This window comes from Glycine max, chromosome 8 (genome assembly GCF_000004515.6).
Source record: "Glycine max cultivar Williams 82 chromosome 8, Glycine_max_v4.0, whole genome shotgun sequence".
NCBI lineage: Eukaryota > Viridiplantae > Streptophyta > Magnoliopsida > Fabales > Fabaceae > Glycine > Glycine max.
In genome coordinates, this window is record NC_038244.2 from 19,656,906 (window position 1) to 19,728,994 (window position 72,089).

Here is a 72,089-nt window from a genome sequence, read left to right on the forward strand (position 1 = left end):
AACTCGGACTACAATTGTGCTCCTTAACAGTCTATAAATGTTTCCTATAGTCTGTTGTATTCTCATCACAGTCAATGCCCCCTTACACACTCTAAGGTTATCTCGATCTCCATCAATTATGTCACTAAAATCATTGGCCAGTAAGTTACCAAGTGAGATTAAATTCTTCCTTAACTCAGGGATGTGTCGGACATCACACAATGTTCTCACTCCACCATATCATCCAAAGAAATTTTCACCTGTCTCATTCCAACAACAAAACACACTTTGTCGTTACCTATATAGACACTGCCAAAATTTCCTAACCTATATGGAGCGAACCACTCCCTATTGGGAGTCATATGGTAAGAACATTCAAAATCAAGAATTGATGCCTCTGTCAACTAACTACATGAACCAAAGAGAACATCTCCCTCACTGTAATAGACATCTCCCTCAGTGTGGTAGTCTAAATCGTCAGTCTCTGCCACATGTGCTAAGTGAGATGTTCCTTCACTAGATTTCTTCAACTCTGGGTAGACCCTTTTGAAATGCCTCTTCTAGTTTTATTTGTAACATTCCATTGTTTTCTTTCATTCTCTGGACTTGGATTTCTTCCTTTACCTACAACCAAAACCACAGCCTTGTGTCCTTCCATGTTCCCATTTCCCTTTCATATACAGACCATTGTCTTGCAAACTTTTCATTGTGTTTTGTCTCTATTGAGAGTGAGACATAAGTACAACCCATATCACTTTCCAGACTGATTGAGTCTTATCCATATGTTAAGGTTTTCACCAAATGTTCATAATAAGAAGGCAAAGAACGCAACATAATATATGCCTTATCCTCGTCCTTAATCTTTACATCCAACCTTGCTAGATCGCTAATAATCTGATTGAAGGCATTCAGATGTTGTTGGAGATTCGAACCCTCCTGCATCTTTAGCCCATAAATTTTTTACTTCAAATATAGTTTATTCATCAACGGTTTTGACATGATATTGACTCTCCAATTTCTTCCATACCTCTCTTTAGACTTCAACTCCATCACATGATAACGGGCCTCGCTTGTCACAAGCAAGTGTATGGTTGTCACAACCCTTTCTTGCAACTCCTCCCAATCTAAAGCCTCCACATTATTAGGCTTTGATTTGTGTAACACCTGCAGATGACCTTATTATGCCAACAAATCCTTAACTCGCCTATGCCACAATTTGAAATTCTCAGTTCCATCAAACTTCCCTACTTTGAATTTTTCCTCTAAGTTAAGCGCCATTTGATACCAATTGTTAGCAATAGCAACCAACATTCTAAAAGGAATGAGAGAAATCACATGCACATATGCAAACATGTGGATGATAATGGCTCCCATTCGAGGGGGACACTACTATGTAGAAGAGACTTACACTTGAGGGTGAAGTTATTGGAGTACAAGTGTGAGGTGAAATCTCACATTGTATAGGAATGTGAAGGTTGAGCACCATATAAGTGAATAAAAGACCCACAAACTTGAGTCTTAATGTTTTGGGTTAAAGTGAGGTATTAAGTTCACTTATGTGGTTGCTCATGGTCCATTGGTGTAAATCTCTTATGTATTTACCCCCTCGATTACACAACAATTGGTATCAGGGTCGATGATTTGACTTGGTGACCAGCTCAAATGAGTAAGATGGTGGCGTTGGATCCTAGGCCTAGGGATCCCTTGTATCCAAAGTCTTCTTGATGATGGGTCTAGGCGTCGTGTCCCGCGGGTGGAGAAATAGTGCAAGTAGCTAGAGCATGTGAGCTCTAATGACCACCATGGAATGCTCGTGGATGATAATGGCTTTCACTCGAGGGGGAGGCCACCATGTGGAAGAGACTCACACTTGAGGGGGAGATTGTTGGAGTACAAGTGTGAGCTGAAATCTCACATCGTGTAGGCAGCAGAAGGTTGAACACCATATAAGTGAAGGCAAGACCCATAAACTTGAGCCTTAAGGTTTTGGGTTAAAGTGTGATGACAGGTTCACTTAGGTGGTTGTTCATGACCCATTGATATAAATCCCTCCAGTGTTTACCCCTCTCGATTTCACAACACATGTCATTAAACAAACACAAATTAATGTCATGAAATTAGCTTCAATCTGCATTTGTTGGATTATTTATTTTTTCCTTTTTTTTCAGCTTAGTGAAATGCTTGATTATGGACTGGAAATGGCATAAAGATCACTGCATTGCAAGAGTCGTGGATTCAACTCCAATAGAAAGACCTTGTAGAGATGTAAGTTTACTTCCTGAAATTTCAACAAGATGTCAAACTATATGTACTTGGAATACAAATATGATGGAGAACAATTTATATATGAAGCTAAGGATTTGTTTGTGAAGAAAAAAAATGTGGGAGATGTTGATGGGGTTGATTATATGAAAATGCTTAATGGATGCTTTACACTATTGAAAGTTGTTAAAAATGTGAAACCCTGATTTGCATATATATCAAAAGGTAATGAGTTGTGTGAATTGATAAATTTTGTAGGGTAAAATAAGGATAGTAATTTTTTTCTATTTATTTGAGAATTTTTCAAAATGTGAAGTATACAATAAGAAATCGTGTAATCATTTTTATGGATGTGATAACTTTTGCAATTTTAATATATGATTCCCTCCTCTAATTCCATTCACCATTCAAACATAGCTCATTTTATAGTTGATGGTATTTTAAATATTCTCCTTGCAGGTTGGATTGCTCAAGAATTCATATGAAGAGGAAGAGAATATTCCTTCATCTGGTCCCCTTTCTTTGGTGTTTCATCCAGGTTTCTATCCCTTTTTTCTTTACCTGTTTAGAATTTGATAAAAAATGTTTTATACTTTGGTTAATTACATTGTATGTACAATTCCAATCCTTCATTAATTGTTAGTATTCTTTCTCTTTATTTGGTTGTTATAGAAGGAACCACAAGCTTCAATTCTCTAGTTCCAGTATCACATTCAAAGGTACGATTGACATAAATTTGGGGAAAATAGTAGCATAATCTCTTACACTTTTTTTCTACACACTTTCTCCCATAAGGTGAAATTCAAGTGAGTCCAACTAAATATGTAACTCTAATTCTTCATTTATATTTTATTTTATTTGGATAAACTTCTCTAAATGCACTTATAGGAGAAGATACCAAAAGGGAAAAATGAAATAAGTTTCTCCCATAAGTTGAAATTAGCTTATGTATAAGCTAATTTGTATGAAGTTTATCCAAACAAAGTCTTAGTGGGTCTCATCTCCAAATTATAGACTCGCATGAATTTTAACTAACAAAAGTGAGTGTGTTTGAAAGAAAGTGTTAGTGAGTGTGTTATATGATAAATAATTAGTTGTAACATAATGTCTATTATAATGAAGGGTTCTACCAACAATGTGTTATATCTTGAGGACGAAGTAGCCAAGTCTAGGTAAATTTTTTCATTTGTTCTTGAAGTCTAGTGTGGTTTTGATTTTATAAAAACATCAAACTTAGTATTTTCTTTTTGATGGTTATTGTAAGGAATGAGATTTTATTACTACAGTCAGAACTTAACGAGTGGAAGAATCGAGCGAATTTTGCTAGAGAAAAATTCCAAAGTCTCAAGAGAGAATCTAATTACCAGGTAATTAATAGGTGATGTGTCCTATAAGAATTGAGGGTTGTCCAAGTAATTGAGACATTTAGGACAACATTTCCTTCTTTTGTCTTTTTACAGTTGCTTGTGTTGAAGAATATGAAAAGGAATCAATAGCAGAGGCTGAAACTAGAGCTTGTAATGTGATTCACAGTTTACATGAAAGGCTAACCCACTTGCAGGTTATGGATTCATTTGACTAATTGGATTTCCATTACATGATAGTTGTGCAATTTTTTCTGTATAAAACTATTTGGGTTAATTTAACAACCATACAGAATGTAGTGCAAGAAAACATTGCAGAGAAGAGAAAGCTAGAAGAAGATTTACAAAATTTAGAGGTATGTTTTCTTTGTTTCTGTATTTATTTTTTTGTATTGGATTGTTCTGAAAGTTAACAAACAAAACATAGATGCAGTTCCTTGAATTCTCTTGGTGTTTCTCCAATCAGAATTGAAGTTTAACCTCGATAATCTGCATACTAAAGGTTTTGCATTAAAGATAAACATAGATTATGAAGGTAAAACTCCAATTCTGATTGGAGAACTACACAAAATCATGTAATTAGGAACTACATTTAATTTTTCCTTATGAAATTGCCTTATTTGTAGGTTTCATTGACTGATGAATAAAAGTTACATGGCTTTCCATTTGTTTAGACATACTGCTCATTGGTTATTGTTTATGTATAGAGTGAATGTTCTGACTTGAAGAAACAACTGCAAGAAGAGCATAAATGTGCTCAACGTCTTACAATTGAATTTGACAAGCGTCGTGAGGCTGCACAAATTGCCATGAGAGAAGTTGAAGCTGTAAGACAAGTGTTACAAGAAGAGCGAGAACATACTCAACGAGTTAAGGAGAATTTTCGTAGAGATGTTATATTTGTTGAAGCCAGAGCTACCTTTGCTGAGGTACTTATTGATATCTCAATTATTCTATTGGTTGGTTCCAAATTAACAATTCTTATTTAGGTGACAATTTTCTGAATCTTAAATATTTTATTCTTTGTTTGATCTTAGGAAAAACTCAGTGATCTTTATAGGAAAATCAGAATGTCATATTATAAGGTGAAATTCCGTTTCAGCATTGCATTATGTGTGTTTCTTAGCCTTTTTTTTTTTTGGCTTAACTGTGACACACCTTAGCATAGCCTGTCATGGCATAAAGGAGTCGTTTCACTCTAGCATCTTTATTTAATTCAAATTCCAAGAAATGTTGGATACTTTTGAAATATTCACTTGTTTCATACTTGGTATAAGATCATACTTATCTCACATTCCCCCTACACCCAACTAAAGGACATGTCCCAAATTATGGAAGAATCTTATATTCCAAGATATTTTTCCCAACTAGGAAGCATAATATAATTTTCATTGATAGCCTATTTTTCCCATTCATAACGCATGCCCAGAAGTATAAGCTGTATGTCAACTGTGATAACCAAAATAAGGATTTTGAATACCTATGCATCCTTATGAACAAATGATGTTAATGTAGTGTACTAGTGTTAATATAAATGGAAAAGTGATGCACTAAGGACCAAATGTATACATAAGAGAAAACACTAGATTCCCATACATCTTAGTGGTACTATGGTGATATGAATTGTCAATGAAAGAAGCTTATGTCCTCCATAGATTGCATATACAGTTCTTTTTTCCTTAAGGTTTGGTGGGAAAGGTAGCCGAAGGAGTGTTGAAAAATTACTCAATGCATTTTTGTACTAAATGGATATACATTTCTTATAAAATGTAGGTTTGTTCTATATGCCTCTCCAATGAAAAGGACTTGGTCTTTGGTTGTGGACACATGGTGAGTTCTTCCAAACGCCATTCCTTTTTTTTTTTTTTTTCATATTGCCATACACATGATAACTATGAAGTTATTCTTACGCAGACTTGTAGAGACTGTGGATCGAAGTTATCGAAGTGTCCTATATGCCGTGAACAGATCACAAACCATATTAAGCTATTTCCTGGGTGATTATGGGCCAGTTTGTTTAAACTTATTTGTTTAAAAAAGTTCTTATTTTAATAAAATAAACAATTTTTTGTTTTTTTTAATGTGTTTATCTAAACTGTTTCTGCTTAAAAGCAGTTTTTTGTTTATTTTAAAAAGTAAATCCTATTTGCTTCTTTAAAAAATCACTTATATAAAAGATGCTTATTTTCAAGTTATTTTTTTAAAAAGTTTGAACAAACTCATGTTCAAATGCTCATATATTATTTTTTATGGGATCCAAAAATATTTTGTACATAAAATCCTGTAACAAAGTTTTTTCTACTATTACACATATTCCTTTTCAGACCTCTCTTATGGTTCTACATGTGCACACTCAGGTTCCTCATACCTCACTCTAGTATTACATACTTGTTATATACTCTTGAAGCCAACAAATATGTACAACTTTTCAGCTACACAATTTGTTGAGTTGAATTGCAAAGTACCTGATACCATTGGAAAATAGTCAACAAAAGTGATCCAATTCCCTTATTGCTAATGCAGTGTTATATGGTGTGAAATGGAAGACGGGATCTTTTACTATTTTCATTCTTATCTATCATTTAGAACATGCAACTATAGAGAATGTTAAAGTGTCACTTAGCTTAACTGATAAAATTCTTTATTGTTATTGCTTGGACCATTAATTGATTTCATCCTTCACTAGTATGGGAAGAAATAGAAAAAGGTTACTTTCAGTTATGTAATCCATACTCAAGGATGAAAAGGAAATAGTTGTAGAAAATGTATATGCAGGTTATATCTGATTACCATAAGATGACAGATGTTAAGCAATTGACTAAAGCTTTTCACAGGCAAAATATTATAAGAAATATATGATCTGACTTTGTTAGAATTAAGAAATATCTCTGACTTATGTTAAGGGTTGAAAAATGAAAAGTTGGCATGGATTATAATGGTTTTATTTGGTTCATGGGTCTCCATGAAGTAGATGTTGCAACATGTACTTTTACATATGATTTTTATTTATTTATTTTACTCTATTTCTAGATATAGATATGTACATCATTATATTTTGGGTTTGTACATCAGTGGCCTAAAAAAATTTCATATCCATTATATAAAGGCTAATTAGTTTTTTGTCCTCTAATTTATCATTTAAGTTTAATTTAGTCTTCTAATTTTCTTCAATTCAGTTTGATCCTCTAATTTTTAAAATGGATTCAATTTGATTATCTAGTTTTTTTGTTCAAATTGATCTTCTAATTTTTTAAACCGATTTATTTTTAGGAAAATATGGATTTTGTGGCGGTTTAAAATCACTTAGTGATAATTTTGAACCGTCATAAAGTGTGATATTTTTTTTACAATCTAGATTGATAGACCAAATTGAATCGGTTGTTAAAATTAGAAGATTAAATTAAATCTAAATAATAAATTAGACGAAAAAAACTAATTTAACCTTATATAAATAAAGGAATTGTCTAGTATTTCTTCATGTGAATTTTGACTTTATGATGTAGATTTTGACTTTTCCATTTGACAACTACTGGCATACTTTCTAATTATATCAATACTACTTATTAAAATTTTAAGATCATTATTTTTTTTACCATTTTCTTAAATACTTAAACTTGTTATTATTTTCGTATTTTTCTTATCTTTTTATTCTCTTTAACCATCATTTTCTTCATTTTCACCACATTTTTAGCTTATATTAAATATATATTTGTCACATGAAAATTCAAATATGTCATTTTGATTAAAACTATAAAGGCCCAATTATAATTTTGGTCTCCTATATTTTCTTGCAATATTAATTCTCGCATTTTAGAAAATCCATAAATTTTGGTCTAATATTTAATTTTCCATATATTTTATTTTTATTATTTTGGTTTAATTGAACCTCAAACATAAAATATTTATTTAATATATCATCAATAAATAATTTAATTAATTAACATGCAAAAACCAAAAAAAATAAAGGTATGCAAAATTGAGGATTAGATCAAAATTATGGATATTTTAAAATTTAGAAACTTAAATTGTAGAAAAATAAAATCAGGGATAAAAATCATGGATCAAAAATTAAAGGAAATCAAAATTTTAATTTAGTAAAAAATAAAATATATAGATTATTTCTGCTTTCTTAATTATTATATGTAACTAGCATAATAGTGTTGGGATTTTTGGTAAGAGTACCAAATTGCTTATGTAACACACATTAGTAAGATATTGTCTCCACATAGACTTGTGTCATAAATGGATAATTTTTAGTAAATTAAATGGATTACGAGATTTTGGAAAAACTAAAGTAACTAAATCTAAATCACAATTTGCATAAAATAATTAACTTAAGGAACGAAATAAAAGTAAAATAATTAAGCATAAATATTTGGCTTGAGAATTTCATCAAACACTTGGTATGCAGATAAAATTGAGATTAAATTAATGAAATAAATTGTTGGGGTTTAACTTCATTGGACTTCCTATCATGCAATCACTACACATTCATATTCAATCAAGCTTATATTATCATCTAGAGGAAGTAGGCAAAGATGATAGTCATGACAACAGGGCCATTTTGATGTTCCCATTCTGAGGAACCTTTCTGATGAGGATTCTGAAGGTACATCAAAATGATAATTTTGAAATTTGTTGAGAAAGGAACCAGACTCAAATAAATCCTTGTGATGAAATTCAACTGATATGGCTTTCCGAAGAAACATAACTTCATCAATCTCAACATATCTTCAAAGCATAAAACATTCTAAAGTATATTGTTTCATACAAGGAAAGTGAAGGTATAATTGTTGTTGTGCTAGTGTTATGTCCAACGTTAGGCTGCATGATAACTTCAGTCTTCCATTCTAATGATCTACATAAGAAATTCTAATGGACAGTTTTAGATTTCAACTTGGTTGCATCTTCCAATGCAGTTAACATTCACTTTTCGATGTACCCCTATGAGTGTGACAACATATAGAAAGTGAGATGCTATCAACTCTAGTCTTCAAATGTTCCATTTGTATGATGTGGCAACATATGGTAGACATGATGTTGTCCTGGAGATGCAACAAAGTACCATTTTTAACTCCATTCTGAAGTTCATTCTTCAGAGTCAAGATCTTCATCATTCTAATATAGACTCTGATGCATTGGATGCTCTATTTGTAGCTTTAGATATGTCTTTTATTTAAGGCCTCATTGTCTTGTACTTTTCCAAAATCAAGTACTTAGAGGGAAGCATTCTTCATCATGCAGATGGGCTTCAAGGAATCTTCTTAGTTCTTTACTCTTGGCATCATTTTGAGCACCTCATAATGCATGTACATATTTTCTTCTTAATAAATTTAACACTGAAACACTAAAGCATAATGTTAGTTATCACATAAAACTCATCATCCTTACAATTTGCATTGTTGTCATAATTAAAATCAAGGATGTGGATTCAACAAGTGCAAATACTTTCCAAACAGACGAAAAAAATAAGAAGAAAACATGACAATAAGAGTGACATTTTTTTCTTGGTCATTAGTGTGTAATCTTGGAGCTTTAGTTATGCATGGGGCTTGTTATTCTTACCTCCACTTTTACCATCCTCCATTTTTTTTATTTGTCAAATTTAAAAATTTATTATTAATTTACCCTCACTCTTTTAAAGTATTTTTACCCATTGTTTTAAAACATGGACTAGTCATCAACTCATTTGATGTATTGGATCACTTGTTAAACCAATGTAATAATAATTGAATTGCATGAATCGATTTTACTAAATAAATGTAAATCTTGTGTTTTTTTTATATATATTTGGCATCTAGTTACCAGCATTGTCTTGTAGCTTAGTGGTTAGGAATCAACTACTTGAGTCTAAAGTCATAGGATTGATTTCTTTGGGCGTATTGTGTTTTTTTTATTTTAAAAAAGGCAACATGCAAAAATATATCTCCCAAGTGTTATTAACTTGTGTGAGATGCTTGGTGATGGTGTTGCTTCTTTCAATATAGATATAGTCTTTGAAAAAATACATTTTCAAAGTTTTTATAGTTAATGGTTAAAGAATACCCTTAGGCATAATTAATAATAGATACCTTTATTAAGACTTAATGTGGGAAAGATAATAGAAGCCAAACAAGAAGTCTAGGCCCACAAAAGCCACACACACGCGCACACACACATGTTTTAAGAAGAGAAAGAAGAAATGAGAGTTTGAGAGATAAAGTAAAGTGGAGAGAAAAAGGATAAGAAGATATATAGAGAAAGAGGAGTTGATCTCAAAGATCCTTGAGCCAAAAGGTTGATCCCACAAGTACTCTGAGGTGAGTGAGTTTCCCCCTAGTCTTTTCATATTCCCTTGATCTATGTGTTTTTCCCCTTTTGAACCCTAAGTTAAAAGATTTATGGATTTTGATGATTAGCTTGGTTGAGTATATTAATTGGTTAGAAATGTAATAGAAGTTCTTAGGACTTGATTGTTGAGCTTGGGCATGCTTGGGAAGCCATTGATGACCCCCTTTTTAAAGAGATCTCACAAACTCGCGATTTTTTTAATCATAGTGCTTGTTGGGCGAGCAGTTCTAGATGAATGAGTAAGTACCTAGGAAACTTTACTTGTTGGGCGAGCAATGCTAACTAAGCAAGTAAGAACCCAGGGAACTTTATTCACTAAGCAAGATAAGCCTTGCTTAGCGAGTATAGGCTTAAGAAATATTCATAACCCTCTAAAGAGTTTCTTGAGGATAGTTAAAGGTTATATTGACCTAGTTGTTCCCTATGCTCATATCTAATCATTGATACTTGATATGGGATGTTGTTGAAATGATGAATGATAATCTTGTTCTATAACTGTCTCAATGTGTTGGAAAAGTTAGCTTTGTCCTCTAGGAAGGCTTTTATTGGAAAAAGATATACATGGGAGGGTGAGTCCCATGTTGAAACTTTGTCCCACTAAATCAACATGAGGGTCTTGCCTAGTAGGGTATCTTCTCAAATACCACCCCTATGTCTTAACTTCGAATGACTTTTCGGAGTGGTGAAAACTACTTCCCAAGAGGTATAGTTGATTCTTTTGGTGTATAAGGAATAAGTCGATCATTGTTAGATAAAGTGCTTGAGAAAAGAAAATGAGAATCCATGAGAGTTAAGTAAAGGATCTCTAAAATAGAGAGTCAACCTAGAGTCCTTAGAGCACTCACTAAGACATTATGTCTCATCCCTTTTAGTTTCATGTTTTTAACATATTAAGTAGGTTGATGTCTCATGGAAGGAGCGTGAAGCATGGAGTTCCTTGCTTAAAAGAAGATATGTTAGTTTTGTATCTCCTAATGTATGGGGGTTAGATTATATCCATGTAATATTGGTTATGTTTTGTAAGGCAAATAAACGTCAAAAGTTTTGTTTATGTTCACATTCTGACCAATTGCATGAATGATTGAATAACTGGATCGGACTAACAATACCACCAGTTCTTGGTTTTATAAGCCAATCCGAGTCAATTTTTAAAACTGTGTTTTCACCCTCTTCTTCCTCCCCTTTAACCTTTTTCCTCCTCATGATTTGTACTTCCTCCCTACTTTGTTATGCACCCTCATGTTGCTTTCACTCGTAGAAACTTCACACTCATTCATTGTTTTCTTGCTTTGGGTCACCCCTAATGTATTTTGAATCCCTTGCTCTTTCATTGCGGGTGAGTCTCATTTTTTTGATAATGTGCCAGATGTAATGCAAACTTGATTTCATTACGTTTGTATGTACATTGGTAATAAGTTTCGTATGTATATTGATACACAAACACATTTTAGACTTATATTATTCAATATTATATTAGACTTATTATTGTAATAATGTTTCATCTTAGATTGACCAATTTTGTATTTATTCATATTATGCGAGACTTGTTTTGAAAATTTTCATCTTTATCTATTTTGTATTGGTTCATTTATATCAAACTTGCTTCATATTGATATTGATATAGGTTGATTTATATTAATATTGATAATTGGTATTAATAATAGGTGAAAGGGGTGTTTAGAATTCACTAAACACAATAGAGTGTATTATGAGAATATATATACAACAACTTGTTTTCATTGTGTTTGATGAATTTGTATCTCCTAACACAATAGAAATAAGTTTTTCCTATTGTGCATTGACCATAACAAAAATTTGTTTCTCTTAAAGGTATTTCCATAAAAAATAATACCAAAAAAGTATGGATATGAACTTAGCATTGTGTGGTGTGAGAATAAGTTATTTAGGCACTTACTATTTACATCCCCCATTATTGTTAAGTACACCGCAATCTCTTTTTCTCTCTCTTTATACATCTTAATTACCCATTATACCTTTCTTTTCTTAAAGGAGTACACCCTTGAGAACTGTTTTCCTTTTGGAAATATCTTTCCAAAATATCACATATTTATTCCATAATTATATTTTTGAAACTATTTATTCAGCATATATGTTATTCTAGAAAGACATTTCCAGTAATAACAAACTTAATATCTTTGAAGTTGTAAATGCTTATCTTACACCCCTATGTTTGTTAGTCTTATTTTCATGCTATCATTAGTGTTCTTTAAATCCTATCTAAAATATTATTTTCTTCTACCTTTATTGTTCTTTAAACCCTAATTTTGAATCTCATCTTCACCTCATGGTATATAAAAAAAATACAGTTTTGGCAATGTTATGCCAAAAGCTATACCAAACTTCATCAAGAGTGCTAAAATTATTGGAGAAAGAGGATCGGGATCCATTAAGAAGATCATTCTTGTTGATGCTAAATTAAATTTACAATATGTTTCTTATATTCTTGTCATCATGCTTTTAAATTAAATAAGATTTTAGATAGAATATATATTGACAATATCTATATTTTTTATATTGCCATCCAATAGTAAATTATTATATAACAGAAAAAGATTAAGTTTTGTAATAATTATTTTAAGAGTTAGATCAAAATGATTTCTAATATATATTGATTTACAATGTAAAGTTTTTGCTAACAACTAATATATTTAAATTAAATTTTATGAAGCAATTACATAAAGCGTTAAGCATGTTTTTTTTATATAAAAGTACGGCTTGTTCTTGGTATATTTTTTTATAATTCATGGTATATATCTACCTTTTATGAATCATTGAATTGGAATAGGATATGTGAACCTAAAGGTAGATATGGTGGACAAAGAAAACTACATGTATCTATACACAACAAATGAAGGGAATGTATTGTTGGACACATTGGAGAAGGTGTGTTATGAGTACAAATTGGTGGCAAGCCCTGTTGGAGGACATATCATCAAGTCCATAGTAAAATACTACACTAAAGGAGATGCACAACTCCTAGAAGAGTTTTTGAATGATAACTAAAATCTATATAATAAAGATAGGATTCAAAGTTAGGGCTTAAAGAACAATAAAGGTAGAATAAAAATAAGATTTTAGATAGGGTTAAAGAACATTAATGATAAGATAAAAATAAGACTAACAAATATGAGGTGTAAGATGCCTGGAAAGGGAAATGGGTTAGTGTACTCCTTTAAGGAAACATGGTATAATAGGTAATTAGAATGTAAAAAAGGAGATTGAAGTGTACTTAGCAAAAGTGTGGAATGTAAGTAGTTGTTATTTATATATGAATCAACTGCTTTTGAGCCTCACAAGGTTTTTTTTTCATATGTAAAGTGAACCTCTAATATATGAGTATTCATGAGGTGACCCGCGAACCCAACCCAACCCAAACAGATTGTTTGAGTTTTTTAAGTGTTTGGGCTAAACCTAACCCAATTCAATTAAACCTAGTACTAAATGGGTTGGGTAACAAGTTTTGGATTTTAGATCCATGACCCAACCTAACCCAAACATATATATTATTTTAATAATAAATAATAATAATAAGTAATCTTTCAAGACAATTGTTAAAGAACATATAGTACTAAATGATTTTCGTTATACCACAAGTCCTAAGCCTTTAATTTGTTACTATACCAATCAAAAAAATTGACTAAATATACTTCATAAAGGTTATATTCTAGTGTTTTGGTTGTATTCACATTTGTTTTGATTGTATAACAGTAATAACCCTCTAAGATAGATTTTGGATTATATCTTTGTTTGATTAAGATTTTGGATTATTTAAAGGTTTTCTAAATGGTAGATATTAATTGGGATTTTGGATTATATCTCATTTTATTAATTGAGTGTACTCTGTTGTTGATATTTTTCCCTGGTATTGCACAAGTTGTTTTAGACAAATGGCAAATAGAAGTTGTACTGAAAGTGTCAATGCCTCAAGTCCTCTGCCACCCCCTTACTCCTTCTCGATGTCCTACTGAACCTGCACGTTGAAGCTCCACCACTATCAGAGAATAAGTGTTAGATGTTCTTACACAACAAGGGCTAGAAGTTTCATCTTCACAAGAAAAGGTGCTAAAAAGAAAACCTACTAGAACTCCTTCCCGTGTTTGGGTTTATTTTGATAGGGTAAATGATGATGCTTTTTGCAAGTATTGCCACAAATCATATAAGACTAATAGTTCTAAACATGGAACCACTAATTTGACAAAGCATGTGAGAGACTGTCAGAAAAGGAAACAAGAGATTATTGCTCTTGGAAAGGGATTTAAGGGTGACACTAATGTTGTCACTATGAAACTTTTTAAATTCAATCAAGACTGCACTCATATAACACTTGCAAAGATAATAATTATGAATGAACTTTCTTTTCAATTTGTTGAAAATGAAAGGTTTAAGAATTTTATTCAAATCTTTAATTATAGATGAACTTCCTTTTAATTTTAGTACAATTTATTTAAATTTAAATTTTGTAAAATAAAATTATTTTTTAATTGTTGTGATTCAATTGACCCAACTCATTCATGATCGGACAGGTTGATTTGGAGTGGGTAGAAAATTTTCCTAATCCAACTCCAAATTTTTTTCATTGGGTTGGATGATGGATTTAATCAAACCCGACTCAATCCAACCGTGTAAATCCTTACTCTAAGATTTGTTTGATGAAAAATGTATAAAAGTGGTTTTTCATGATAATGAAGATAAACAGGTGTTAGCTATGAGGATTAAAATTTTAAAATCATTAGGAATCAGAGTTATTAAATAAATATTAAAATAGTTTACCTATCAATTAAAACTAATTGATCATGGACGGTCCAAACTAAGTCAGGTAAATCACCGCGTAACAACCCTCATGAGGCCATCATGGCAAATCAGTTGAGTTTACAAAACTTAAGTCAGGCCAATGATTTCTCATTGTCAAAGTTATTGCTTTCAATTTTCTAGTTTTTTTATTCTGGTTGACTTTTTTTATGCCACCGTCATATTAATGTAGAATAATTCATCAATTTTATTGAGTTGATGACAAATATTTATTGAAAATTCTAACTAATAATTTTAACTGAATCTTCTTTAACTTCCTATTATATTTTTTTAATCTATTAGACTTGTATTCAATATTTATATAAAAGATTTCAAATCTAATTTCACTCAATGACATGACATGTTGATTTTTTTTTCCTGTTGACTAATTCTCATTAATTTAATTAACCTTGGATTTTTTTTTTTCGTTTTCACATTTCCTAAAAATAATGGAAGCAACAGTCAAACGGAAGAAGACATTGAATTTCCATGAGCATGGTCTGACTATATCAATACTAATAAATAATAAATTTGATATGATAAGGAGCTTATATATATGATCATCATTCGCTCTCTTTTTCCCTTAATTAACTTTTCCTACAATCTCAGAGTGGCAATAAGTCATTCACGTACTGCAAAGATGCCTGCTTATGGGGTAAACATGAATGAGATGAATCTAAATTGTGTCCTTATGATCATATTGATGATTATATTACCCATCCTAGGGTTGCTTTTGTGGCTAGAAAATAAGTTATCCAATAATTTCTGTGAGAGCAATCATTACTCCAAATGGAAGGAACTAGTTCAGATCAATGATGAAATAAACAGCCTACTCTTTGGACAAGATGGGAACACTAGTAGTGCACACTGTGCTTGCTCCTTCTGTGGCCGATTAAGCGACATAGTCACAAGATGTTCATGCTGCAACACTGCTATATATTGGTAATACTATAAAGCTTCTAATATTCATTCACCCCTTTAATTCTCCCTTTTGTTGTTCAATTCTATGCATATACATATAATATTGAGAACACAACAATAGCCTTCACCAACATGTTCTCTAACTGATTGAAAGAAAACTAAATTTAGATTTTCTTAAGATCCACAGGTTAAGTCTTATAGATAAAAAAATGTGCATAATTACAAAAAAAAAAAAAGACTGCATTATAAATGGTCAATCAAGTAAACCTTTACATTAACATGGTGATAAAAAAAATAAAACAAAAACCCTTTTGGAAAATTAAATATTTTCTTTTGCAGCGAACAAGAAAGAAAATATCCATGGGATTGTTAACTCAACTCCCATATGGTGTACCATTACACTCTTTTACTTAATTTATATATATATATATATATATATATATACACGTAGCTCATAAATATTCTCTTAAAATTAAAGGAGACAACAAGGTTATCTCAATTTAATCATATAAAAAAATTCTCTTTGTGTGTATACATGCATGTCTGTTAATTTTTATTTTTCTTTGGTGCCGCATTCTCAACACCTTTTTAGATTATTTTTTTTTTTCGATTTCTCTTTTTTGATCAAAGCTAGAGTTATTGTTTTTTCTATCAAATAGATTGTTTCGAAGTTAATTTCAATTTGGCGATAGAGTTTGATGGGTTTCCTTTGTTGATTTTATCAGTTCAAATGCATGCCATGTTATGCACTGGAGGTTTTGCCATAAATATGAATGTGTCGAGATAGAAATGTCAGAAGATCTGCTGGAATCACCTTCTCATAGAACCCATTGCCTTCTCATGGAGCCTGAAAACGTAATGTTACTAATATTTTGACGCTTCAGTGCCTTAATTTGTTTCATCATGTTGACAGATTCAAGTTGACATTAATTTTCACTTCATCGTCATCAAAACACTAGTTAGAAGGGCCACATGCCAAAACAAATAGTCATATTGTTTGGGTTCTAAATAAAATATTACAACTAAGTTTTTAATTGTGAATCATATGCAACCTACCAAAAAAATATTGAGAGGGAATGTTTGGTTGAATAGAAAATTATAGATAATTAATATGCCAGACTTTTCTTAGTCTAGTTAAGTTATAATTGAAAATTTAATATTAATTAATTAATTGGACAGGATAAGTACTCATTCAATCAACTTGATGAGCAGAAAATATATGAGGGAGATGCTTACTACATTGAAGGAGGAGAAGAGCAAAATAGTGTTGAGTTGAGTGATGAAACAGCAATGCCTCGACATGGCAATATTAACGGTATCAATGGCTGTGTTGTGTGTGGTAATCCAAGCTGTAAAGCATGCTCAAGGTGCATAGTTATAAAATCTTGGTAAGTCTCGTAACCAAATTAAGTCAACCTAACTAAACATGTCAATGCTTACTTTCTTGTTTTCATGATTTTTTTTAAGCTAATTGTTTTATTCCTCCATGACTTAATTAATTAATGTTATATATATATATATATATATATATATATATATATATATATATATATATATATATATATATATATATATATATATATATATATATAATATTGATTCCAATGTTATTTAACAAATGTTTCAACAGAAAGTCTTCGGACTTGTAACACGTCTTAATACTAGTAGTAGTCAGTTTTTGTTTTCTTTTGAGAGAACTGGTAGTAGTTAGTTAGGATGTTGACAAGTGTGAATATAAGAAAACCGTTTAAAGACATATACTTTTTTTTTTACTTTTATAAAAATGATAGTATTTGATTGAATTATTGCACTTTTTCTTAACTTAGTGTAAAAGGCTAAAGTTAAAAAACGTAATGCTTTATAAATATATTTTTTAAAAAATTAATAAAAACCTAAAGCAACAAATGAGAAAAAAAGTGGAAGGCGGGGGGTTTCGGTTAGAATTTCACAATGCTACTGTAATTTTGTACACATCCAATTAATTATTTTAAAGTATAACTATATATACTTAAATGAATTTCTCCATAAATATTTATTTGAGAAAAAAAAAGTAGTTGAACTTCGTTTATAAGTCACCGCTAAGAAAGCTTCCATAAACGTTAATGTTAGTTTATTGAAAAAACTTAATTCATTATATATATTTTTTTCGTATAAGTATTTTTGGACAAACTTAATCTATTATATTATTTTAATTTAAATTTTTAAAGATTAAAATGTTTATAAATTCAAATTAAAATCTAATACATTCATTTAATCTTTAAAAAATTCAACAAACAAAAAATAAATCTATAAAGATCATTCCATTATTAGTCACTTCCTAGACTATCTCACATAAATCATCACTATCATTGTTATTGTTGTTGCTACCTCCATAATTATCATCGTCATCATCACTGTCGTCGACCGCTGTCACTATCACCTCTTTGTCATCATGATCATCGTTATTATCTGTATCATCATCATTATCATGACCACTACTATAGGCACCGTCATATTGTTACTCCAACCATTATTGACTACCATATCTTTGTTGCCTTGACTATTATCGTCATTGCTAGCATCATCACCACCTTCCATGTCATATCGGTACCATACTTTTAATTAGGTCCTCCAAATGAAAATTCAAATAGATTCAATTGACACAATTGAAATTTAAAGAACTAAATCACATAATTATGAAACTTGTTTTTTTGGAGGATAATTATGATATTTTGAAGACTAAAAGTGAAATTAAGTCTAAATTCACATTTTTCACATTTTAGAAATTAACTGATACTTTATTAATTACATTAGGTTAGTTTTGTTAAAAATCAAATTTTAAATTTGGTCACAAGGAGTATTAAGAACTGACTCTCTATGGTTCCAGTATTTAGTATCATTTTTTATTTTAGTCTTTATTTATAAGACTTCTCTTTTACGTGTCATTAGTTAAAATTATGGTGGCGTTAATTTTGTTGTTCATAATCGTTATTGAAATGAAATATGTTATTTGAGAAAAAACAAATATTAATCAACTAATTAAATTTGACACTACTATTATATTATAAGAAATTTTAAATCGTTTTCATAATAGTTTTGATCATATAACTAGGGATTAAAATATAAATTTCTTTCAAAGATTATAACTCCAAATGATATTAAATATTAAGGGTACGTACTTTTTAAATCTAACCTGTATTCAATGACTCTTTAATTAGTTGATCAACTAGATTGTCTCTGTATTTCGATATTTGACTTTCATTTTTTATTTTGACAGCGATATTTGACCTTCATTAAAAATCACAGACCACGTACGTCAAAATGAACAAAACTCTGTTTATCATAACTTCACATTTGTTTTTACCACAAATGATGTAACACAGTTACTTCTTCAAAAACTAATAGATGCTCCAAATTTCTTGACTGACATAATTTTTTTAATCAATGATTTACTGACATATATTTTACTTCTATGATTGAAAACGTCAAAGTGAAAATATTTTTACTGGGAAAACTATATAAAAACAGATATCGTGAGCATTTCTGCAAAACATTTCGCATACCAGCTAGGATTAGTTATCGCGACTCATTTTCTTTATTAATATTTTTTTCGTATATTATAAATCTAATTAAAAATTTCTATATGATTAATATAAAGATATTTACATTGTTAATCAATTAAATTAAAAATCATTTTAAATATAACTTTTAAGATATTTATTATAAAATTTAAAAGTATCATATATAATAACATTTAATTGGATAACAATGTGAAAAACTTTTATATTATTATTGTAATTTAATTATTTATTTTGAAAATAGTTTTTTTAAAAATATATTATATATTTTAAAAATCACTATAATTATTCATTTTTTAAAATAATACAATTGTTAGAATATAGGAATAAAAATTTTGAAAAATATCTTAAAAACCATTTCATAATTTTTAAAAAATAAATAAATAAACGGCGCATTGAACATGCACACCACTCATTCAAAATTCCAATCGAAATTCTTAATTATATAACTTTTTATATTTTTTTAAGCATTTACCTTCTTTATCCTACGCCATGTGATCCATTCAAATTCTTATATTATATGTTAGTACTACTATTCTGTAGTTTACTTTAATTTCTGGTATAATTTAATACTACATCTGGATCTGGTACTTAATTTTTATATAAAAAAAAATGATAGTCAGCAAAAATGATATAAAATATACTATCTCCATCAGAATTTCTCGAAACTTGAATGATAAGTTGCCTTAATGTGTGAAACCTATTTCTGGCAAATTTTTATACGAGTCATAGTGACACCTTTATTATTATTATTATTATTATTATTATTATTATTATTAAGAATAAGCGGTAGAACTGAAAATGGGGGACACCCCAATATTATCATATGTCAATTACATACTAAAATTGCCAGCAAAAGTTCACATAAATTTATTATAAAGGCCTAAGTTTGAATGAAATATTACTATAGACGGTTGTTAATGTTCAAAATCTTAATATTTAATGTTTATTTTAATATTATTTTATTCTTTAGGATGCGAAAGTCAAAATTTACATGTATATAACAAAATAATTACAAAAGTTTTAGGATGTATAATATGTTTGATTATTAAGGATTAAATAAAATATTTAAATTAATAGTTGGCTCTTGATCTAAGCGTTCGATTGTAAGATTTTTGTAATTATCCATTGTGAATTCAGCGGTCTTAGGATTCTTCTTTAATTAGATTTTTTTTTATCTTCATAACTCTTCAAATGAAAAGAAGAGAAATTACGTTTTCAATATAGAGACTATTTTCTTATAGTATGTTAATATATTAGGTTTTTCCATGATCCTTTAATGAAGTTGTTAATTTAAGTTCATATCACTTTATTTTATAGTTTAATATATTCAATTAATTTTATTACATACAATAAAACTCATTAGTGATGATTAATAGTTAATATAATTGGTTTAAAATTTTATTTTGCATTAATTATTGGAATAAAAAATTCCAATAGTTAAATGCAACTTCCTTATTTATTTTTTTTGTTTTTCTTTTCAAAATTATCGATTCTACTTTCACAAATTGTTAAAATTTTAACAATTTCACAAACTACTTTATGAAAGTATATTAACAGTTTCTTGAAGCAAAAAATGCGGATTGATTGTATGGATATGTAGATAGAGACACATGAAGAAGGACTCCCTAAATGCCATTGTCTCAAATCCAGCCCTCTACACTCCTATAAAACACTACCCCTCATTATCACTACTTCTCTATACGTGTCCCTGCACTTATTCCTTTATTTTATTTTTTTTAATCATGTTATTGATATAAAGTATTTATAAGTTTTATTAATGATAATGAATCTTTGTTAAAGATTTCAATTGATCACTTTTAATGAGATTTTTTTCTTTCAATCTCATTTTTTTCATCTACGAGACTCAAATCCAAATAACTTAGGTTTCCACGCATTAGTTCATTGTTGTAGGTGGTGGAGTTGTTGCCATTGTCGTGCACAATTCACTCATCGTCGTCACCTTATAGACTGATCCTAACCTTCCATTGCTGAACACCTCCATCGGCCTTAATTATATATATCTTAGCGACCCAAACGGGTAGTTTAGAGGGAGAAAAATATAAAAAATACATAAAAGAGATACATTTTGATAGAGCAGCAGAGACCTTAAGCACAGGAACAGGAAATGAACTCACCAACAAGGAAGAACAGAGGGTGCAGATAGTAGAAAAGCCCAAACGAAAGGTGACAAGGCCTGCATACCTGGATGACTACGCATGAGGGTAAACCAGGAATTGAACCACAGCTTCCGCATATCCAGCCAGCACCAATCCATATCCAGCTTGATTGGAATTGTCTCTCTTAACTAGACAAATACAAACTAATTCTGTTATAGGAATATTCCTGCATACAAGCCAATCCAAAATCTGTTATCAGGAGTTGTTATAAATACCTATGTAATCAAACAATCAAGCATGCAGAAAATAATACTTTCCTTTTCATTGCAATTCTCTTCTTCCTTAGTTCTGGAGGCACTGGCCATCGAAGCCAGACCCCTTTTGCACCTATTACATTTAGTAAACTGGAGGAGGTGCATTAATTAGGAACTGCCCCTACTATATATAAATGCTAAAACCCAATACTAGAGTGCCACCCATTTTAAGCACATATACCTGAGTATTATCATAAAGTTATGCTTCTAATTTAAAAATAACTTCTAAAAAAATTTAAAGCTTAGTCCAATTTCAAATTTAAAGCCAATTTCACATCTAAATCAGGCACTAAAATTTTCCTGAGCTTAATATTAATTATATCACACAGTTTTTTAAGAAATTAATTATATATATCCATATTTGTTTTATTTCAAGATTTACATGCCTAATTAAAATATTTCATTTTTAGAAAGAAAAAAAATTAATCCTATGCAGACATATGAAATGGTGTCTTTCTTTCTTATTTTAAGATCAATGTTGGGTTTACTTCACATGGCTTTAAGATTTTATGCTCTTTTTTTTTCAGCTCACGAACATGCCAGCATTTTGATTGGAGATCAGGGCATAGGTTTCAATGTCTTGTTGAGAAGGAAAATTCATCTGAAGCAGCATTGGTCAATCAAGCAAGACCTGCTTATGGAAATGTAATTTTTCATTGCCTGGTAAAATTTAAAATGTCAATATATATGGATAAATGCTACTTTAATCATTAGAAAAATGAATTTATTGAATAACAAGTTCATCATTAAACGATTGCAAAACTACATTGCATTATATATCTGTCACATTACAAAATGATTAAAATATGATATATCTAGAGTTACTATAGATATTAAGTTTCGGTTTTTCTTTCTTCACAGGTTGAAAATCATAAAAACTCAAATGAGGTGGAAGATAATGCTCATTTATCTATTCCTCTTTGCTTGGAATTTCTCTCAGGTCTCTATCATATTATCCGTCTGTCTATATAGGCTCTTTCTTATATGTTTTTGTATTTTGGTTTCATTCCAATTTCTATTCATTTATTTCTGAAAATCCAAAATGAGAACATAGCTAATTGTATTATGTCTTTGCTTGGTTTATGCAAAAGGAAACACCAACTCTAGGGCCTTGAATTCAAGTTCTCTGTCTCAGGTATGATTGACATTGGAACTTTGTTTTAACTTGTAAGAAATGGTTACTTGTGACTTAATCTTCCATTGTAATGCAGGACGCAACCAATAATGCCCGGGAGGTTGAAGATCAATTGAGAAGCCTAAAAAAAGAATTGGCAAAGATTAAGTATAGTTGTCATTTGTGATTCTAAATTTATTTTTAGCAAGCAATAGTATAGTCATATGGAAATCTCAATCATTTGTTTTCTTTTAAATATTGTGAAATTTATAATTTATTATTTTATTTTATTATATTATTGAAATGTTTAATTGATATGTTATTTATAAATATTTTATTTTTATTTTTATATAAAGTGAACTCTCACGAGTCTACATGAACTTTTGAATTTGATAACCTTGCATAGAGTTATGCAGCTATCCATTTTAACTCTTATACACATGATACATCTTCATCTTTATTGCATATTAGTATTAGAAACACAATATGAGTAGGTTTGTTTTACACATTCAACCTGCATTGCTATCAAACTTTCAATAAGTTGTCAAAATAATAACTGACGGGATCTAGCTGAGTTGATTGAAAAAGGAGCATGTGTTGTAAATTCTCGGATACCTGTCTTCAATTCCTACTGATCCAAAAAAGAGTTGTCAAAAAATAATATTTGATGTTGTTAGAGATGAGAACATAACACTACGGTCAGAGTGCGACGAATGGGGGGCACGAGCAAGGAATTCTATCGATAGACTTTACAGCTTCAAGAAAGAAAATGAACACCAGGTGATTGCATGACAATCCAAAATTGAAGTGAGCTTAATTGTGCACATTGTAGCCATTTTTTTTTATCATTCTCACATTTTGTGTTCTCCATTTTCAGTTGTTTATTTTGAAGCAAGAAAATGAATTGATATCAAATGCTGAGAAGCAAGCTTGTCAAATGATTAATAGTTTATCTCAGAGGCTACACTGCTTGCAGATTGCAGTGGAAAGTGGAGTTGAAGAGAGGCAAAAACAAGAAGAATATGTACATATGCTACAGGTATATATTTTTCATAATTGTAGTTCCTAAAAGAAGTAATTTTTGAAGGAAAGTCAAAGTATCATTAAGTTTCTTTGCTTCAAGTCAAAGTATTCATTGGAAGTTTTCAATTTACAGAATGAATGTACTAAGGCTAAGATAGAGCTACAAGAACAGAACAAGTGCATCCAGAGGCTCGCACTGGAGCTTGATAAGACCACTCAATTTGTTGTGAGAATAACTGAACAGACAAGACAAGTTTTTTCTTAATTTCTAGAGAGGACAAGACTTTTATGCTTTATGTCACTTACTCTAGTTTTGAATTTTGAGGTTTTCTATTTATCATTTCAAAATTCTATACAGGTATCCCAGGCTAATTAGTTTGAGCAGAAATCTAACCTATACTAGACAAGTAACTAGAGAAAATAAAATAAAATAAAAATCTGGAAACATAGTAGAATATTAATCTGTTTTCATATTCAAGAAAAAATATACTGTGAATCATGAACAATGTATTTCAAATATCTAAATTCATTATATTCAAAAGAAAATGTTACTTCCCCACGCAAGAATTCATTATATTCATATGATAGTTTAAAATAACACATTTGTCACTGTCCCTACACAAGAATTCATTATACTAGGGGTGATTACGCCAGCTCTAACATGATAATTTATTACTTTCAAAAGAATGTTACTCATAACATCTATGTTGAATAAGGAATCACATGTCATTGATTATAACAAATCTTAAAGATTTATAAACGGATATTAGATAATTTTCAGAATTATTGATCAAATGTTATTTTTATCATGAGAACTGAAGTTGCTTTTACAATTACGTAGGGTTGTTCAATTTGTCTAACCAATGAGAAGAACATGACCTTTGGTTGTGGACACATGGTAAACTCCAAGAAACACTGCCATTTTTTCAATTTCATTTTCTTGCAATGATGATTTATAAGTGGTTCAAATGCAGACTTGTTTAGAGTGTGGATCAAAAATTCACAAGTGTCATATATGTCGAAGGAAGATCACCATCCGTATAAGGTTGTTTTCTGATTAATTGAGGGAGGAATTAATAGGCATTATCTAACAATGCCATTATGTGGGTGGCCCGCCATTAGAGAGAGTTTGTTTCAAAACTTCTACATATGCTTAGCAATATAAGAGCAAAGTCTTCACCATTAGATTTTACAAGAATGTTTATATTTAAATACCCATAAATTTCAAACACCTAGTTGATACTTTTGTTTTCTCTCTATTTTTCTTTTCCTATCAAATCATATATCACTGATCATATCTACATTTCTCTCTATTTTTCTCTTAAGGTGTCACATAGCATGTGGGAATGGATGTCTATTTATATTTATTCATTTTACAATGATAGTCAAGATGATACATTATATAGAGGTCATGTGACCGCGCGCGCACGTGTGTGTGTGTTGACCAAACCTTTATCTTTTCTTTTCCCCATGAATCCTCTACAATATTTCTTCTTTTTTTTTTAAAATAGTTCTACAATATTTCTATATAAGAATATTTAAGTGAAGTTGAAAATTTTGGGTTTTGTATAAGAATATTTCTCCAAAGAATGTTTAATGTAAGTGAATTTCTCCAAAGAATGTTTAATGTAAGTGAACAAATAAGAGGAAGAAAGTGAAGAATTACATGAAAAATAAAGATTGAAATGCTATAAATGAAAGCAGGTAAAGAAAAATAGTAATGGAAAGTTTTAATTCAAAAAATAAAAGATGAAAGCAATAAAAATCAAATATAGAGTAATTTAGGCTTGTGTAACATGCAAAGGTAAAAATGAGCTTATGGCGGGAAAGTTTGTTACGCCTTCAGAACACGTGGCAATTGATCCGGGTCTAATAGAAAGAAGGCGAGGCTCACGTGTGAAGAAACCCAGTATAAAGCTTAAGAGATTTCAACAAAATTAGGTGTGTAAGGTAACCTTCTCTCTGGATCTCTTCTGATCTCTTCCTGGATACTCTTTTCCTTGTACCTTCCCAAATTCCCTTTCTCCACCTTCTCATGTATCCTCTCTGCAAGGTTTTAGGAACAATTGAAGACTATACAGAACAGAGCAAGGCATCACTCATAGTTCCTGTTTTCAATTTGAATTTCTTCTCTAAGACACAATCTGAGCAATCTATTTTTACTGTAAAAATTGTTGAAAATTCAATACAAATTTTATGTTCTACATTTCATTGGTGCTTTCATTGTCATCAATGGCTGACACTAGCCTCAAAACGTTGCAAGACCAAATTACTACACTTACGAGCTGGATGAATGATCAAATTGAATGAGATCAGATTCAACGTGATCTCCAGGTTCAGTTTTAGAAATCGCAGCAAGATCGCTTAGACCTCATGCAATAGTTGATGGACTTGTTGATTGCGAATAGTGTTCAGCACAATGATGGTTCAAACTCAGAAGGTGGTCCTTCACATCAAACCTCGCCGCTGAATGTTGTTTCATTGGTGAAAGATATTTCGCTTGGATTTCCCTATTTTGATGGTTCTACTCCAGTGCTAGAATGGATCTTTAAGGCTGAGAAGTTCTTTTCGTATCACAATACTCCAGACGCTTTGCATGTTGATATTGCTATTATGCATTTTGACAAGGATGTTGTTCCATGGTTTCAGATGCTACAGAAGTTAGCTGCGGTATCTACTTGGTCAGAATTGACTAAGGCTCTGGAATCTCAGTTTGGACCTTCACTATTTGACAATCCTATGGCTGAGCTTTTCAAATTGCAACAAACAGGTTATGTTTCTGAGTATTATTTGCAATTTATGTCTCTTGCAAATCGTTCCATTGGTCTTTCAGAGGATGCATTTTTTAATTGTTTCATCAGTGGTTTAGATCCTGATATTAGACGTGATGTGATTGTTATGACTCCTTCTACTCTATTGAGGGCTGTTGCTTTAGCGAAATTGTATGAAGAGAAGTATAATCCTACTGTTAAGACTATCAAAATTAATTTTGTTCAACGTTATTCTCAACTGTCCTCTAATACAAAATATCCTACTCAAGCAAAATCTGTTACTAAGACACAACTTCCACCTCTGTTGCCTACACCACCTGGTCCACCGTTGAAAACTTCAAATGTGAAATGTATCAGTCCTGCTGAGATGCAATTGCATAGGGAGAAAGGCATTTGTTATTTCTGCGATGATAAATTTACATTTAATCATCGATGTCCTAATAAGTAGTTGTTGTTGTTACAAATGAAGGAGGAAAGGGTTGATAACCCTGGTGATTCATTACATCATGATAATTCGGTCACTGATTCAATTATTCATAAGGATCATCATCTTTCTTTTAACGCTCTAAAGGGAGGCCTTGGTGTTGGTACTATTAGATTCTTGGCTTATGTGGACAAACTTCCAGTGATAGTATTAATTGATGGTGGCAGCTCTGATAGTTTTCTACATCCTTGCATTGCTAAATTTTTAAAGTTGCCTGTTGAACCAGCTACTAAGTTCAAAGTAATGGTTGGTCATGGAAACTATATGACTGCTGAAGGATTAGTTAAAAAATTGAGAGTGCAAGCTCAGGGTAATGTGTTTCACTTACCGGTGTTCTTATTGCCTATTTTTGGAGCTGACTTGATTCTTGGGGCTAGCTAGTTAAAGACTATTGGTCCACATATTGCTGATTGTGAGCATTTCTAGTTGAAATTTTTGTTAGATGGTAAGTTCACCACACTGCAATGGGAGCATAATTTAGGCCCTACTCATGCTCAATTACATCATATTCAAAGAATGATTTCTACTAAGGCTATTGTTGAAATCTATAGCATGCAAGTGATTGAAGAGAATTCAGTTACTTTTCCCTTACCGGATCTTCCAGCTGACATAGAGCCTGAGCTAGCCTTGTTATTACACAGTTATGGTGAAGTACTTTCTACTCCTTCGAGTCTTCCCCCTCAAAGGTCTCATGACCATTCTATTCCTTTGATAGAAGGATATCCTCATAGCCAAAAGGAGGAGATTGAAAAGTTAGTGGCTGGAATGATTGATGAGGGAATTATCCAGCCTAGTAAAAGTCCTTTTTCCTTACCAATTATTTTGGTAAAGAAGAAAGATGGTTCTTGGAGATTTTGTACGGACTATAGAGCTTTGAATGCCATAACCATTAAGGATACTTTTCCTATACCTACTGTTGATGAGTTGATTGATGAGTTGTATGGTGCATCTTATTTTTCCAAGTTGGACTTAAGATCTGGATATCACCAGATTTTACTTAAACCAGAAGATAGATGTAAAACTGCCTTTAGAACTCATCATGGCCATTATGAATGGCTAGTAATGCCCTTTGGTTTTACCAATGCTCCAGCCACTTTTCAAAGTTTGATGAATGATATTTTTGCTGGCTTACTTCGTAGATTTGTTTTAGTATTCTTTGACGATATCTTAATCTATAGTTCTAATTGGAAGGACCATTTACATCATCTGGAAGTTGTGGTGCATATTCTTAAGAAACAAAAACTCTACGCTAGATTTTCTAAATGCTGTTTTGGTGTCACTAAGATTGAATATTTAGGTCATACATTATCTGGTGATAGAGTATCTATGGATTTGAGCAAGCTGGAGACTGTTAAAAACTGGCTAGAACCTACTAATTTGAAGCAGCTACGAGGATTTCTTGGCCTCATTGGTTATTATAGGAGGTTTATTAGATCTTATGCTAATATAGCAGCACCACTTACTGATCTATTGAAGAAGGACTCTTTTAAGTGGAATACTTTTGCAGCTAGTGCCTTTCTGAAATTGAAGGAGGTTATGACTTCTGCTCCTGTGTTAGCTATTCCCAATTTTCAGTTTCCTTTCACCTTGGAGACTGATGCTTCTGGAATAGGGATAGGTGCAGTTTTGAGGCAAAACAACCATCCTATTGCGTATTTTTCAAAGAAATTGTCTCCTAGGATGCAGAAACAATCTGCCTATACTAGAGAGTTCTTTGCTATTACTAAAGCTATGGCTAAATTTCGACATTACCTTTTGGGGCATAAATTTGTTATAAAAACTGATCAAAGAAGTTTGAAAGAGTTTCTTGATCAGAAATTGCAAACACCTGAGCAACAACAATGGTTACCAAAGTTTCTTGGTTATGATTTCATTATTCAATATAAGCCTGGGAAGGACAACATACTTGCTGATGCCTTGTCCAGGAGTTTTTTTATGGCTATTTCTGGTCATGTACCTGCCTGGAAGGAAAAAGTGGCTGATCTTATTCAAAATGATTATAAGTTAGCTAAGTTGTATAAGTCTTGCCTTATAGGGACACCACCATCTTCTGATTATACTATTCAACATGGCTTACTTTTCTTTAGAAATAAAATTTTTCTACCTGCCAATCTTGAGCTGTTAAATCTGATTATGCAGGAGTTCCATGCTTCAAAATTGGGTGGTCATGCTGGAGTTAATAAAACAATTGCATGAATTGCCTTACAATTTCATTGGGTAGGCATGAGAAAAGATATTATGCGATTTGTTAAAGAGTGTGTCATTTGTCAGCAAGCAAAAGTTGATCACCTGTTACCTACCGGGTTATTACAGCCCTTACCAATTCCTCAACAAATTTGGGAAGACTTAGCTATAGATTTCATCGTGGCATTACCCTTGTCTCAGGGATATTCTATTATCTTTGTGGTGATTGACCGGTTATCTAAGTTTGGATACTTTATACCCTTGAAGAGTGGCTTTACTAGTAAGGTGGTTGCTGATGTTTTCATTTCCAACATTGTTAAGGTGCATGGTATGCCTAAAACAATTGTTTCTGACAAAGATCGTGTTTTCATAGCTACATTTTGGCAAAATTTGTTCAAAGCTCAAGGTACTACATTAGCAATGACCTCTTCATACCATCCTCAATCAGATGGTCAAACTGAAAATTTGAATAAAACTCTAGAGATGTATTTGAGGTGTTTCATTTTTTATAATCCAAAGAAATGGGTGTCTATGCTTCCGTGGGCACAATTCTGGTATAATACCTCTTTTCATCAGCATGACCCCATTTCAAGCAGTTTTTGGTAGGCATCCTCCTATTGTGCTTCGTTATGAGATTAACCCTTCCGATCCAGTGGATTTATAGGAATCCTTGAAAGAAAGAGGTCAATTGTTGGGGCAATTAAAAGGTAATCTGTTGAAGGCTCAAGTGTATATGAAGCAGTAGGCAGATAAAAAAAGAAGAAGAGAGAATTGCACTTACAAGTGGGTGATTTGGTTTTAGTCAAGTTGCAACCTTATCGCCAACATTCAGTTGTTTTAAAAAGAAATCAGAAGTTGGGTTTACGTTATTTTGGACCCTTTAAGGTCACTAAGAAGATTGGAACAATTGCTTATGAATTACAGCTTCCTACTACTGCTTGAATTCACCCAATTTTCCACATTTCATTACTAAAACCTTTTCATGGTGCTTCTTAGACACCTTAAGTTCCCTTACCATTAAGTTCTAATGAGTTTGAGCACTTGTAAAATTAGGCTCATTATATAAGCAACTCATTTAAGCACTTGTATAAGCAATTCCGATAGTAATAGAGGTTTGCTTAAAACAAAAGTGAGTGTTTAACTTTTTCTTTTGTTTGTCTTCATATTTTAGGCTTGGAAAATTAGGCTCATTATATAAGCAACTCATTTAAGCACTTGTATTTCATATGCTCTTAAGCAAGTTTGTTATAGAAACTCACATTGGAGAAAAAAATGATTGGATTGCTTAAAATTGAGGTGAGACAAATATATAAGGTTGCTTATATAATGAGCATTGAATATGCTGTAAGATTGTCTTTAGAGCATCTAGAATGAAGTTGCTTAACAAAAATTGTGGTTGGAACATTTAACACCATGTTTATATTAACAACCTTGTAACTATTTTTTATCAATAAAAAACCTATTTTCCAAGCCAAAAATATGAAGACAAACAAAAGAAAAAGTTAAACACTCACTTTTGTTTTAAGCAAACCTCTATTACTATAATTATATATATTTATGCCAATAATTATTTACCACCTTACTTTTTTTAATTAATAGAGATGAATTGGAGCCTAATTCATATTGTGTTTAGAACATTTAGAACACAATTGCTTATGCAAGTAGCTTGAAAATAAGATGTGTTTTTCAAAAAAACTATGGTCCAAAAGATTTGACAAGACATTTATATAAGTAACTTTGCTTAACTATTTTTTATTAGTATAAAAAAGGTAATTTCCAAGTAAAAAATTTGTAGACAAATAAGAAAAATTAACTTAAGCACTCACTTTAGCAAGCTTAACATGTGAGTGAATTTTTGTACAATTTTTTAATCTACGCAACATTGTATGACCCACAATTTATGATAAAATACCAATTTAAACAATCATACATTATATATGTTAGTAGTCATAAATATATAAAAAAAATTTGTAACACCCCAAGTTGAGTATTAGGAATATACCTTAAAGAGAATCCGTCCTAGGACCTTTCTGTTATACTTTCTATAAATTGTTGTTGTTTTTATTATTGTTGTTGTTGTTTGTGATGGTATTATATTAGTGTGGATATTATTATTATTATTATTATTATTATTATTATTATTATTATTATTATTATTATTATTATTATAGTTTTGTCTGATTGTTATATAATTATGTAAGTGTTATAATTATTATATTTAATGTTTTAAAAGTTTTAGATTAAGTTCTTATTATTAGAATGCTTGAAAACTGGCCAAGTTTGGTGTTAGTTTTATGATGAAGACCATAGAAAGACTATGTCATATCTTTAGTTATATTTGTTTGATCGACTAAGATGGTGTTTACACCATTGGAAAATTTGTTGAAAAAGCTAGAATTTATCCCTACATATTTGAAACTAAAATCGACTTCCATCTTAGAGAAAATTAGCTCCAAAGTCACACATTCGGTAAAATAACCTCATCAAACCCTTTCTTCTCCTATATATATAGAAGATCATCAAGCCTTAGGAGCACCACAAAATAAAGTGGGCTTAGCATTAAGTGTGAAGCCCCTTATAGTTAATGTTTTTTTTTATCTTACTTAATGTTTTCAAACTTGGGGCGCAAAGGTGACATGGGGTTGCGTTTTAAATTACGCTCATGTTTTAGCCTTAGTTAAGAGTTAGGGATGGACAACTCCACAAAGTTCATGTGGGTTAGTCAGAGTTTGTCTCCATGCTTTCTTGGTGAGTTTTTCCCCTATCCTTCTTTTGTTATTGTCTCCTTTAGTTGTTGGTGTATGCTTTTATTTTTTTCCATTTATATTTAATTGGATGGGTTAGGAATACTATGACACCCTCAACCCCGATATATATATATATATATATATATATATATATATATATATATATATATATATATATATAAATAAACAAAATATATAAAAATATCGGTAACCAAATTCACACGGGTAAAAGGTTCACATTCACTTCATTATTATCAATTAAAACTTAATAAAACATATTCGGCTCAAAATAAGGCCGTCAAAATTTACAAAAATATTTTGTTAAATCAGTGAGATAAAATAAAATAGACTAACATCATGCAATTAATATAAAAACTTATGTCCCACTGTCACATCCTATCAGAGCATTGTGTCCCAACGTCTTTCAGCATAAGGTTCCTTAAAGCGATTCACCTAGTCATCTGCTCCCCCGAACACAAAGTTCAAGATCATCACAGAATCCAAACACAAATAACACACAGGAAGTGAGTTATCACATTCCTAACTAATAGAGAAGCAAGACAACTAGATACACATATCATATAAACAAAATAAAACTTACTTAAATATAACTCACATAATTCCACCACTTTGTCATTCAAAATTCACCTTTCAATCTTCAATCATCAATTACATTATACAAGAATCACACACTTTGATCAAGACATAATAACACATCAATTTCATAATAAACAATTAGCAAGCGTATGCAACAGTTATGCTAAGACTCAATCCTATATGTAATGTGGTACCATGTCAGTGAAAAATCACCTTGGGGCACTTAGGAGTACATAACAAGATACACCACACAATGGGTTTGTCAGGTCACTCTCACTAAGTAAGATCATAGGGAGACTAGTCAGGGTCACGATGTTTTATGAGAATGCTCCAACCATATGGGATCAGCATAGGCTTAAAGAAGCACTCGAACTCGGTGACCCCCAAGGCCTACACTCCGAAGAGTCCGTCAGAGCCTCTCCCTCCTGATTCAGGTCCAACCCCTCAAATAATTTTTTCATGCAGACACTGCTCATGAATTGTACAATACCCACAACCTCACACTCGTGTTTAAAACACGTTTAACACAATTGCGCTACAATTTAACATTGGTTCCTAAATAGGAAACCTACAATTTCTCTTTAACACTGCACATCAATACTTTTCTCAAGATAACACTAGTCGGGTTATTGTATAATTCACAACTTACAACACAAGTAATGTCACATCAAGTGTTAACCACACACTAATTCACAACCAAAACTCATTCACAATTTCACATCTCATAATGTTACAACCCACCATCACAAGTTTACACGTATCACACAAATTAACACATGTTCAACTTTGTACTTATACTCAATCTCAATAACAATACCATAATCTCAAAGCAAGATGTTATTTCACCATTCATCACATATTTCATTTACAAACACTGCTCATGAATTATACAATATACACGACCTCACACTCGTGTTTCAAACACGTTTAACACATTGCGCTACAATTTAACACTGGTTCCTAACTAGGAACATACACTTTCTTTTTAACACTGTACATAAACACTGGTCAGGTTATTGTATAATTCACAGCTCACAATATCATTATTGTAACATCAAGTGTTTAACACATCCACTTATTCACAACCAAATATCATACCCACAATTTAACATCTCATAACATTCCTAATGATATTCATAAGGTACAACATACACATGTTCATCAAATCTAACCATAATATTCTCAAACTTCAACACTTAATAATTTTTGGAATCATACTATAACAACTCTACAATATTATTTACATAAAATATTAATATAAATAAATATATAACTAATTCTATATATATAAACTAGCATACATCATATTGGATCACGAATTTCAAAGTTAGTTTTCAATGCACAAATTCTAAATAATTATATGAACACTTTGGTCCATTTCAATTATGATATTAATTTTAAACTATATAAAAAAACCTAAAAAGCATGAAAAAGAGAAAATACAAAATTAATATCTCACTCTAAATTTCTCTTTACTTTATTTCATCAATTTATGCTAATTAGAAAAATGCTCAATTTATAGGGTTCACACTTGACACAGTAGCATATCAATTTCACAACAATTGGTTTGTTAAACATATATAATTCACAATTATAATTATAAGGATAGAATAAAAAATGACAGAAACACCCAAAAACTCATTCCAATTGATACTCTAAGGATCCCTACACATGTTCTCACTAATCCCCAATTGTGAATAACTCATCCCTTACCTCTAAGCGGACTCACGTGTCTTTCGACAGCGATAGCGGCATCTTTAGCAATTTCCTGAGATTCCTCAATTTTTTTCTTTGATTGCTCTTATAGGGTTTCCAAACATTAGAGAGATTGAGAAGTGATTGAAGCCTCCATTTGTATTGTCTTCGTGCGATGCATATTTCTCTCTCTGTAGACATTTTTTTTAAAATCCCAACGGTGGAGGAGTGCGGAATTGGATCGCGAATAACATATCAAAATTTAATGACAATCCAACGGTTAAAGAAATCGGGATCGTAGTTTTACTGAGACAGTTCTGGGTTTCTACGGGAAAGGAAAAAACTATGATGCGAAGGGTATTTCTCTCAGCTCAAACATGATATCGAAATCTCCAACGGTGAAAATACTCGGAATTTGGTTGTGAACCTGGTATTTAAATTTCACGATGATTCCACGGTGAATAAGTCCGAGATCATAATTTTTCTGAGACAGATTTGGTGGCCTACGATAAAAAGAGAGGATTTTGGGAGGAGGGGAGAGAAAAACGAAAATGAGGGGAAGATGAGGCATAGTCAGTCTGAAAACTGACCTGACATCGCTATTTATACCTAGGATACACACAACTTATTATTACTCTATTTATTTATTTTTAATATTTTATAAAAAGGAACTCTATTTTATTCCCTATCAAATGAATAAATCAAATATCTTTTTATTTTTATTTTCCTTCAAACCATTATTTCTCATTATTTATTTATTTATAAAAACCTGATCATTTTTCTAAAACTCTATTTATTTATAAATAATTTTTTTTAAAATTAGTTTACAAAAAATGGGATGTTACAAATACTATGAAGAATTATGCTTTGTAGTATGGGATGATAAACTGATTATGTTAGAATGTAGATATTTTATGTTGGGATTTAAGTGTTTGATCTTATCTTAGAAACTAAAGGTCTTATCTTCATTTAGGATAATAATATGGGAATCAAGAGATGTGAAAAAGGTAACCAAGGATTTGATTTTTTAATGTGAAAAACGAGTTATAAAGATGATTGAATTAAGCTTATATGGATCTCTTCATAAGAAATGTGGCCCTAGATGTTAGCTAACAATTGGCTTTGGTTTCACCTGATTTGGGCTTTTGGAACTCTGTATATAGAACAATTAGTATGCAAAGGTCAAGCTATCAACATTATGCAATTTGTTTATGTTCCTCTTAATTTTAGGCATAGTAGACGATTGAAGTAGCTTTTGAGATAAGCATAGAAGTTCTAGATAATTGTCTTATCTTTCAAAAAAGATAGGAATAAGCTTTATTGAGTTAGTATAACTCCAGACATATCATGTACACCGTACAAGGTCATAAGAGCATAAAAGTAAATATAAGAGGTAATACCCCCAAGAACTTAAGAAATGATATGCGGAATATTGGTGTTAATAGACAATTGCTATAATAGGAAAATGATATAGAATTTGGATTGATTGAATAGTTTACTACTTAGTCAAGTGTGCTTAAGGATGATTATGATTGAATTATGTTTGGGAATGTTGTTCCTTTTGACTATGAACATGATTTTATGTATATTGAAATGAGTGTGACATGTAATGTGTGGTTCTTATGTGTATGAGATGTGGATGTCATGGTAGATAAGTAAGATTTGGACTGTTTAGAGAACCTAGTCCATGTGGGATAGGATTCTCCATGTGATGTGATAAGTGAAACCATGTGCATCCTATGGGATCATGCATCATAAATGTGCATGTGCTTTTAAGATAGGGGATGTGGTCAAGCTTAACCGGGGAGGGTATGAATGGGTTGAAGTATGACTTTATCCTTGGGCGTATCCAGTTTGAAATCTACGTGTGGCTCATGTTGATCTCATAGGTTGGAGTATCCTTTCAAGACTAGGTAACCTTGACATGCAATCAATAGTCTTGACTCGATGAAAGCGTACCAATAGAATCATGTGGGTTCGTTACTACATGTCCTTCCAAGCTTCTTTTGCAAATGTTTTTCTGGTACCACATGCATTAGAAAAAGAGAAAAAAATGTTGTATTGCATAGTTCATTATTGTGAGTTGGTATGATTTGTGTGTTTGATGATGTGGATACCATGAATGCCTTAGGTTGTTGTTGTGTTATGAGTGAATGGTTTCATCCTTAGTTATGATATTTTGTGATGTGAAACTATTGTGATGACTTAGAATGGATGAGATGTGACTCTTTAAGAGCATAGAGACAAATCTATCTAGAATGACTCTATGTGAGTATAGCTAGGAATTACATTGTTTTTGTGCATAGACTAAAGCAAGGTTAATGTTTAAGAATAAAGACCAAGTAAGGAAAGTAGAGTTAGTGTGGTAAGAGTAAAGTTGAGAACAATCTTGACTAAGAGTAATCCCAAGATATTAGTAAAGATGAACTAGTGTAGTAAGTTAGTATAAGGAATAAGTTTAAGGCAAGAGCTTAAAATTCGATGGATGTTGACCTAACCATAGAAGTGGTAAAGTTTGATAAATATCAAGTGAGGATAAAGTCATGAGAAACAAATGAACGATAGAGTGTTTAGATAGAAAAACTTAACTCAATTGTAGAATCCTTAGAGAACTCACTGAGACATTATGTCTCACCTCTTTTAGTTTCCTTCTTTTTTTGGAAAATATGTGATGAAACGTGTTGTGGAGCATGGAACCTCATTGTGAAAGATGTAGCTTAGTTATTTTATAATTTATGTATTTTCTTATATATTGTATGATGTGAATGTTACAAGAACCAAGTTGTATTTATTTTACATATGAAATCGAGTTGTAATGCTTATATGTTAGCTTCCGATTGAGATCATTGTATAAATGTTTTAAATTTTCATATTCTAGAATCATTACAGTAATCCCCTTAAGGTGTTACAATGGTCATTTATATGGTTAACATGAATTGGTGTTTTTTTTTAAAAGCAAAGCAGTAGTATTATATATATCAGAAGAAAATTGCACTAATTGTACAACCACCTAATTACGAGAACCTATACAATTTTAATAGACATAACTACCACAAAAAAGCAAAGCCTAAACCTCCTAATATAGAACACCAGTTATCAAAACGAAAAACAACATCCAAAAATCAGAAGGGAAGACACACTCTAGGAAAATTGAACCATGAGGAGTAGAAAGTTCTTTGTTGAATCCTAGATTTGCACAATAACCACTTCCATGAGCAAGTTTTAATAGATGAGATGAGTTCCAGGTCAATCGACCTCCATTGTTAAAAATGATGTTGTTTCTCATTTACCATATCCCCCAATGCATATCTGGAAATGTATCTAAGTTTATGGGTCTTTCTAGTGTTAAAACAAATCCCATATGAATATATAATTCAAATATGTCATTTAATTTGGTAAAATGAAATCAATACCCAACCAACCAAAAATACCTCTTCAAATATTGTTGATAAAAGAGAATCTGAGGAACAAATCAAGGTTGCAAATCTTTATTATGTTCCCCAGAAAAAATGCATGGTTGATAGATATTGTTACCTTGACCGCCATGAAAACACCAACACCTTGGACGGAACCTTACACTTATAGAAATCAAAGAACAAGGCATATTACTTAATTTCAATGAGTTGTCTTTGGGGGTTTGACAAAAGATATTTATACATAAAGGCAACTAGAGACATTTTATTTGCAAACCAAATCCACTCATCCACACCATCCTGCTTTGGACCACACCCTCCAACATTGTTAAAAGATCAGCCAAAAGATTATCTTCCAAAGTAAATAATTGCCGCATCCAAGACAATCTACAAATCCAAATAGTACCCTACCACGAGCCCATTTCCGAAATTTTGCAAGACTTATTAACTGCAATCTGAAATAGCCTTAGGAATGTATCCTTAAGGGTGATCTGACCACACCATTTATGCAACCAGAAAAGGGTTTATGTCCTAGTTCCAATTTTCTTCCCAATGTTGTTCCCAACCCAACCATTTGGATAGGTTGTCTATGAGGCTAAAGTTAACATATCATATTACCAAATAGATTGATATGCTGAGAGGAAGTAGGCCTACCAAAATGTAACTGATCTTTGCCATATCTAGCCAAAAGAGTTTTCTTCCATAGAGCAGAAGTTTCAGTCAAACTCTGCACCTCCACTTGGCCAACAAATTGAGATTAAATATTTCCAAGTTTTTCACCCCAATACCTCCCTTTGCCTTTGGAAGACATACATGTCCCAAGAAATTCAAGCTATCTTGTGTGTTTCGTTTTATCCATTCCATAAAAACTTCCTTTGTATAGAGGTCAAGGTTGCCAAGACTTTTTTGGGGCCTTGAAAAAGGAAAAGAAGTAGAGAGGAAGAGTTGACATAATCATATTTATAAGCATAATGCGCCTTCCTATAGAAAAATTTCTCCCCCTTCATCCAGTCAACTATTTTTTAAAAGAAAGAATAAGTAGATCCCATGTCTTTACTCTTTTTGTGTTCTTGCTTATAGGAAGGCCAAGAAATTTGAAAGCAAGAGTTGCCACATTACAATGAAGAAATGCCTTAGCAGCTACAAAAAAAAGATTGATTCATGCTAATTTCATAAAGATTTCTCTTATGGAAATTAACCTTTAGCTTCGAGGTTAATTTAGAGCTTCTTAAAATAGCCTATAGCACCCAAAGATTCTCAAAATTTACCTCCCCCATCATGATTGAGTCATATGCATATTGAAGGATGGAAATTTTTACCTCATCCTCTAATCTAATGGCCTAGGAGAATCTAATTCCTGAAACATACTTTCAAAAAGCATGAATATCTCATCCTTTGTAACATCCCATTTTTTTAAAACTAATTTAAAAAGGATTGTTATTTATAAATAAATAGAATTTTAGAAAAAATGATGAGGTTTTTATAGTTAAATAAATGAGGAGAAATAAATTTATTAATTAAAAAAATGGTTTGAGAGAAAATAAAAAGAGTATTTTATTTATTCATTTGATAGGGAATAAAATAAAGTTCATTTTTATAAAATAATAAAAATAAATAAATAGAGTAAATAATAGGCTATGAGTATCCTATCTATAAATAGAGACATTTTAGGTCAATTTTTAGACTGACGATACTCTCTACTCATTCTCTTCCTCTCCATTTCATTTTTTATTCTCCTCCTCCCAAAACCCTCTCTTTTTCTCGCATACCACCAAACCTGTCTCAATAAAACGATGATCTCAGACTCATTCACCGTTGGATCATCATGAAATTTAAGACCCATGTTTGGAACTTATTCTCTAACATTCTCACCGTTGGAAATTAAGAAATCATGTTGAAACGGAGAGAAATACACTTCCTATCGTAGTTTTTTCTTTTCCGTAGAAATCCAAAACTATCCCAGTAAAACTACAATCCCAGATTCGTTAACCGTTGGATTGTCATAAATATTTTATATGTTGTTTTTGATTTATTTTCACACATCTTCACCGTTGGGATTTTCAAAACAATGTCTACGGAGGAAGAAATATTCATTGCACGTAGACAATGGAATGAAGTCTTCAATCCCTTTTCCTTCTCTCTAACGTTTGGGAACCCTATCAAAGTAGTCAGAGGAAAAACTTGAAGAATCTAAGGAAAATGCTAGAGATGTCGCTATTGCTATCACAATAGACACGTGAGCCCGCTTAGAGGTAAGGTATGAGTTATTCACAATTGGGAAGTAGTGAGAACATGTGTAAGGATCCTTAGAGTATCAATTGGAATGGATTTTGTGGTGTTTCTGCAAATTTTCATTCTATCCTTATAATTATAATTGTGAATTATATATGTTTGACGAACCAATTGATGTTCCGATGAGAAATTGTTGTGAAATTGATGTGTTCTTGTGTTGAGTGTTAACACTTAAAAAAATTGAGTTCTTTTTACTCACGTGAATTATACTCTAAATAATATTCCTTAATGACTTATTTTATACAAATTATTATCTTGTTCTAATTTTCCTATGATGATGATCGACATGTTATGTGTATATGAGTTATGAGGCATGATAAATTATTATAATGAGATGTGAAATTGTGAGCATGAGTTTTAATTGTGTATAAGTGTATGGTTAACACTTGATGTGACATTACTTGTGTTGTGAGCCATGAATTATACAATAACCCGACTAGTGTTTATCTTGAGATAAGTGTTGATACGCAGTGTTAAAGGGAAAGTGTATGTTTCCTATTTAGGAACCAGTGTTAAATTGTAGCGTAATGTGTTAAACATGTTTGAAACATGAGTATGAGGTCGTGGGTATTGTATAATTCATGAGCAGTGTCTATAAATAGAATATGTGATGAATTATGGAATAACATGCTGCTTAGAGATTATAATATTGTTATTGAGATTGAGTATAAGTGCAAAGTTGAACATGTGTTAATTTGTGAGATACCTGTAAACATGTGATGGTGGATTGTGACATTATAAGATGTGAAATTGTGAACATGAGTTTTAGTTGTGATAAGTGTGTGGTTAACACTTGATGTGACATTACTTGTATTATGAGCTGTGAATTATACAATAACCCGACCAGTGTTTATCTTGAGAAAAGTGTTGATGTGCAGTGTTAAAGGAAAAGTGTAGGTTTCCTATTTAAGAACCAGTGTTAAATTGTAGCGCAATGTGTTGAACTTGTTTAAAACACGAGTGTGAGGTCATGAGTATTGTATAATTCATGAGCAATGTCTGCATGCAAAAATTGTTTTAGGGGTTGGACCTGAATCAGGAGGGAGAGACCCTTACGGACTCTTCGGAATGTAGGCCTTGAGGGTAAATACACCCGATTTGAGTGCTCCTTTAAACATGTGTCAATCCCACATGGTTGAAACATTCTCACAAAACAGCATGACCCTGACTGATCTCCCTATGATTTTACTTAGTGAGAGTGACCTGACATACCTATTTTATGGTGTGTCTTGTTATGTACTCCTAAGCGCCCCAGGGTATTTTTTTACTAACATGGTACCACATTGCATATAGGCTTGAGTCTTAGCATAACTGTTGCATAACGCTTGCTAATTATTTATTATAAAATTGATGTGTTATTATGTCTTGATCGGGATGTGTGATTAATGATTGAAAAGTGAATTTTAACTGACAAAGTGATGAAATTACGTGAGTTATGTTTAAGTAAGTTGTATCTCATTTATATGATATGTATATCTAATTGTCTTGTTTCTCTATTAGTTAGAAATGTGATAACTCACTCCCCGTGTGCTATTTGTGTTTGGATCCTGTGATGATCTCGAACCTTGTATTCATGGGAGCGGATGATTAGGTGGATGACTATGAAGAACCTCATGCTAGAGGACACGGGAACACAATGCTCTAATAGGATGTGACATTGGGGTATAGGTTTCTATATTAATTGTATGAAGTCTTAGACAACCTTGTTTTGAGCCGAGATGATTTATTATTTATTAGGACAAGTTTTATTTTGATGTTAGAAAAGTGAATGTAAGCATTTTACCCTTTTGAAAGGCTTGTATTTAAATGTGTTTTAAAAAATTAAATAATTCTGAATTCTTGTTCCTTTTATTATTAGTACATATATGTATGGGATAGAGGGTGTCACATCCTTCACTCCTATAGCATCTTCAATCCATCCATTTTGTGAGTTAATAGCAAGGATCTGATTTTTCCTCATTCGAATCCTAACGCTTTGATGAAAAAATGTTGAATTCATATCCCCCTCCTTACCCTATCTTAGGCGAGACTTATGAAGGATCATACTGCTCATTTCTTGAGATAGGCAAGTGAACCTACTCTATTTATAGAAAGAAACAATACGTATTTGAGTTATCGCATCCACAAAATCTATGTGTGAAATAAAGGAAATCAACAATTGTATTTTAGAAGCATTCGCTGCAATGAGTTGTCAATTCATTGTGGCGAATGTCTTAAGTTTTAATTTTTCAAAGAAAGGTTTTCAGTGTAGCGAATTAAGAATTTTCTATGCCAAAAGAAAATTGTTTGTGGTTGTTCGAAATAAATTTTGAAAGCAAACTAGATTCAAAAGAAGAAAAATGTTGCTTAGATGAAATCCATAGAATTCTACATATGAAATTCATTCCTAATCAATCTTTGAGTTCAATGCAACCAAGATTCAAACTAAAATGATTAATCCTAATTCTTAGTGATTAATCCTTTAGTTTTTAGCCAAATACCTAATTCCTTGGGTGATTTAACATTAAACTCAGAGCTTGAACAATGAGTCACTACAATGCAAAAATGTGATTTCATTCCTAAAATTAAATCATTGCATAATCTCAATTCAAATCTAGGATAAGAACTTGTTTCCACACAATCAAAATCCCTTAAGCTAGGTTAATCACTACTAGCATGCATCGAAGCATAGAATTGAAATAGGATCACATAACTAAGAAATTGATCAGAAAACAAAGAACTACATACTTGAATTCTACTTCTCTCACTCAACAACTTTAAATTTAGCTCATATAGATCACAAATGATCCAAATAGAACCTTAAAAGGAGAATCACAAAGAAAGAAGAGAGAGAGAGAGAGAGAGAGAGTTTTTGAGAATTTATTTCTAAAATCAAAAAATGAACTAAAAGTTCTTTTACAAGGATGTAGGATCTCTTTTATAGAGAGCTGAAATTGCATTATTTTTTTCCACAAAGGATTTTCGTTGTAGCGAGAACACATTTTGTTATAGTGAATTTACAATATAATGAAGGACTTCTACACTTGATCTTTATGGTTGTGGTTCTGCTCGTTGGGGTGAGAGAATGACTCAATGAGTCAAGCAACTACTCCTGTGGACATCTCATCTAATGATTTTATTGATCAAGTCTTTGGAAAAGAGCATCCGAGTCAAGACTGATGTGTGGGAGATAGAGTTTGTCTGTCCCAAGTATTTGGTTCGTCTAACCCACGATTCTGTAGCACTTCTACTTCCATGAATGTATGAGTACAAAGTAGTGTTCAAGAACTTAAAAATGAAGTTCATGAGTTTAGAAGTGAGTTAAAGGCAAAGGATGCAAATATCAAGACAATGGCAACACTTCTTGCTAAAGTCCTCACTAATTCTAATACCTCCTAAACTTCTTGATGTTATTGTAAGTTTCTCTTATCATATCACATGGTTTTTTATAATATTTTAATGTATTTGTGGAAATAATAAATTATTCTTTTGTTTTTATTCATCATCAGCAACAGCAACAACAACAACAAAGTTCTTATGGATGGTCCAGAGCAACAACCTTAAGAAGACTTTTATGTCCTTATTGTACTTAGTATTTGAACTATTAGTGCTACTTTTTGAAATTCTAATTAGACTATGGTTTAGACTTGGTGATATTATTATGACGCATTTGGTTTTTTTTAGACTTAGTGATATTATTTTGTTTGATAGTCTGCCAATTTGTGCTTACATTTATACATGTGTTTTATGCTACATTTGAGATACTAGTTTAGAGTAAAGACAAAAATTCCAGATGTTCAAGCCTTGCATAGGTACATAACTTCTATTTATGGTTGCATATTGTAGGCAAATGCAAATTTCTGCTTGTGTGCAGCTTGATATATTTGCATGCTTACTGGTATCTTTTAGCTTGTGTGCAATTTGATATATTTGTAGTGATGATGATGATGAGCATCTTTTGCACATTTAACAAAGAATAAGTAGGTCCTGTGACCCCTTATGATTATTGCATTATTTTTATTTTTGGACTTTATTTTTCTCTCTTCATGCACAATAAATTCATTTGGTATAAATGATAATAGGAAGTACCTCAACATTGGCAATTGGTTACTCTGTTTTTACTTAAATAGAGAACTATATTAGTTCCTAACAATAAAATTGAGTGGTTGAAGATTTTGAGGGGAAGAGTAAAATAAACCCAAAACAGGTCAATAATATTGATATATATTAATAGATATCATTGCATATTATACATGAGCACTTGTAAATTGTAATGGCAAAAGAATGACACTTGAAAATGATGACACCCAACTTATTTCAATATCAATTTTTGGTAGTTTGTTTCTTTCCCTTGAATTGATCAAGGTAAGTGAGTTGTTGAGTGCGCCTTTATGATTTTATTACATAATCATTCATTTATTTTTTTTATGCTTCCCAATCGATCTTTTAGCTCCTTTTTCACCTCCACCACTCTCAGCACCACTCTGAGCAATTTTGCCTTTCTAAACGAGTATGAATGTTGGCAATTGGTGGATTTGGAGTGCTTAAGACACTTCTTGTTACCAATTCATCATATGCTTTGTATTAATTAGTTAATTAATTAAAAGATGCATGGATAGGTTCTAATTTATATATCTTTAAATTAATTATTCCCGTTCCTCATTGTTTATTCCAGAAAGTAAAAAACATTGGTTGCATCGTACTACACACTTAATCTATAATAATTAAGTTGCACGGCCTAATAAACGTAATATTGAGTTTTTTGGACTCCCTTCCTATGTGGAGTAAATGCCCAAATGAGAATATTCATTTTGTCTCACTTAGTTAAATGGAGAGAGGTCATATTAGGATGAGAGAGAGACCCATTTGAGAGAAAAAAAATAGTTACAAAACATTGAGAGAGAAAGGAGAGAAAAAATCATTGTAATTTTTGTACACCCACTAGAAAACTTTTTTCAGATTGCAACTGTAGATTCGTTCACCGTTGGATCGTGCTGATTTTTAGACAGAAGGTTCTACACACATGATAGTTCAAATTGTTTGGTTGGATAGTCAAGAAGATATTTAGAGAATGAGATAAGTGTTTTGCATTCTCTACTTTACTTTTTGGTGTTTGATCTTCTTGTCTCTATTGTAAGCCTTAGGGGTTTGTTTTGGTTTGGCTATTTGTAGTACATTTCAGTGCACTTATTGGAGACTCTCTTATATCTTTATTGATTATAATGAAGTAATTTCTATGGTCTGAACGACCCATAGTTTTTACCCTTGCATTGAGGGGTTTTCCACGTTAAACAAATTGTGTCTCTTGTATGTTTTTCTTGATTTCTATTTTGCGTTCTATTTTTATTTGTGTTTTTTTATAGATTTTTGCAAGTTTTGGAGAATTTAATTATTGCATATTGCTCTGTTATTGAGTTTGTAATTGTATTGGTCTGTTTTTCCCATCACGTGAAACAATATTATATGCAAGTTACCAATGAAGTATAATTCATTTGATTGGGTAAAATATCTAAGTGTAAATTTTATGATGATGTGTTTACGGATAAAAAAATATTATATGCAATCTAATTAATTAAAGGCAACTTTTGACATAGTTTAAATTCTTGTCCGGCTCTAGAACTAATTGAATCACATTACTTCTATTTTTTTGTGATGGTACATGATGAAGCACATTAATGTGTGGGAGTGTGGCCCATTTTTACATCCTACTTATAGCTCTAATGTCCACATGATTTTTAAATTTTGAGAGGAATGTTCGCATAAAATGTAGAATTGTATAATATGCTGTGCCTAATTATATAAAAAAAATGTTACATTAAAAGAAATGCAGAATAGTATAATATTTCGTGCCTAATTTACATTGAAAAAAATATAGAATAATGTAAAATATAAATAAGATTGGTCATCACATGATAGATTAGCGGTGGTTTAAAACGTCTCCGAGTAATTTATAATAAAAAAAAAATGTTTCATACTAGTCGTTAATCCGACGGTTGTGATTAACTGACGTTAAAAAGCTCAGCATTTGCATTTTCAACAGCGGTTTTGCAATTGTGGGAATTCAGGATTAGCGACCGTTTAAACCACCAGTAAGTCACATGTTCAACCGCCGCTAAATCCCGGTTTTTTTTTTTTTTTTTATTGAATCTCCCTTTTTAATCTTATTTTCTTTGTTTGCAAACTGGCTCAAATCCTATCAAAACCTTATCTTTTTAATTTAAAGAGATCGAGTCCGATTACACCCAGTCAAATTAAGACTTGTTGAAATTTCAAGAACGTGTAATTTACCAGAAAATTAAGAGATCATGAATGATCCAAAGGTCAGGTACGTCACCGCGTTAATCATCCTCATGTACGGCAAATTTATCAGCTGAGTTACGTAAACTTGAGTCAGGTCAACGGTTTTCGATGGTCGAAGTTATTCCTTTCAGTTTTCCAGTTTTTCTCTGTTGACTGGTTCTCATTTAATCATCACGGCAATGTTTTATTTCACTTATTTTTCTTGAAAATAATGGGACCAACTATCATGGAAGAAGACTTGTATTTCCAACTATCGCAGAAGAAGACTTGGAATTTCCAGGAACACAAGGTTCTGACAATAGCAATATTAATAAATTAGATATACTGAAGAGCTATCTATATAATCATCATATATACACTCTTTTTTCTCCATAATTAAGTTTCCTATATTCTAAGAGTGAGTGCGTGGCAATAAATCATTAGCGGGCTGCATTGATGCTTGCTTATTGGGTACAATACTTGAATGAGTTGAATCTAAAATGTGTTCTTATGATCATATTGATGATGATATTACCCATCCTAGGGTTGCTTTTCTCGCTAGAAAACAAGTTATCCCTTAATTCCAAATGGAACGAAGATGTGCAGATCAGTGATGAAATAAATAGCCTATTCTATGAACAAGAGGAGAACATCACTAGTACTGCACACTGTGCTTGTGCTTGCTGCTTCTGTGGCCGATTAAGCATCATAGTCACAAGATGCTCACTCTGCAAAGCTGCTATATATTGGTAATACGGCTTCTAATTTTCATTCACCCTTGTTGCTCTTTTTTTTTAAATGCTCTTTTGTTTTTTCTTTGGATATATATATAGAAAGAGTTACTCTTTATTTTAATGATTGATTTTCTTAAAATCTAATTGTATGATTAATTATTTATTATAATTATTAGATTTCAAGAAAATAAATAATGAATATAAAAAATAATTCAAAAAAATATTATTTTGAGTAAGTAAATCTCTTATCATAACAGTGAAAATACAATTTTAACTAAGAGTTTTCTTGCAGAGGACTGCACACCCAAATACAAGAAAAGATGGGAGTAATTTTTTTATATATACACAGTTCAAGAGTACTCCTAAAAATTAAAGGAGAAAACAAAATCATCTCGTTTTAATATATATAAAAATAAAAAAATTCCTTTTGTCTTTTTTTTATTTTTTCTTTTCTTTCCCCTTTTTCTCATCACATTTTTACATGTTTGATATTTTTGTTTGTGAGCAGACCTAAAGTTAGTTTTTCTGTCACATATCCAGTTTTAAATTTTCAATGTTTTTTTTATTGATTTCACTATTGATTTTATAATCAGCTCAAATGCATGCCGTGTTAAGCATTGGACGATTTCCCATAAATATGAATGCGTTGAGATAGAAGGGTCAGAAAATCAGCATGAATCACCTTCTAATGGAACCCATTTCCTTCTCACGGAGCCTGAAAATGTAAGCTGACATGAGTTTCCACTTTATGCTTCTTGTTAGGCTCCAAGAAAAGCTTTATGATATACCTGTATATATCCTTGGTCCATATGGTGATTATCGTAAGACAATTTCATAAGGGATTGAATTCAAATGCTGTGCTGGTAACATCCAAAAAAAAAACTCTATGATATACTAGTTGATATTATAAACAATTTCATATGTTGGGTTCTAAAGAAAAGATTACAACTAAGTTATTAATTGTATGTTAAGCAACCTACCAAACAAATATTGAGAGGAAATGTTTGGTTTGATTATAAAATTATAGATAAAATGTCATACTTTTATTTTTTGGTCTATTTGCGTTTATTTGAAAATTTTATATTAATTAATTATGCAGGATAAATACTCATTCTGTGAAGTTGAGCCGAGAAAATATGAGGGACATGTTTACTATATTGAAGGAGGAGAAAACATTGTTGAGATCAGTGATGAAACAGCTCTAAAGGATGGCTGTGCAGTGTGTGGCAATCCAAGCTCTAAAGTGTGCTCAAGGTGCAAAGCCATAAAATATTGGTAAGTCGCGTAATCTAACTTTGTCCAAACTCAACCCAACAAACTTGTGAGAAGTCAATGCTTCCTTTCTTTGTTTTCATGATTTTTTTAAGTTAATTGATTTATTCCTCTACGGCTTAATATGATATATATCTTGTTTTTTCTAAGTATATACAGTGTTGATGCCACCATTTAATGTTTTTTAACAAATTTTTCTTCTATAATGGGAAAGGAATTTAACAAATGTTTTTTTAACACAAAGTCTTCTGCCTTTTAACACATATATAGTATATCTCAATTTGTGTGTATTTACGTACGATTTTCAACAAAAATTATTATTTTTGACCAGAGTTACTTTGTGTTAATATTATAATCAAGAAAAATAAAATATCGACATATTTTCGTACAAGTTAGTTAGTTACAAAGTGTGAATATATATATATATATATATATATATATATATATATATATATATATATATATTAATTATTGTACATACTATTAGAAATCATTTTCATAAATTAATGTAATTAAGGATTAAAATATAATTATTTTATAAATATCAAAACTAAAAAGTAGTAAACATAAAGGAGCATTTTAAAATCTAACCTGTATCATCAAACTCTCACAAATATGAAACCTAAGAAAAATCCTTCACCATTGCTTACATCACATAGTTAATTAGTATAAAAAAAATTATACAATTATCCAATCACAATCTTTATGTATAACAAATTTATTAATTTTTAAATAATTATTTTAAAATAATTTAAATGATAATATATGATTACATAAACATTAAACTTTTTTTTCTTAGTATAATTCTAGAGCTAAAATCTCTTTTATTAATGAGTTTAACAGTTTTGTATTGACGGTGTAAAATAACAATTACTATTAATAAGATTTTTAAAGTAATTATCATAAAAGTTAATAATATTATCATATATAAAAAATTATAATTGAATAACAGTGTAAAAAAATTTTATATTTATAAGTGAGTATATAATCATCTTTCTCGTAATTGATCATCTAGATTAGTTGTGTTTCGATATTTAACTTCCATTAAAATTCTCAAAACAACGCCAAAATGAATACAATTCTGTGTTTATCATCATAATTAAGTTGCTTCTTTTAAAACTAATAGATGCTCCATATTACTTGACTTATAGATAATTTACTTCTATGAATGAACGTCAAAGTGAAGATATTCTTATGGAAAAATATATATAATTTGTCATAAGACTTGGATAAATTTCACTAAAAATTGTATATGATAATTGACCAAGTATGTGAACAGATGTCGTGAGCACAAGTGATGTCCAAGAACAATCACTTTCTTCAAAACATTTTGCGTCCCTTGCTAGTATATTATATTCACCGTGAGTCAATTGTTTTTTAATTAATCTTTATGTGTTATCAGTCTACAAATTTTGTATATGAATAATATAAAAAAAATTGTATTTTCAATCAAAAAAATCATTTTAGATATAACTTTTAAAATATTTTAAGGCTGGCCGGCTAGGAGTAACATTCAATGAAGTTCTCTTCAAAAAAACAAAACATGCAATGACGCGTCAAGGCTTGAGAGACTTAAAGGGGCTTGAAGCTTAATTATCATAATTTTTTAAAAAGTTATATGTAAAATGATTATGTTAATTTTTAATGGGTGTGTACACTGTATTTTCTATAGTTCAAGGCTCTTGAGAGGGGCGGACTTATGTAAGTTGACTTTCTGAATGGTGTATAAATGAAGAGCAACTAAAAAAAATTAAAAAAAATAATTATTGAACATACACACCACCTATTCAATTTTGAAAACAATTATTATTTTTTTAATGCCTACCTTCTTTATCCTATACGCCATCTCATCCATTCGAGTCCTCATGTAATTAGCTCTACCATTTTAGAGTTTACTTTAGTTTCTGGTGTAATTTAATATGTCCTAACTTTAGTCAATCAAGGACCAAAGTGAATTACCGATGATCAAGCACTTTGTATTGTCTTGTAAAAAAAAAAACACTTTGTTTTGTTGAATATTAACGATCATCGTAATCGTATAAGAGATAATATAGGATTGACCCAACAATAAAATAATAAAACATAAACTTCAATTAAAAATTATTTTGTTATTTGTTTTTTTAAAATAAAAAGGTTTTATTTGTTGACAAAAGATTTGTCTACGTTGATAAGAAAAAAAACCTATTATGTAAATATTTCATTTAAAATCAAATATTTTTCTCTTAAAATTTACTTTAGATGTCACTTATCAGTGTGGATCGATATAGTAATGTACTAAATATGAAAAGAAAAACAAAGGAGTTACACATATGAGGAAAAATTAATTTAAAAATATTTTTTATTTTCTGTTTCTATTTTTTATTATAAACATATCACGTGACTTTTAATTAGTTTTTTAAACTGTTGTATGAAAAATAAATAAATAATAATAATTTTATTGTTTTTATATATATAATTTTTTTGTAATTTTTAATTTTAAACATAAATACTATGCTTTTTATATATTAGATTTTTTTTATCAGTTAGAATATGCTGTCATTGAGTAACTTTATAATAGAAAATTATAGTATCTCTAAGCTATTAAAAGTCTTCGGTATCAAAATGACTTTTGTATTTAAATTCATATCTAAAATAACTTTTCATTAATTAATTAATATATTTTTTTGCTGTGAAAAATATAATATAATATTTTTTGCAATAAAAATCTACAAAATTAATCAATCAATAAAAATCACTATTAGTATAATTTTTAAGATGATTATTATAAAAATCATCAAATTTATTATATATCATAATTTGTAATTAAAGAACCATATAAAATTTATGCACAGTTATTATCTCGCGTATACTTGTTATATAAATTATATAAAAGGGATTATAATATATGTACATCAAATAGGTTAATTATTTTCTCCTACAGTATTTCCTGTTTTAGAAAAAAAAAATATTAGTACTATATATCCACATATGAAATGGTCTCTTATTAGATTTTTATATGCGTTTACTTCACACGGCTTCAAGATTTGTATTCAGTTCACAAACATGTCAACATTTCGATTGGAGATCTGGGCATAAGTTTCAATGTCTTGTTCAGAAGGCAAATTCAACTGAAGCAGCAATTGTCAATCAAGGAAGACCGGCAAATGGAAATGTAATTTTTCATTTCTCTATAAAAATTAAAAAATAAAATATGTTTTGTTCTCTTAAATGTTTAAAGTTCAGTTTTAACATAATGTTATGTACGGTAAAAAGTACAGTATTCCAATTATAAATTATTATATATAATAAATTTTTTAACTTTTAAAATAATAATATTAAATTAATTCAAATAATAATTTATTATTAAAATATATTAAAAATTATTTTACACTATTGATGCATACATGTTAATTTTAATTTTTTTTTTTCATCTATTTGTGTATTTTAAAATTAGAGGATGAAACACCCACAAAAAAAATTAGAGAGATCAAAATTAAACTTTGAAAATTTTAGAGGATAAAAAACATTGGGTTAAATACGTTTTTGATCCCTAATAAATATTTAAATGTTGTTTTTCTTCCTTAATAAATTTTTATTTTTGTATTGAGTCCCTAATAAAATAATAATTTAGTTTTTGATCCTTGATAGTTATTTTTAATCCTTGATAAATTTACAAATTTTGTATTTGGTCCATAATAAATTTTTTCTATTTATTATTAATCGGGACTAAAACAAAAATTTGTTAGTTTATTAAAAAATAAATACAAAATTTACTAATTTATCCATAACTAAAACAAAATAACAAGAATCAAAACAAAAATGTTGATGTATTAGGGAGTTAATACAAAATAAAAATTTATTTGAAAATAAACATAACAATATGATATTTATCAAAAAGCCAAAAACATTTTACCCATATTAAAATGCGAAGGCCATATTCTTAGCAAATTAATCCATGAATCAAAATCAATGCTTCTTTAATCATTAGAAAAATGAATTTATTGAATAAATAATTCACATTAAGGATATTAATTAAGTTTTGGCTTTCCACTCTTTCTTCACAGGTTGTAAATCTCACGAATTCAAATGAGGTTCAAGATGATGCTCATTCATCTAGTCCTCTTCGCTTGGAATTTTACTCAGGTCTCTAACATATTATTCATCTTATAGTCTTTCAGCTCTACCATATATGTTCATGTATTTTGCTACCATTCCAATTTCTATTCATTTATTTCTGAAAACCTAAATTAGAATTTAGCTCATTGTATCATGTCTTTGCTTGGTTTATGCAAAAGGAAAAACCAGTTCCAAGGCCCTGATTCGAAGTTCTATGTCTCAGGTATGATCAACATTGGAACTTTGTTGAATGAAATGGTTACTTGTGACTTCATCTTCTATTTTAATGCAGGTTGCAACCAATAATGGCCAGAAGAAGGTTGAAGATCAATTGAGAAGCCTAGAAGAAGAATTGGCGAAGATTAAGTATTGTTGTCACTTATGATTCTAAATTTATTTTTACCTTGCAATAGCTGTAGTTATGTAGAAATCTCAATCAATTTTTTCTTTCCTTTATTGCTTTTCAATATTTTTTTTAATAGAACTGGAGAATGAGAGTAGGAGAGGAACTTCGTTTTGTAGTCTCATATTTTTTCTTAGTTGGAAGTGTTACATTTGAATTTCATATGGTTGTTGTACAGGTATCTATTTGAATTCTTAAATGCATCTTCAAACCCATTTGATTTTAGTGCATATTGGTATTAGAAATAACATAATATATAGTAGCCTAGCTGGTTTTACACATTTAACCTGCTTTGCTTTCAAACTCTTTCTGTAAGTGTTGATTTCAAAATGTTTTATTGTGTTATCAGAGATGAGAACATGTCATTACTATCAGAGCGCGGCGAATGGGAAGTGCGAGCAAGGAATTCCATAGATAGACTTTATAGCTTCAGGAAAGAAAATGATCACCAGGTGATTTCATGACAATCCAAAATTGAAGTAAGCTGTGCATTGCATTTGCAGCCATTTTTTTAATGATTTTAACATTTTGTGTTCTCCATTTTCAGCTGCTTATTTTGAAGCATGAAAATGAATTAATGTCAAATGCTGAGAAGCAAGCACGTCAAATGACTAATAGTTTATCTCAGAGGCTACACTGCTTGCAGATTGCTGTGGAAAGTGGAGTTGAAGAGAGGAAGAAACAAGAAGAATATATACATATGTTGCAGGTATATTTTCCTAATTGCAGCCCCTAAAAGAAGTCATTTTTGTAAGGGAAAATGAAGTGTCATTCTTGGTTTCTTTGCTTCAAGTAATTATTCGCTGGCCATTGTAAATTTACAGAACGAATGTGCTAAGGTTAAGATAGAGCTACAAGAACAGAACAAGTGCATCAAAAGGCTTACACTAGACCTTGATAAGACCACTCAATTTCCTAGGAGAAAAACTGAAGAGACAAGACAAAAACTAATCAATGCTTTGAGTGAAATTGCAGCTGTTGAATCCAATGCTAACTGTGCTGAGGTACTATTTGTTTGTGTTTGTGTTATTTTCTTCATGTCACCCTTTAGTTGGATTATATTAGAAAACCTCCTAGGCTTTTGTAGCCTCTCAAGGAGGTTAGGACTTGAGATGTTAGTAGGAATGCTTACTACATTAGAATTCAGCGAGACTCATGTTAAATTGGTTACATAGTCAAGGTTTGCACTGCACTACAGAAGCCAATTAGGTGTCATTAATTATGATTTGTTGTCCTTGGACATTGTAAACAAACTGACTCAAAATCTGTAACAAATGCTCTTAACAATGTACCTAACAGGGATGGTGAGCAAGTTTTGTGAGAAGTACAAGGTGTTGGCTGGAAGCTATATCATATTGATGAAGATGTATTGATATGAATATGGATAAATTGGTTAATAGAGGATATCCATAATAAACTCAAGATCCATGGATTGCACACCCTAACAAAGGGGAATAAGACCTTAGAAAATGAACATTTATTGCAATAGATTGCCAATTGGGGGATTATGACATTAACTAACATGTGGTTGGTTCAGAGTACATGCTTGATTCCCTTAAAGTAAGGTCTCAGATTCAATGCATTAGTCCTCACATATCATCATGATCCATTAATGTTTCTGTTGGGGAATATATATGATCTTTGTGCCACTTACTTTATTATGGATTTAGAGGTTTTCTGCTTCTCATTTCACAATTCTACTCAGGTGTCCCAGCCAATTAGTTTGAGCAGAAATCCAACCTTTACAAAACAGGTAACTGGAGTTAATAGAATGAATCTAGAATCATAATAGAATTTGCTGTTTTCATGTTCAAGAAAAAATATACTGTGAACCATGAAAACTGTTTCAAGGAATTGGATTCTCTACAATCACTTGTGTGACTGCATGAAATCCTGGCCACTGAAAATACATTTTATATATATATTTGTAGGAGAGATCTACTTACTCCAAGAGTAACTTTTTTAGAGTTAATCTTTGAGAATTATTCTTCATCTTCACCATTCATTTTCTTGAGATCTAATAGTTAAGATTAATTACTTATTACAACCATTAGATCTTAAAAAAATGAATGGGGAGGATGAGGAGTAACTCTAAAAGAATTACTCTTGAAGTGAATTCCCTACTGTGTGTGTATATATATATATATAAAATTTAAGAAAATACAACTCAAAAAATTGTGTACCATTAGATGATAACTACAGGACCCTGCAGTAGGGAATCCAAATCTGTATTCTAAATATATAATTAAAGAAAAATCATATGATAGTGTTTAGAAATGAGAAATATAAAACTTTACTCATAACAAGGATGATTACGTTATGATGATTACCCCGGCTCTAACAAATATCTATTACATTCAAAAGAAAACTTTACTCATAACATCTATGTTTAATAATGAATCACATGCCATTGGTTATAACAAATCTTACATATTTATAATTTAGAATAGATTGACCAAAAATGTTATTTTTGTCAAGACTAGCTTGCCCAAGAGAACTGAAATTACTTCTACAATTATGTAGGGTTGTTCAATTTGCCTAGCCAATGAGAAGAACATGGCCTTTGGTTGTGGACACATGGTAAACTCCAAAAAACACTACCATTTTTCCCCTTTCATTTTAATGCAATGCTGATTTGTAAGTGGTTCAAATGCAGACTTGTTTAGAGTGTGGACCAAAAATTCGCGAGTGTCATATATGCCGAAGGCAGATCACCAGTCGTATAAGGTTGTTTCCTAATTAAATGATGGAGAAGTTGATAAGCATTTTCTATAAGAATGCCATTATGTTCGTGCACCACCATTAAACAGACTTTTTTTTTTCATTTTCTGCTACGTATATATGCTTAGTAATAAGAGAAAGTCTTGACCATCAGATTTTACATTGATAGTCAAGATTATATAAATTACATAAAGGTCATCAGGATTTGACCGTGTATATATTTATGTATTTGTGTGCTTACATATGTATGTATGTATCGGTATTTATATATGAAAATCTATGTAAAGCTTAATATTTTGTTGAACTGAACATCAATGCAGAAGACAGTGCTAACAACAAAAGAAAATGATAAACATTCAGACATGGCCATCCACGAAACTTGTGATATGTTATACAGCTATATACTTTGATGATGGCTTAATTTATGTCCCAATGTAGTTTTAATTCCTTAGTAATTCGGTATAGCCTATGGATGACATTGACTAAAAGATGTTGGAATTGTTCAATCTTGAAAAGTAAGTTGTTTACTCTATAGTATAATAGAATTTATCTGTTTGAGATGGACGTGAATGTGTATTTGAGGTGAATTGCAGAGATGTACATTGGCACATAAGATGTGCTCGCACACCTACAAATGGCACTCTGATGTTGAAGTCAATAATAATGCAATCAAAGTGACCTAATGTATATTAAGACTATGTTTGACAAAATTAGCTGAAAAGTTAGCTGACAGTTAAAAAGCTAGCTAGTAGCTTTTTTTTAGAAGGTAGAAACTAGCTGAAATGTCTTGTTTTACATAGCCTAAGTGTTCAACAGAGTGTGTATAGGAATAGTTATAACATGTCCTAAGGAAAATCAGGTTTCATCAAATGCATTCCAATACAACACATTGGCTGAGTTTCCTTTATCTACCAAGACTCGCTTGATATTGTATCCTTCACCCGTAAGGTGATTACTTTCATTTGGCAACACTCCTTCAAAACATCCACTTGTGAGTATTAGAGGAGGATGCCTTGTCGTATAGAGATGACCGACCTTGTATAGCTTTTACTAGATGAGTTGGTTGGTCATCAAAATAAAATTATGTTTAGCTAAAAATTGTTGTTAATTACATTGGTTGGCGAGTTAATGCTTTGAAATGATTCTGGGGGTTTTGAGTTCAAATGCATGATTTTTGGCAATGTGATTGTTGATGATGTAAAGGTGTATTTTTTAATTTTATTTTGATGTTATGGATATATTCTTGATGTTGAGAAGTTGTTTGGAAACATTCAATGAATCTAACTTGAATTTGGAAATTTATAAAATGGTAATTTAGGGAAGGCGAGTTTTTTATAGACCTATTTTGCAAAATTCACTGAGCAAATTCAGATTCGCTGAGTGAAAAATACAACTAAAGGGTACCAAATGGTGTTTTTGCCTATATTTTTTGAACAACAATATGTTTTCGCGTCATTGGCTAAGTGTGGCTGCATGGTCATTAAGAGAAAATGGTCCATGTTGCTGAACAACCGAAGTTTAGGTTATTCACCAAGTGAGACCTGAGTGGGGTGATGCTAGGTGCACCCAGCATTATTGTTGGTGCACCCAACATTTTAAGTGAATGGACGAAAATGTCCTTCACTTAAAATTTAAAAGTTGTAAACCCATTTCACTGTTCATAGTTTCCGTACGACTCATCCTCCTTGCGCCGCTTCCTTTTCTTGGTTGTGCGTTCGAGCTTCTTCTATTCTTGAGCGTCTGCATTGGTTGCTTCCTTAGAGGTTTGTTTGTCGCCCATTGGGTGATTCGTTGTCGGCATTGAGGACCTACAGCTTTATTTTGTTGTTTCACCGTCGAGGTAAGCTTCTGCTCTCCATTATGTAGACAAAGGATCAAGCTGAATGTTTTGATGATGCCAAAGGATCACATGTTTTTCAAAGCTTTATTCAAGACAAAGAAATTAAAGATATTCAAGATGGATGATCAAGACAGTCTCTAGAGTCTTAGGAAGGGCATATTAAATAGGAAGGGAATTCCTAATTGAAGTAGCAAAAGGTTTGGCCAAGAAATTTAAGTTAAAAAGTCTTTTTCAAGATATTTACTCTCTGGTAATCGATTACCAGAGGATGTAATCGATTAACAGTGGCCAAAAATGATTTACAACAGCTATTAAAATTTGAATTCAAAATTTGCACTGTGTAATCGATTACACATGGTAATCGATTACCTGCAGTTATTGAACGTTTTAATTCAAATTTTAAAGCTTGTAATCGATTACACACATACTGTAATCGATTACCAGAGGAGATTTTCAGAAAATATTCTCAACAGTCACATCTTTTCGTTTGGTTCTTGAATGACCATCAAAGGCCTATATATATGTGACTTGAGACACGAATTTGTTAAGAGTTTTTCAGAACAACAAGTGTTTATTCTCTCAAAAAGCAAAATCGTTTTATCCTCTTAAGAATTCCTTGGCCAATTCAATTGCAATTCATTAAGGAATCATTTGAGTGCTCAGATTGTAAAATCTATCTCTTTCAAGAGAGATTCATTCTTCTTCTCTTTCTGATTCACTAAGGGATTAAGAGACCGAGGGTCTCTTGTTGTAAAAGAATTCTAAACACAAAGGAAGGATTGTCCTTGTGTGTTTAGAACTTGTAAAAGGAATTTACAAGATAGTGGAACTCTCAAGCGGGTTGCTTGGGGACTGGACGTAGGCACAAGGGTGTGGCCGAACCAGTATAAATTTGAGTTTGCACTTTCTCTTCCCTTAAACTCCTTTATTTATTATTGTTTTATATTCATATTCAAATTGTTCTATTTGAATCAATATTTAAGAAGTTCATTATTAAGGGAATTTATAACTTGATAGAATTTTAATTGGGGAAATAGTTTGTAATATCTTAATTCAACCCCCCCCTTCTTAAGATATCTGAGGCCACTTGTCTAACAAGTGGTATCAGAGCTTCATTCTTGTATAAAGTTTAGAAGCTTCAAGAAAAATGGCCTCAGCAAATTCCTTATTTCCAGAAGGAAATTCTATCAATAGACCTCCAATCTTTAATGGAGAGGGTTACCACTACTGGAAAACCCGAATGCAAATTTTTATTGAGGCAATAGACTTAAGTATTTGGGAAGCCATAGAAATAGGGCCATATATACCCACCACAGTAGAAAGAATTACAACAGATGGTAGCACATCAAGTGAAAGCATAACAATAGAAAAACCTAGAGATAGATGGTCTGAAGAGGATAGAAGACGAGTTCAATACAATCTAAAAGCCAAAAACATAATAACATCTGCCCTGGGAATGGATGAATATTTCAGGGTTTCAAATTGTAAGAGTGCTAAGAAAATGTGGGACATTCTACAATTAACACATGAAGGAACTACAAATGTTAAAAGATCTAGGATAAACACACTAACCCATGAGTATGAACTGTTTAGGATGAATGCAAATGAAAGCATTCAAGACATGCAAAAGAGATTTACACATATAGTAAATCATCTGGCAGCCTTAGGTAAAGAATTTCAAAATAAGGATCTCACAAACAAAGTGTTAAGATGTTTAAGTAGAGAATGACAACCTAAAGTAACGGCCATTACTGAATCAAGAGATTTATCTAACATGTCTCTTGCCACTCTATTTGGAAAGTTACAGGAACACGAGATGGAATTATTGAGATTACGCCAACATGAAGAAAATGACAAGAAAAAGAAAGGAATTGCTCTTAAAGCATCATCTTCAATCCAAGAAGAAAGTGATAAGGAAAATGATCTAGATGATGATGATGATCTAAGCCTTTTTGTAAAAAGATTCAACAAGTTTCTTAAAGTAAGAGGAAATCAAAGGCGACCCAATTTTAAATCTAAGAGAAGGACAGAAACTTCATCCTCTACTCTAAAATGCTTTGAGTGCAATCAACCTGGACATCTGAGGGTTGATTGTCCCATCTTCAAGAAAAAGATGGAGAAGTCTGAAAAGAAAAATCTTAGTGAAAAGAAATTGAAGAAAGCATACATCACATGGGATGAAAACGATATGGAATCTTCTGAAGATTCAGAAAATGAAGAGATAAATCTCTGCCTTATGGCTAAAACATATGAAAGTGATGAAGAGGTAACATCTTCAAATAACTTATCTATTTCTTTTGATGAATTGCAAGATGCATTTGCTGAACTGCATAAAGAGTCAATTAAACTTGCAAAGTTAGTTTCATCTTCTAAGAAAACAATTTCAAATTTAGAAAAAGAAATTTCAAAATTAAACAAAGAATTAGATCATCTTAGAAATGAAGTCTCAATTTCTAAAACAAATGAAAAAGTTCATATCTCTATTATTTCTGACAAGAAAATATCAGATTCTTGTAGTTGTTGTGAAAAATATGAAAAAGAAATTAAAGAGTTGAAAAACTCACTTGCAAAATTTTCTTATAGTAAAAATAATTTAGATGTCATATTAGGAAAACAAATATATGTTTCCAATAAGGCTGGACTAGGGTATAAATCTGAAAAACAACAAAAGTTTCATAAAAACTTCTCTACTTCCACACAAAAATATAATTCTAGTTCTATCACTTGTTTTTACTGTGGAAGAAAACGACATGGCATATCTACTTGCTACTTTAAGAAAAATTACAGCAACATTAAAATGATATGGGTCTCAAAAGGATCCTCAGCTTATACTAACACACAAGGACCCAATAAAGTTTGGGTACCTAAGTCAAAAACTTGATTATGTAGGTGTCTTTGAGGAAGAAGTGGTACATAGATAGCGGATGCTCAAAACATATGACTGGAGATGCATCAAAGTTTACACATATCTCTCCAAAGAAAAGCGGGCATTTAACATATGGTGACAACAACAAAGGTAGAATCCTTGGAGTTGGTAAAATAGGTACACATTCTTCAAACTCCATTGAAAATGTTCTACTTGTTGAAGGTCTTAAGCACAGCCTGCTTAGTGTTAGTCAATTATGTGACAAAGGCTATCTAGTATCATTTGATTCTCAAAAATGTCTTATAAAACATAAGCATGACATTAATATAAAGCATGTAGGACATAGAGTCAACAATGTTTACATGATAGACTTAAGCCTAAAACTAGAAAACAATCATTGTTTTCTTAGCAAAGATGATGATCCATGGTTATGGCATAAAAGAATTGCTCACATAAACATGGATCACTTAAATAAATTAATTTCAAAAGATTTAGTAGTTGGTTTGCCTAAATTGAAATTTGAAAAAGATAAACTATGTGATGCATGTCAAAAGGGCAAACAAACTAGAGTCTCATTCAAACCTAAAAATATTGTTTCAACTACTCAACCCTTACAATTATTGCACATGGATTTATTTGGTCCATCTAGAACCATGAGTTTTGGAGGAAATTACTATGCCCTTGTTATAGTTGATGATTTCTCTAGATATACTTGGACATTATTTATTACTCATAAAAGTGATGCATTCCAAGCATTTAGAAAACTTGCTAAAGTTATACAAAACAAGAAAAATCTTAAGATTGCATCCATTAGAAGTGATCATGGGGGTGAGTTTGAAAACAAAGATTTTGAATCATTTTGCGAAGAACATGGTATTGAACACAATTTTTCTGCACCTAGAACCCCTCAACAAAATGGAGTTGTTGAGAGAAAAAATAGGTCATTGGAAGAAATTGCTAGAACTTTATTAAATGATACTTTTCTTCCAAAATATTTTTGGGCTGAAGCGGTCAATACTGCATGTTACATCATGAATAGGGCCTTAATAAGACCCATTTTAAAGAAAACCCCATATGAATTATATAATGGTAGAAAACCCAACATTTCACATCTACATGTTTTTGGTTGCAAATGCTTTGTGCTTAATAATGGTAAAGATAATCTAGGAAAATTTGATGCAAAATCTGATGAAGGCATCTTTCTTGGATATTCATTACAAAGCAAAGCATATAGGATATATAATAAAAGAACTATGAATATTGAGAAATCCATTCATGTTACCTTTGATGAATCTAATGCTATCTTGTCAAGAAAGAATATGCTAAATGATATTGCAGATTCTTTAGAACAAATGCATATTCATGGACAAGATTCTAAAGGAAATGGTAAAGGAAACAATGAAGATCCTCCAGAAGAAGTCAAATCCAATGATGAACTTCCAAAAGAATGGAAAGCTTCAAAAGATCATCCCCTTGACAACATTATTGGTGATATCTCAAAAGGGGTAACAACTAGACACTCTCTTAAAGATTTATGCAATAATATGGCTTTTGTATCTATGATTGAACCTAAAAATATAAAAGAACCCATAGTAGATGATAACTGGATCATTGTCATGCAAGAAGAACTGAATCAGTTTGAAAGAAACAATGTGTGGAAACTAGTAGAAAAACCTGAAAATTATCCTGTCATAGGAATAAAATGGGTTTTTAGAAATAAATTAGATGAACATGGCATAATTATTAGAAATAAGGCTAGGTTAGTAGCAAAGGGGTATAATCAAGAAGAGGGAATAGACTATGAAGAAACATATGCTCCAGTTGCAAGATTAGAAGCCATTAGAATGCTCTTAGCATATGCATCCATAATGGATTTTAAGCTCTATCAAATGGATGTTAAAAGTGTTTTTCTAAATGGCTTAATTCAAGAAGAAGTATATGTTGAAAACCCCTAGGTTTTGAAATCCCGGATAAACCAAATCATGTTTATAAATTGCAAAAGGCTCTTTATGGTTTGAAACAAGCCCCTAGGGCATGGTATGAACGTTTAAGCAATTTTCTCCTAGAAAAAGAATTTTCTAGAGGAAAAGTGGATATCACATTGTTCATAAAGAGAAAGCATAATTATATTTTGTTGGTTCAAATATATGTTGATGATATAATTTTTGGATCCACTAATGATTCATTGTGCAAGGATTTTTCCCTTCATATGCAAAGTGAATTTGAAATGTTAATGATGGGAGAACTAAATTACTTCCTGGGATTACAAATCAAGCAAACTCAAGGAGGTATATTCATCAACCAAGCCAAGTACTGCAAGGAATTGATCAAAAGATTTGGGATGGAAAGTGCAAAACACATGGCTACACCGATGAGCACTAGCTGTTACTTAGATAAAGATGAATCTGGTCAGTCTATAGACATGAAACAATATCGAGGTATGATCGGATCTCTTCTCTATTTATCTGCTAGTAGACCTGATATTATGTTTAGTGTATGCATGTGTGCTAGGTTTCAATCCAACCCCAAACAATCACATTTGAGTGCAGTAAAGAGAATCATGAGATATCTATTAGGTACAATCAATTTAGGATTATGGTATCCTAAGAACTCAACATGTAACTTAATAGGATATTCTGATTCTGGCTTTGTCGGATCTGAAACTGATAGAAAAAGCACAAGTGGAACTTGTCAATTCATTGGATCTGCTCTTGTCTCATGGCATATTAAGAAACAAAACAGTGTTGTTTTATCCACTGCTGAAGCGGAATATATCTCTGCCAACAGTTGTTGTACACAGATTTTATGGATGAAGCAACAATTATCTGACTATGGTATCCTTCTTGATCGCATACCTATTAGGTGTGATAATACTAGTGCCATAAATCTATCCAAAAACCTTGTACAACATTCTAGAACGAAACATATAGAAATTAGGCACCATTTTCTAAGAGACCATATTCTAAAGGGAAATTGTTTGCTAGAGTTTGTTGATACAAAGAATCAGCTTGCTGATATCTTTACAAAACCTCTCCCAAAGGATATATTCTTTTCAATAAGAAGAGAACTAGGCCTTTTAGACCTTAGTGATTTGGATAAGTAAAGTTTATGATTGATTGATTGTGTTTTGATTATGTATAACGCTTGTTTCTGTTTAATTTATTTTACTTTTCTTGTTGGTATAATTAACTCTTAAGATAATATAAGTTTTTAGACTTAGAAATAAGTTTTCTTTTAGGAAAAGGCTATTGTTTTGTTCTGGTAATCGATTACATGAATACTGTAATCGATTACACCAGAACAGATGGCCTGTAATCGATTACAGTCTTCATGTAATCAATTACCAGTAGGCTGCCTAAGAAAAATCAAGTTTCATCAAATGCATTCCAATACAACACATTGGCTGAGTTTCCTTTATCTACCAAGACTCGCTTGATATTGTATCCTTCACCCGTAAGGTGATTACTTTCATTTGGCAACACTCCTTCAAAACATCCACTTGTGAGTATTAGAGGAGGATGCCTTGTCGTATAGAGATGACCGACCTTGTATAGCTTTTACTAGATGAGTTGGTTGGTCATCAAAATAAAATTATGTTTCACTAAAAATTGTTGTTAATTACATTGGTTGGCGAGTTAATGCTTTGAAATGATTTTGGGGTTTTTGAGTTCAAATGCATGATTTTTGGCAATGTGATTGTTGATGATGTAAAGGTGTATTTTTTAATTTTATTTTGATGTTATGGATATATTCTTGATGTTGAGAAGTTGTTTGGAAACATTCAATGAATCTAACTTGAATTTGGAAATTTATAAAATGGTAATTTAGGGAAGGCGAGTTTTTTATAGACCTATTTTGCAAAATTCATTGAGCAAATTCAGATTCGCTGAGTGAAAAATACAACTAAAGGGTACCAAATGGTGTTTTGCCTATATTTTTTGAACAACAATCTGTTTTCGCGTCATTGGCTAAGTGTGGATGCATGGTCATTAAGAGAAAATGGTCCATGTTACTGAACAACCGAAGTTTAGGTTATTCACCAAGTAAGACCTGAGTGGGGTGATGCTAGGTGCACCCAGCATTATTGTTGGTGCACCCAACATTTTAAGTGAATGGACGAAAATGTCCTTCACTTAAAATTTAAAAGTTGTAAACCCATTTCACTGTTCATAGTTTCCGTACGACTCATCCTCCCTGCGCCGCTTCCTTTTCTTGGCTGTGCGTTCGAGCTTCTTCTATTCTTGAGCGTCTGCATTGGTTGCTTCCTTAGAGGTTTGTTTGTCGCCCATTGGGTGATTCGTTGTCGGCATTGAGGACCTACAGCTTTATTTTGTTGTTCCACCGTCGAGGTAAGCTTCTGCTCTCCATTATGTAGACAAAGGATCAAGCTGCTTGTTTTGTATGTATTATGGGTGACTTCGCCTGGAGGCCACTCATGAAACAGGTCGGACCTACAAGTGGGACTGTGCCACCGTTTCCTATTTTGGCAAAGAGGATGATGGATGATAGTGTTAGGTCCACTGGTCATCAAGGCTCCTGTTGTTGCTGCTATTACTCTCGCTCCTTCACCTCCTGTCGCTACTAAAGTTACTATGCCACCCACTCAAGCTTAATCTTTTGTCGTGCCGTCGTCCACCGTTGCGGCATCTTTGCTTAGTGCTGGTGTGGCGACCACTAGTGCTCCCACGGTGCTGCCTTATTCCTCTACAATTCTGGTGGTTTCTACCTCTAGTGTTTTGGCAACGATGGTGTCGTCTTCTTCATCTTCTTTCACTCGCGTCTCCATTAATCACTTGTACACCTCTACTTGTAGAAGCAAGTTTCATGATGATGAATCAAGTTGATTCAAGTAGTTTTGATGATGACAAAGATCATGACAAAAAGCCCAAAGAATGATTTCAAGATTAAGTCAACAAGTTCAAGATCAAGATTAATTTCAAGTTTCATGAGAACAAATCAAGAAGATTCAAGAATCAATAGAAGTTTGATTTCAAGATTCAAGAGAAGATGAATTCAAGATTCAAGAGAAGAAAACAAGAAGACTTCATAAGGGAAGTATTGAAAAGATTTTTCAAAAAACAAACATAGCACAGTTTTGTTTTTCAAAAGAGCTTTTCTCAAAATTTTCTAAGTTACCAGAGTTTTTACTCTCTGGTAATCGATTATTAGTTTCCTGTAATCAATTACCAGTGACAAAGTTTGATTTCAAAAGCTTTTAACTGAATTTGCAACATTCCAATTGCTTTTTAAATGGTGTAATCGATTACAATATATTGGTAATCGATTACCAGAGTATCTAAACGTTGAAATTCAAATTCAATTGTGAAGAGTCACATCTTTTCAGAAAATGCTCTGTATAATCGATTACATGGTTTTGGTAATCGATTACCAGTGACAAGTTTTGAATAAAAATCAAGAGATGTAACTCTTCCAATGGTTTTCAGGTTTTTCTCAAGGTTATAACTCTTCCAATGGTTTTTCTTGAACAGACATGGAGAATCCATAAAAGCAAGACCTTGACTTGCATTTCAATAACTTTCATATATACTTTTACAACCTTTGAATCTCTTTGAACTTCTTCTTTTTCTTCTTCCTTTGCCAAAAGCTTTCTGAGTTTTTTGGTTTCCAAACCTTGTTCTTTCACAGAAAACAAAAGTGTGTTATTCATCTTTTTCATTTTCTTCTCCCTTTGCCAAAAAGAATTCGACAAGGACTAACAACCTAAATTATTTTTGTGTCTCTCTTCTCCCTTTTCTAAAAGAACAAAAGACTAACCGCCTGAATTCTTTTGTGTCTCCCTTCTCCCTTTCAAAGAATTCAAAAAGACACAGTCTGAGAATTCTTTTGATTCTTCCCTTTCCCTTAAACAAAAGATTTCAAAGGACTAACCGCCTAAGATATCTTTTGTTTCCCCTTCACAAAGGTTCAAAGGACTAACCACCTGAGAACTTTGTTTTAACACATTAGAGGGTACATCCTTTGTGGTACAAGTAGAGGGTACATCTACTTGGGTTGTTGTAACTGAGAATAAGAGAGGGTACATCTCTTGTGGATCAGTTCAAGTGGAGGGTACATCCACTTGGTTGTTCAAAGAGAACAAGGGAGGGTACATCCCTTGTGGATCTTTGCTTGTAAAGGTTTTTACAAGGTTGAAAGAAATCTCAAGGACCGCAGGTTGCTTGGGGACTGGATGTAGGCACAGGTTGTTGCCGAACCAGTATAAAATTCTTGTGTTTGTCTTCTTCTTCCCTACACTCTTTAATTTCCGCTGTGCACTTTAATTATCGCTTTTACTTTTGGTTAAGTTTCTATTTCTGTTCTTTACTTTCTTAATATTATAGTAAAAGCCTAATTGAATCTAGTAACATTAAGAAGGATAGATTTTTAATTAGTAAAGGTTCATTAATAATTAATTCAATTCCCCCTTCTTAATTATTCTGAGGCCACTTGATCCAACACTAGTGATACTGACTCAATGTGGGGTGCAACTTATTGGCCAAAGCAGAAGACCCCAGTTGGCTTTATGTCAGCCTTCGACAAGAATCTTATTAGGTCGACTGGGTGTAAAATGCTACTAACTCTGTCAAAGTCTTTGTGCAAAAGGTGGTGTCCTTGGAGGCGGAGGTCGCCAAGTAGAGGACTATAGCTCGTACTCTTCGGCGAGTGGAGGGCCCTAAGGTAGCCAATGTCACCATCTCTTTTGTTGAGGTTGTAAGGTTGAACCACCAACTATCTTTCAAAGATGGTGGTGTATTGGTCAAGTTTCTACACACCTAGTTGGATAGTAATGAATTGTTTAGACGCTGCAAGGACTTGCAGGTAGAGAAGAAGGACCTGGGTAGCAAGGTCGAGAGCATGGTGGCTAAGAAGGACAACCTAGCCAAAGTGATTGCTGATTTAAAGGGAAGCCAATATGGAGCTTGAGTAAGAGCTGCTTCTGTACAAGAATGAGGTCATGGAGTAGCATGAAAAAGGATTTCAAAAGGTCGTCCAGAAGGTCAGTTTCTTTGCGAAAGACCTTGACTTAGGTCTCTTTGATCCCTTCAAGAATGTAAAGGATGGTGTCCTGCTTGATGAGGAAGACATTGTTGCGGAGTAGGAAGATGTTGATGAAGGGCGGGGTGTTGCGGAGCAAGGCAATGATGCCTATGTGTAGGCTACCTTTTCTTTATATTTTTCTTCTTCGTTGGAATTTGGCCGCATATACCTTCTAACTATTACAATTATTTTTATTCTCTTCAATGCACTTGTTTTCCTTCGATGACGAATTTTGAACTGTTTATGTATGTATTCTGTGTATGTCATGTATATTGCCTTTGTCTTTGCAACGCTCCATACTTGTGGTCATATGAATAAGGCTTCGTGATGTAGAATCTTTGACAACGTAGGAAGCAAGACCTTGTCGATGTAGAGGTAGGACTGTGGTTGTCTTGTAAAAAGTAGGTGACATGAAATCATCTCAAGTTTGATTTCAACCTAGTTAAAGGTCTTGTCACCCATCCGATGGGGCTTCTGTGTGCTTTGCGAAGCTTCTCCCCTGATGATTATGAGGAGTATGTTTGACATGCCCTTAGTTGAAGGTCTTGCCAACCAATTAGGGGATATGTCGCTTTACATGCAGAGTTCCTCCTCTGATGGTTATGAAGAGTGAGTGTGAGCTGCACATAATTGAATGTCTTGTCATGCAATCTGGTGGTGGGTCATCTTGACCTACAAAGTTACTTCTCTGATGGTTATGAGGAGTAATTATGACTTCGACCTAATTAAAGGTCTTTCCAAATAGTGGGGTGGTAGTTCATTTTGTTGAACTTGAACCCTTGACGGTGGTCGTCGTAGTTGCTGCAAGTGAGCAGACTAATGGACCTTGGGTTTTCTAGAAGTATGTACCAAGGGCGGACCTTGGGTTTTTGTGAAGTATATACCAAGGGTGGACCTTGGGTTTTGCAAGAATGTGTACCAAGGGCGGACCTTGGGTTTTGGAGATGTGAGCACCAAGGGTAGACCTTGGGTTTTTTATAAGCATGTACTCCTACACATATAAAAGTTAGGAATATAGAAGATTTTCAAGGATAGACCTTGTGTACCTTGAGTTCCTGTAGAGGTGGAACTTAGTAAAAGAAAGAGCTCACCAAGGATGAACCTTGGGTTTTATAAGCCCTTTGGAGGATTAACCAGGGAATCATCTGACTTTTGTTTTGGGCATCGTGCTCTTGCATATATGTCACTCACCATGGGTGGCATGACACACATTGGAGACATTGTGATAAGCTCTTCCATATATGTCACTCACCGTGGGTGGCATATACTAAAGCCATGATGGCGTCACTCTCTTGCATGTGTGTCACTTGCCATGGGTGACATACACTGGAGTCGTCATGGTGATGTGCTCATGCATGTAAGTCACTCACCATAGGTGACATACATTGGAGTCGTAATGATGTGCTTGTGCACACATGCCACTCACCATGGGGGACATGTACTAGATGCTTAGTAATATGCTCTTCCATATATATCACTCGTCGTTGGTGGCATATACATGAGTCATGGTGGTAATACGCTCTTGCATGTATGTCACTCACCGTGGGTGGCATACACTGGAGTCGTGATGGCAATATGCTCTTGCATGTGTGCCACTCGCCGTGCGTGACAAACACTAGAGTCGTGATGGTAATATGCTATTGTATGTATGCCACTCGCCATGGGTAGCATGTACTGGAGACTTAGTAGAGTTCTCGTGCGAACATGTCACTCGCCCATGGGTGGCATGTACTGGAGACACAATGGAGTGCTCATGCGTACATGTCACTCGTTGTGGGTGGCATGTACTGGAGACACAGTGCTACAAGAAGGGCTCACCAAGGGCAAACCTTGGATTTTAAGAGCCTCATTGGTATGACTATGGACACTCTTGTCTTGATAAGAGAAATGTGAAAAGGAAGAGATGTAGAATACTATTCAATGTATTTGATTGAGTACAAATTCCTTTTGTTACCCTGGATGTGTCTCGTTAAAGCCCCTTAAGCCAAAACCCTGATTTTTCTATTTTTGGGACAATAGACCTGAGTAGGGAAAAGAGTACAACATTGGGTTTAGAGTGTAGGTTAGCTGAAGTAGAACTTCAGGTGGGTGGCGTTCCATGTTCTTGGAATTGCATTGTTGTTCAACTCTTGTAGTCGGTACGCTCCATTGTCAAGGTTGGCTATGACCCTGAAGGGACCTTCCCAGTTGGGGCCAAGCTTTCCCGTTCAGGAATCTTTTCTGGCTTCACCTCGGACTCACCATACGAGGTCGCCAGGTTGAAAGGCTCACGGTTGAACCTTTGTATCATTTCTCCTAGCAGCTTGGAGTTTGGCAGTTTCTTCTCTAATCCTTGCCATTTCTTGGACTTCTTTGGTGGCTTCAAGTTCCACCCTCATATTCTCTTCATTTCACTATTGCTAGAATAGTAGTCTCCTTGTCGATGGTTCCCCGACTTCAACGTGGATCATGGTGTTTGTGTCATATGTGAGTCGGTTAGGAGTTTTGTTTGTTGTTGTCTGGGGTGAACAATGGTACACCAAAAGTATGTTGTAGAGTTCTTCTTTCTATATGCCCTTAGACTTATCAAGTCTAGTATGCAGGGCCCTGAGGATGACTCTATTACCTATCTCTGCATGTCCGTTAGTCTGAGGATGTTCGATAGAGATGACTATGTGCTGGATACCTCGCCTTGTCCGGAAGTTTTCATAAGTATAAGTTTTGAATTGAGTGCCATTATCTGTGACAATGACGTATGGGAGGTTGTACCTGTAGATGAGGTGTTTCCAGTTTAATTTCTCCACCTCACTGGCCATATTTTCTCATAATGGTCATGCTTTTGTCCACTTGGTAAAGTAGTCGATGACAACTTGTAAGTATTTAACTACACCTTGGGCCTTTGGCAATGGTCCCAATATGTCCATTCCCCACATGGCAAAGGGCCAAGGGGAACTCAAACTGTTAAGATTGTCAGGAGGACTGGCTGGCACGTTTGCAAACTCTTGGCATCGTCTACACCTCCTGGTAAAGTCAAGGCCATCTGCCCTGAATGTTGGTCAGTAGTAGCCAGCTCGCATCGCTTTGGTGGCTAGGGAGCGTCCTCCAGTATGGAGACCACAGATCCCTTCATGAAGTTATCTCATGACATAGTCTGCCTGTTGGTTGTTTAGGCATTTTAGTAGGGGTGATGTCAACCCTCTTTTGAACATCTTGCCATCAAGGATGATCTAGTAGTTGGCCTTCCATTTAAGGTATCGGGTTTCATCCTCGTTTGGTGGCAGTACCTCCCGGATCAGGAAGTTCTTGTAGGGGGTCATCTAGTTTGGTTTTTGCTCTTCTCTAGCCATATCTTCCTCAACATCTATGGTGGGAGTTTGGAGCGTCTCCTAGATGATGGTCTTGAGGTGCCCAACCTTCTTGATGCTGGCTAGCTTGGAGAGCAGGTCTGCCCTAGTATTGCTTAACCTGAGGATGTAGTACATTTCAAAACATTTGAAATTGTCGATGAAAGACTTGGTTATGTGATAGCACTTGAGCAACATTGTTTCTTTGGTTTGGTATGTGTTGGCAACTTATCTATGGACAAGTTGTGAGTCTGTGTAGCATCGCAATTTCTTAGCTTTGACTTCTCTTGCTAGCTTCAAACCTGCGATAATTGCCTCGTACTCTGCCTGGTTGTTTGAGACTCTGAAGTTGAGCTTGAGGGCTTTCTTTGTAGTGATATTCTCACGGCTTTCGAGGATGATCCCTACCTGTTTCCTTTTACATTGGACGCACCGTCAATGTAAATGGTCCACCAGCCTGGGTGGTTGTGTCATTTTTAGCGAATTCTTCTAGAAAGTCAGCCATGAACTGTGTCTTCATGGGTTGTGTTGTTCATACTAGATGTCAAACTCTGAAAGTTCTTTACATCAGGCTACCATTCTTCCTGTGAGTTCAGGCTTTCTCAAAACTAGCTTGATGGGGTAGTTCATCTTGACTACCACTTGATGACTCTGGAAGTAGGACCTAAGTCGTCAGGCCGAGGTAATGAGTGTTAACACCACCTTTTTTATCATTTGGTAGCACTTCTCAACGTCAAGCTACTGAGAGATACAAGAGTAGGGGTGCTCTTGCCCTGGGTCGATTGACACCTGACGATGTGACTATGGTCTTCTTGAAAGCTAGGAAGGCTTGTTCACAAGTCTCATCCCATAGGAAGGGCTCAATTTTCTTGAGTTGTTTGTAGAATGGATTCTCTTTTTCGAGGAGCTTCGAGAGGAACCTGGACAGGAATGCTAGCTTACCGTTCAATTTTTGGACTTCTTGGATGTTGGTTAGGATGCATATCTCCAGTATGGCAATGCATTTTTCGAGGTTGGCTTCAATCCCTAGAGGAACTTGCCTTCGCCTACCCCGAAAGTACATTTCTTAGGGTTGAGGTGCATGCCGCATTTGCGGACTTCCCCGAAGAATTTTTCTAGGTTTGCCACATGTCGGGGTATGCTTTGAGACTTGACCACCATGTCGTCCATGTATACCTCGACGTTTCGTTTGATCTGTTGTTTGAAAACTTGATCCATCATTTTTTGGTATGTCTCACCTACATTTTTTAGGCCTAAAGGCATGACCCTGTAGCAAAAGTTGGCATCTTCAGTGATAACTGCCATTTTGTCCTCGTCTAGAGGATGCATCCTGATCTACTTATATCCGGAGTAGGGATCCAGGAAACTTAGCACCTAGATTCTGGATGCTCCATCGACCAGCCTGTTGATGTTGGACAAAGGGTGTGCGTCTTTGGGGCGTGCCCTGTTTAGATCAATGTAATCGGTGCACATTCGTCATTAGGGTATGCATCTTTGAGCCAGGTAGAAAACCTGACCTTTCTGATGACGTTTGCATGGAGGAGATTGTCGACTTATTCTTTG

The 72,089-nt window shown here is 32.5% G+C and overlaps 2 protein-coding genes across 4 annotated transcripts; both read left to right on the plus strand.

Moving 5' to 3' along the window:
• Positions 1-15,323: 15,323 nt before the first annotated feature.
• LOC106799545 (ubiquitin carboxyl-terminal hydrolase 15) lies at positions 15,324-25,936 on the plus strand. 3 transcript variants are annotated; one of them, XM_041018368.1, is made up of 12 exons: positions 15,324-15,686; positions 16,391-16,520; positions 16,845-17,053; positions 22,184-22,319; positions 22,518-22,596; positions 22,748-22,791; positions 22,868-22,938; positions 23,448-23,550; positions 23,648-23,809; positions 23,927-24,019; positions 24,635-24,691; positions 24,768-25,936. In XM_041018368.1, the coding sequence occupies exons 1-12, from the start codon at positions 15,385-15,387 to the stop codon at positions 24,852-24,854; spliced, it is 1,473 nt and encodes a 490-aa protein (XP_040874302.1). In that variant the 5' UTR covers positions 15,324-15,384; the 3' UTR covers positions 24,855-25,936. The 3 variants fall into 3 exon arrangements, with proteins under 3 accessions (XP_040874302.1, XP_025985485.1, XP_040874303.1); XM_026129700.2 differs by having other exon boundaries at positions 22,184-22,301; XM_041018369.1 differs by having other exon boundaries at positions 16,878-17,053.
• Positions 25,937-46,064: 20,128 nt separating this feature from the next.
• Positions 46,065-56,601, plus strand: LOC100807256 (uncharacterized). The gene is made up of 13 exons (XM_006585664.4): positions 46,065-46,983; positions 47,562-47,691; positions 48,068-48,243; positions 51,274-51,391; positions 52,284-52,362; positions 52,515-52,558; positions 52,628-52,701; positions 53,088-53,190; positions 53,286-53,447; positions 53,563-53,742; positions 54,444-54,491; positions 55,262-55,318; positions 55,395-56,601. The coding sequence occupies exons 1-13, from the start codon at positions 46,691-46,693 to the stop codon at positions 55,479-55,481; spliced, it is 1,551 nt and encodes a 516-aa protein (XP_006585727.1). The 5' UTR covers positions 46,065-46,690; the 3' UTR covers positions 55,482-56,601.
• Positions 56,602-72,089: the final 15,488 nt, after the last annotated feature.

Coding starts and splice junctions, on each gene's coding strand:
- LOC106799545 (XM_041018368.1), top strand. CDS start 15,385: ATGCCTGCTTATGGGGTAAACATGAATGAGATGAATCTAAATTGTGTC. Junction 22,320..22,517: donor ATGTAATTTTTCATTGCCTG/GTAAAATTTAAA, acceptor CTTTCTTCACAG/GTTGAAAATCATAAAAACTC. Junction 22,939..23,447: donor AAAGAATTGGCAAAGATTAA/GTATAGTTGTCA, acceptor TGATGTTGTTAG/AGATGAGAACATAACACTAC.
- LOC100807256 (XM_006585664.4), top strand. CDS start 46,691: ATGCTTGCTTATTGGGTACAATACTTGAATGAGTTGAATCTAAAATGT. Junction 52,702..53,087: donor GAAGAATTGGCGAAGATTAA/GTATTGTTGTCA, acceptor TTGTGTTATCAG/AGATGAGAACATGTCATTAC. Junction 54,492..55,261: donor ATCCAACCTTTACAAAACAG/GTAACTGGAGTT, acceptor ACAATTATGTAG/GGTTGTTCAATTTGCCTAGC.